This window comes from Ictidomys tridecemlineatus, chromosome 12 (genome assembly GCF_052094955.1).
Source record: "Ictidomys tridecemlineatus isolate mIctTri1 chromosome 12, mIctTri1.hap1, whole genome shotgun sequence".
NCBI classification, from domain to species: Eukaryota; Metazoa; Chordata; class Mammalia; order Rodentia; family Sciuridae; genus Ictidomys; species Ictidomys tridecemlineatus.
The window spans coordinates 112,522,095-112,594,183 of record NC_135488.1 but is presented as its reverse complement, the minus strand read 5'-3'; the positions used below and the strand labels follow the sequence as shown (position 1 = coordinate 112,594,183).

At 46.6% G+C, this 72,089-nt stretch overlaps 1 long non-coding RNA gene across 1 annotated transcript; it reads left to right on the top strand.

Annotated features, from left to right (window-relative positions):
• Positions 1-20,636: 20,636 nt before the first annotated feature.
• Positions 20,637-71,093, top strand: LOC120884910 (uncharacterized). Its single transcript, XR_005727329.2, has 5 exons — positions 20,637-20,781; positions 21,935-22,048; positions 66,442-66,598; positions 68,734-68,842; positions 69,899-71,093. It is a non-coding gene; the product is annotated as an uncharacterized LOC120884910 (long non-coding RNA).
• Positions 71,094-72,089: the final 996 nt, after the last annotated feature.

Here is a 72,089-nt window from a genome sequence, read left to right as displayed (position 1 = left end):
TTAAAATAGCACAAATTTATCACCTCTCACTATTGGTGCATCGGGAGTCCAGAAGCGGTGTAGGTGTGTTTTCTGCTCAAGGTCTCACAAGGTTGCAATTAAGGCATTAGCCAGGCTATATTCTCATCTGGATGCTAAGCTAGGAAAACAAATCCACCTCTGCTCTCATTGGAATTATGGGCAGACAGTTTCCTTTTAGCTGTTTGACTGAGAATCTTGGCTTGTGTTAGTCAGCTTTCTGTTGCTGTGACAAAGTACCTGAGAAAATCCATTTGAAGGAGGAAAGGTTTATTTTGGATCAGAGTGTCTGAGGTTTCTCTCACTTGGCTCTGTTTTTGGGGGCCTTTGGTGAGGCAGAGCCTCATGGCATGGAGCATGTGGAAGAGCAGAGGTACTCACCTGATGCTGATGAGAGACCAGAGTAAGACAGCACAAGAGCGACTGAGAGGGAAAGAGAGAGAGAGAGAGAGGGAGAGAGAAGATGTGGCCAGGAATAGGATATAGCCTTCAAGGCTCTACCCCCTGACCCACTTCCTTCAGCTGAGCTTTCCCTCCCAAGTCTCCTCCACCTGCCAGTAGCCCACTGCACTGTGAATCCATCCGTGGACTGGTCAGAGCCCTCGGGATCCAGCCCCGTCTCTGAGCACCACTCCCTCAGGGACCAAGCCTTCCACCCTGAGCTTTTGGGGTCATTTCGGGGGCAAACCACAGAGCTCTTACTTGCTGGAGGCTGGAGATGACCCTCGTGGCTTAGAGGCTCCCGCAGTTCCCTGCATGTGGCTCTTTCCAACATAACACACTGCTGCGTGGCCTCTGCAGAGCCACAGGACAGTCTCTGCAGCCTGCTGAGGAGTCCCCTGGAATGCGACGCCATCGCAGAGTGGCTGCCACACCCCCAGTTCCACCAGGCTGGGGGGCAGGGGAGCACAGGGCAGGCGACTCACTGGGGCGACCTGGGCATTTCAACCCTGGTTCTCTCCTCCTGGGAGGAGCCCGTTAGAACGTCCTTAGAGGGTGAAATGAGGGTCTAGGGAAAAAGAAGAGGGAAGAGTACACATGTGGGGCAGAGGGCCTCTCCGCTTTGGGACGTTCATTTGTGATTGAGGGCAGAGGACGGCCCCCTGGGGAGGAGTGAAGGAGCAGCTGTGGAGCACCTCTAAGGTGAGACCTTGGGGTGGGGGGCGGAGGTCCTCGTGGCTCCTCTGCAGCCCTCATCGGGGTGGGGCTCCCGAATCTCTGGGTCCAGCCTGGAGGGAGACCAGCAGCTGCCTGGCCTTTTGGACAGTTGATGAGCATGTGGACGGCGTCTCCTACTGCAGTGGCTCTGTTTCCCAGGTGTCAGCCCGTCCAGTTTCTGGCTGAAGTTATCCACACGTCATTACTCAGCTCACATCACCCCGCCTGACCCTTGAGCCTCTCCACCCCCATCTGTCCCTTGGAGCAGTGTCTCTGGCTAACGAGACCCTGCCTTGGCTTGCTGCCTCGAATTCCTGCTGCAGTTGGGCCTGGAATGTCGTCCCCCAGAGAGCCACAGGTGAGGAGCTTATTCTCCAGCCTAGGGCGCTATTGGGAGGTGGTGGAACCTTCCAGAGGTGGGGCCTAGGGAGAGGAAGTTAGGTCACGAGGGCTGTGTCTTTGGAGGAAGTTGGGACCCCAGCTCTTCTTCTTTCTGCTTCCTGGCGGCCATGAGGTGACAGCTTGCTCCGCCACAGGCTCCTTGCCCTGTATGCTGCTGCTCTGCCACAGGCCTAAAAGAGAGAGCCAAGCAACGGCGACCTCTGAGACCTGAGCCAAAGTAAACCTCTCCACCTTTAAGTCGGCATCCATCAGGTATCTTGTCACAGTGACGGAATCTAGCACCATCCTGCTACAAAAATCTTACTTGCATAACTGGTCGACTACCTGTTGCTTAGGTCAAAGGTCATGGACTGCTCTTTCTCTAGTTTTCAACTTAAAGCCTTTCACCTGATAAATATTCTTTAATCCTGACCTGTATTTGTGTGCTCCCAATTACTCATATAAAAGAGAGATTTAAATGTGAATGTCCTACAGAAATCACTCAAGCCATTATTTTTCACCTCCTGTATTAAAACCTATTCAATAAATAAAAAGTCTAGTGTATATTTACTAACACAAGATTTTATTCACTGTAAAGGGAATCTTGTGCTTTGGGAATCAGCCACTTAATGCCAACAGGAACTTTCATGGCCCCCCGCCCCCCACGGTACCTACTTTATTATTATTATTATTATTATTATTATTATTATTATTATTATTATCATTGTTATTATTTTGCTGGAGATTGAACCTAGGGACACTTAACCACTGAGCCACACCCTTTTTATTTTTTACTTAGAGACAGGGTGTCACTGAGATGCTTAGGGTCTCACTAAATTGCTGAGTCTAGCTTTGAACTTGCAGTCCTCCTGCCTCAGCCTCCTGAGCTGCTGGGATTAGAGGCGTGAGCCACTGTGCCCTGCCTGACTCTGATTTTCAGTTGTTTGTTGATCAATCTGAGTGAGGTAATTATTTCACAAAATTTCCTTTTGAGTCAGGTATGTGCTCTCCCAGTAGAGAAGAGCCCCTCTGTGTGCCTCTGAACACCCCGGAAGGGTCTGGTCCCAAGGGAACTGGGAAGCGGGGCAGCTTCTGGAGCAAGTGGAGTTTCATAGCTCCCACAGGGGGACGTGACTCCTGGGATGTCACCCCCGGGTTCTTCTCAGCAGTCAGAGGCCTAGGGAGAGGACGTTAGCTGCTGCTCCAGCCATTTGACCCTCGACCTCGGTCTCCTCCACTGAAATCAGGGGGAGGGACACTGTCATAGAGGGTTAATGCCAGCTGAGTTTTTTCTTTCTTTCCCTTTTGAGAATTTCATATTAAATTCAAAGAAAATGTAAACAAGAAATAGATTTCAACTTTGCTTGCTTTCTATGGTTGCTCATGAAACCACTTACGCAGAATGTTTTCTGTTAGTGTTTCTAGAAAAATGAGAAATTAGAGTTTAAAAGAAGCCCAAGAAATATTCTATTCCAGAATTAATTCCCAAACATGAAATCCAAGTACTTCCATTAATTAGATGATAAATGCACAGGGCAAATCTTAATCATTAGACAATTTTCAAAGCAAAGAATAATGGGATGTGCAATCTAAATATGCTTGTGTAATCTGCCATGTCATTTTTCAGAAAAGGAGAATTAGGTCCAGAGAGGTGAACAGACTTTCCCAACATCACACAGCACACCAAGTATGCCCTTCCTTTGGTCAGTGTAGTCTTTCTATTAGAGATGCTAAAATTAAATTAAATTATAAGCCGTTTAGAACAAAGAAAAATATGTTTCTCTTCTCGGAAAAAGTAATCTACTTGATTTGGGAATCTTCCCCCATGCTAAAATAAGAAGAAAAACTTTTTAAGGCTTTGATCAAAACTCTTCCTCATTGCTGGATGACCTCAAATATGGGTCACAAGTCAATTCTGTCTACAGAGAGCAGGAGTAGGGAGATGGGTGTGTTAACGGCAAGCTGTCAATCCTGTACAAAAGAATCTATGGCACCTAGAGATAGGGGCTGGCAAAATCCCAACAGGGGGCTGAGTGCCTCAGGTTGAAACATCAGGAACTTGAAGGAAAACATGAACTACAAGTTCAAGAGATCATCTAGTCATCATGAATTCTTCTTTCTGCCCTCTCTTTCTCATTTCCCTGATAGTTCTGTGACCTTGAGCAAGTGACGCATCTTTCCTGAGACATGGTTTTTTCATCTGTGAGATATTAACTATGCCCACTACCAAGGAGCGGGAACCCAAGTATTCCCAAATTTGGTCATGAGTGGACAGCACTGTAGAAGAAAGGGGGAACTACCCCCAGAATCTCACAGCGATTAAAGTCTGGTTTTAAGTGATTCCAGTTCTTGATAAAGGTGATGTATGAGCCATGACACAGGACCAGAGGCTGGATGGCTTAAATGACAGAAATTATCACACTTCTGCAGAAGGAGAGCCTGAGATCAAGGTGGTGCAGGGTTGGTTTCCTCTGAGGCCTCCCTTACTGACTTATGGAGAGGCATCTTGTCCTTGGGCTCACATGGTCTTTCATCCTGTGTTTGTGTTCTAATATCTTCTCCTTAGGGGGACACTAATTGTGTTGGGCTAGAGTTACCAAATGACATCAATTTACCCTGATTACTCGTTAAAGATCCTGTTGCCCAATGACCAACGCAGGAGGAGGTACTAAGGGTTGGGCTTCCTTTTAGGAATTTGGAGGGTGGGGGACACAGGTCATCCCATAACAGATGATCTGAATTAATGCTTGCCTCCAGATCTTGCCTGTTCCCTGGAGAAAGCAAATGTCACTTTGAGCTAAAATAACTTCTATCAACTCCTATGTCCAGTTGTTGATCTCTAGCATGGATTCCACATCTAGACACTCAACCGACTGTGGATCAAAAATGTAAAAAAAAAAACAAACAAAAAAACCCCACTGTGTCTGTATTGAACATGTACAGATCTTTTATTGTCATGATAACCTAAATAATATAGCAAACAACTATTTACATAGAGATGACTAAAGTGTACAGGAATATGTGCATAGATTGTAGGTAAACAATGCATTGTTTTTTCATAAGGGAGTTGAGCAGCTATGAATTTTGGCATCTGAGTGTGTCCTGAAACCAATTTCCCACAGATGGTGATGACTGCACAATGTTTGGTGTTCAATAAGAAATAACAAAGCAGTAAAAATATAATAGGAATATATATAATGTACAATAGAAATAAGAGTTCAGAAAATTAAGCCATAAGGTGTGAGTTTTAAAATAACAATATTTAGCATCTATAAAGAGATCAAATAAAAGGTAAAGTAAAAAAAATTCAGCCAAAAAAATAGAAATATGAAAATCAATTAAGAAAATTCAGGACTGGAAAAATACAACAAGTGCTATTAAAAACATAATACTTTCAAGGCCATATCAGAAGAAACTGAAGAATTGGTGATCTTGAGAATAGGGCAGGAGGACATTTTTAGAATTAAACATTGAGAGACCGAAGAACGGAAAACACAAGGGAAAGGCCAAGATGAGGAGGGAAGGGCAGAGTTCTCACACACTAGATACGGAGTGTCATCAGGAGGGAGACAGAGAGTGCGCAGAGCAGTGATTAAAATAAATACCCAAATCTTTCAAATTTTAAGAAAATGTCAGGTCACAAATCAGAAACAGTAACTCGCCTAGGCAAGTCATAGCCAACTCTTAAACACAAACTCAAGAGAACACATCCAATGCAGGAAGAAAATATTCTCCAAGTCACACCCAAAAGACTGTCATATGACTTCTTAACAGAAACAATCAAAGCAAGATGATGAATGTGGTCATACCTTCCAATCTGAGGAGAAAAACCAGACTAGAGTTCCTCACCTACAACTTTTAAGTTCATCTACATGATTCAGGAAGCAAAATTATGCAAGGATGCACATGGTGGAAACATACTGCCCTCCCAGTGCCGTTCTGCCCTGGGTCTTCAACTTTTTTCCACCTTAGATCAGATCCATTTTTATGCATGGATCAAGGTAGACCCAGTGTTCTCCCCAGGTATAAGTAAATAAGCGGACTGGATTTTGTTCTCCCGGAATCCTAACCAGCCTACAGGTCAATGTCATTGTCTCTGTGTGTCATGAACATTGCATAGAGAAGGGCATTGAATTGATCAGCCTCGTGGTTTCAAAGGTCTGGTCCATGGTTGATGGGCCAAGTGGCTTTTAGGCCTGAGGCAAGGTAGTACCTCTCGTCTGAAGTGCACGAGCGAGGAAAGGGCCTCACCTCAAGAAACAATGGGTCTGGGTCCCCGTTCCCCACTAAGGGCATGGCCCAATGACCTACTTCTTCCCAGTAGGCCTTACAAATGCTATGTTTCCTTCAGTACCAAGAGCACCACCAGCTGGGGACCAAGCCTTCAACACGGGAGCCTCTGGGTCACATTTTCAATCCAAACTCTTAACAGTGTGATGGCTCCTGGGCAGACTGTCTGCTTATGCCTGTTGTCCTGAAACAGTACCTAAATTTGGTCCAGCTTTATAATTGTATGTGTTTCTGCTGCTTTGTTGCGTTCTGATGAAATGATATTTAAACCCCAATATATATCAGTAGTTACATTATATGTTATCTGAATTGAAATAACAATAAAAACTTTTGAACTGAATGAAAAAGAAGAAAGATCACTTAAAACTCATTTTAAAAAGATGTGTAAGGCAAAAATATTCAGAAACATCAAAAGTGAAAAGATAAAAATGGCACTCCACGCAAAGGCTAACCAAAATATAGTTAATCTATTTTACTATCAGGCAAAGCAGCTAAAGCTTCGGCTAAATTGCATTATTGGCTACTGAGAGTATCAGATGGTACAATAATAAACCTGTATGCACATAACAACATATCATCAAAATACAAAGTTTATCCAGGTGTGTTGGTACATGCCTGTAATCTGAGCAGCTCAGGAAGCTGAGGCAGAAGGATTGCTAGTCTGAGGCCAGCCTCAGTAACTTAGTGAGGGCCTAAGCAACTTAAACTCTGACTCAAAATAAAAAATGAGTCAGTGATGTGGCTCAGTTAAGCGCCCCTGGATGGCATCCCTGGTACAAAAACAAAAAACAACAAAAACAAAAACAAAACAAAGCAGAGTGGTACTTGGCAGAACTTTAAGGAGAAATTACACTCACAGAAGATTACAAGACATTTTTTCCCCCAGTCATCTATACAACCATTAGAGAGTCATAAGGTTAGCCACAGTTGAAAGATGAGACTTTCAAAGACCTTTCCCAGACAGACAGCCATTTGCATGTGTGTGGCTTCGTAGATCCTCAGGAACAGGCCACACATCTCCAAGGCCCTCCATGCACATCTATTCTCTGTTTTCTAACTTAAGATTTTTGTTGTTGTTCATCCCTTCCTAACTCTAACACCCCCCTCCTTTTCATGCAGTTGTGAAGTTAATCGCTCCTCAGAAATGGCTTTTGACCAACATCCAGGGATAATTTTATTTTCTCATAAGAAACTTTGAGTCCCGTCCAATGAAGGCAATGCCTGACACTGACACTTGTTGTGGTTTAGATCTGGAACGTTCTCCAAAGGCTGAAGTGCTGAATACTTGGTCACCAACCTTCAGAGGTGGGCGGTGAGAATGTGGTTGGACCATGAGGACTCTGACCCCATGAAGGATTAATCCTCTTAGGGATTCAGAGTTTGATGGTATTACTGGGACATGGTGGAAACCCAGTGGAAGGGAGTGGGGGCCTTGGGGGTGTGCCCTTGGGGAATATACCCTGTCCCTGGCTCTTTTCTTTCTCTTTCTCTTCCTCTGGGATGTCGTGAAGTGCGTAGCTTTTCAGCGCCACACCCTCCCACCATAATGTCCAGCCTCACCTCAGGCCCAAAGCCACATAGTCAGGGGATCATTGATTAAAACCTCGGAAACCATGAATCAAAATAAATATTTTCTCTTGTGAGTTGTTTTTCTTAGGTATTTTGTCCCAGTGATAAAACGCTGACTCAAACTGCCAAGGCCAAGGTCTCGGCTTGGCACCAGAATCACGAGCCACCACACACCTTTGTAGGTTCAAACAGCAATTCTTTATTCCCGCTCTCACACCGCCTCCACACAGGTCCAGGGACAATCTCATTCTGCCGTCTCCCGCACAATTCACCTACTCCACGAGGCTATCTCCAAATCCCATTTTAATCTCACAAGAACTCAACGGGAACAAGCAGCAGGAACACCCTAATCCCAGCAATAATTAAAGCATGCATGCAATGTTCCATCAAATGTCCTCTAAGCAGCATGGGGTACGCTTGGCAAGGAAATTTCGATGCGTCATTCCTACTTGGTAATGGCCCTCAGCATCCAACAAATCTCTTCAAGGAAGGGCCGATAGAAGGAGCAGCGACTCTTCTCTAGTCTGGGGCATGTGGGGAGCTGGATTCCCATGGCTCACATTCAAGTCACCGCCAGGCAGCTGGTCTTCACTGCCAACCTATGTTCTCGCTCATTTCAAGTCTACTGAAAAGCGTGCTGAGGAGGGGGATCCTGTTAGTTATGAAGCCACAAAACACATTCTTTTTACTGAGATTCAAATGTTTTTCTGAAGATTAAAAAAAAACCTCCCTAAATTGCCCCAAGTCTTCAGAGTTGAGAATCTTGAGAGTTCTCAAAAAAGGTTTTTTTTTTTTTTTTTGGTAAAGCAAAATGTTGCCATTCGAAGGGTTTCTATTGATTTTAAAGAGTAGATGTTTTTGCAGATCTTTAGACCACCTTCCTGTTGACACATACATTTATTCTGGCACATTGAGCACCATGTTTCAATTATTTGTTTACCTCTTTTTTATCCTATTTGAGGGCTGACCCAAGGCCAGGTTCTCTGTCTATACCATTTTACACAGGGTGATCGTCTAAGAAAATTTGTCAGACTAAAATGGGAAATTGGCTGTAAGTCTTAGTGAGGAGGCAGGAAATGCTTTCTCTATGATTAAGTGTCCTTGATCACGTGTAAAATTCGGGAAAATCAATATTTATCATACATGTCAATCAAGGCCCAGCTCAGTCTTCATTCATTATCCAGTGAAGTCGAATTCTCTTCTTTCATAGTCAGGGATAATAAAACCAGGACTTAGCAAGTGACTCGTCTAGTTATTTATGTGTGATTGGTCTTTATGGACTGCATCTTTTCAATGGGTTAGCCCATAAAAGAAAAAGGAATTCAAGAGTCAACTTCAACAGATTCTCCTTAAATAAGAAGTCTTAATGTAACTTTTTTCACCTAAAATTCCCGCAGGAAATATTTTCCCCATGGGAGATACAGATACTTCTTATCTTCTGCTACCAGACTTTTTCTGCAAAACCACAAATACCAACTAGAAATATTAATTGGTCAAAATCAAAGGTTTCTATCCTTTTCCTTTTTCACATGTAGTAAACAGAACATAACCATCCTTGAAATGATTTCCTAACATGTAGAAAATAGCAGTTAATAAATGTTCTCTTTTTTTATTGTGCAATACACAGAATAAAATGTCATATCTGCCCCAAAGTGGATTTCCACAGAGAATAGCCTTGAATTCGGTTAGATGATTTAACATGATCTCTATTTGGTTCTCCCAACACACCTCCTTTTCCTTAGTCTAATCCCGGGGACATGTCTTTACTGATGCCAACCTGAACCACAAAAGGACACTACTCATCCTCATTCCTGTTTGGTTTGGTTTGTACTTTGAAACCTCTGGATGATCACATAAATAAAAGACCAATAGGGAAAGATGAGGGAAATGCATTCTCTGAAATATTTACAGCCCCATGCATTATTTTGAAAAACGGTTGTAGAGAATATACTAGTGGTGATTTAAGAACCTGCTGTGTACAATGAATATTTAATTCTCCTAGCAAATTTATCAGGTAGATTTCATCATCCGCAATTCATAGGTAAGGAAAATGAGTCTCAGAAACTTGCAGTGACTTGCCCAGAGTTGCAAAGCTCTCAGGAGGCCAAAGCGAGATTTTATTCCAGAGTCTATTTGATCCAAGAATCCAGAGGTGTCTATGTGTCTCTAACTGCTGCTCCAAAATCCTGGAGCCCATTGACCCTCTCTCTTTTCCCTTCATCTACAAAGTTTTCTTATAACCACAGAAGCATCAAGTAAGGAAAATACAGTCTCCCACCAAGTTCCATTGAAACATGGCGTCCTTTTGTTAAGATGTCATCCATTATTTTAAAGAAAAAGTTAAATATCAACCTACAAAAATACACAATCACAATTTGTACCTTAACAAGATTTCAAAAATAGTCGCTTCCTTATGAGCACCATCCAGATGCAGAAGTGGACTATTACCAACGTCCTGGGGGCTCCTTAGCCCCTCCTTCCTTTGCAAGGTACCTGATGCTTTCATTCCCATCCATCCGTTTTGCTTGTTTTTCAACTGAATATGAACATTAGAGGAAGTGCTGTTTTGCATCAGGCCACTTTTGCTCAATACTATGCTTTGGTTGTTCACCTATGTGTAGCCTGTTGCAGGAGTCAAGTAATTTCCATTGCTTTATAGCATCCTATTGTATAAATATGCCACCATTTATTGATCCGTGTCACTGTCATTGGGCACTTGGCAGACTTCAGAGATTTGGCTTTGTCATCAACGTCCTTGTGGTTTCTGACGTTGGTAACTCCTGCATCTCTGTCTCTGTCTTCCTCTCCTCTCTTCCCTTCATCTTACTTTAATTTGTAATTTTTAGTAATCTTTTCAGGAGCCAAAGATTAGAGAGTTTTGTTTTCATCTGATTTCTACTTTGTTTTTCTGCTATTATGTTTCTTATCTTTTTTGATTTCTTGGTGTTGAATTTCAGTATAAATTTCCCTCTAATGATGCTTTTACCCCATCTCACAATTAGCACGGTATACATTTCCAGTCATCTGAAAGCATTCCCTAATGTCTGTTTTGGTTTCCATTTTGACGCATCTAATATTTGCTCACGTCTTTGCTTAATTTCCAAATGTTTGAAGGCCTCTTTGTAGCTTAATTTCCTTGCGGTCAGAGAGCATATTCTATATGATCTTTAACTTTTGAAATTGGTTTATTCTTACTTTGTGGCCCAACCCCCAGTTTTTTTTAAATGCTTTAAGCAAAACTCCATGAGATCACAGAGAATTAATTAAGGAGGCTGTGTGTGAGTCTCAGAATAAGCAAAACACAGCACAGTATTGAGTTTTTTGTTCCAAACATGCAATTGCTGTGTTGTGTGTGGTGGATGCTCACAGGCAGCTTCTGTGAGGTCTGCCACGTCCAGGAAGTAACTGATTGTACTGCATTTCCAATTAAGGATCTTCGACGAGGACACTGTCCCCAGAAACGTATCCCATATGGCCGTGACTGTGTGAGCCAGGAGAAGCGAATGAGATCTGGGCTCAGCCCGTTTCAGGCATGCCTTCACTTCTATGCTCTCTATTTTCAGGCAATTTATTTCACTTCTCATGCCTGCAAAGAGCTCGGCAGGAGCAGAAGCCTGGGCAGGGGCAGCTCCTCCCACCGAGGAGCTCCGTCCTTTCTCTGGGATGATGCACGTGGCGACCTGGCGACCCCTACGTCCCACCACACCTCCCCCGTTCATCACGAGGGGGCAGCCGGGCCATGGCTCCTTCCTGCGTGGGGCACCGAAGGCAGATGTCCATTTGCTTAACTGACATTGACAGCTTGACGTAGGAAGGAGGAGCAGACCAGGGAGGGAGGCAGAAGAGAAATGAACTCCTGGGCATCCCCAGTGACCAACGGCCCTCCTCCACCCAGTGGTGCCTCCCTTCACGGGCTTGGCAGCTTTGATCTGGAAATCCCAGGTGCCTAAGCAAGGGGCAGAGCTATGCAGACGCCCACAGAACGACATTTCCCACCGGCAGTTGGCTCCGTGGAGGGGAGGATGCTGCCAAGCTGAAACCTTTCAGGATGCAGGAAAGATGAACGGCGTCCGCAACACCATACCTTCAGCATGATTTTATTCACACCAAAGTGACGGTGGCCTTTGTGTGACGGGAACTTGGGCTCCACAGTAGATGTTGGGCTGTGTGTCAGGCTAATGCTCCTCCAGCAGCTGCAAAGCCCATCTGCACCCTCCAGTGCTTTTCCTCTCCTTCCTGCTCTGGTTAGTTTACATGCTTCTCAAACTGTCAGAGCTTCATGTTATTTTATAACCGAGAGAGAGAGAAAGAGAGAGAGAGAGAGAGAGAGAGAGAGAGAGAGAGAATTTTTTAATATTTATTTTTTAGTTCTCGGCGGACACAATATCTTTGTTGGTATGTGGTGCTGAGGATGGAACCCGGGCAGCACGCATGCCAGGCGAGCGCGCTACCGCTAGAGCCACATCCCCAGCCCCTCTGCAAACTCTTTGGCTCTTAAGATAAGACAGAACCAGAGCCAGGACTCTGCTGGTCTTGTGGCGGGCGGCTTTCTCCTCCCTGGAACTCACCACCTGCTGGCTGGGGCCTCTTGAAGCAGCCACCTTTGCTGCATCGCTCTCTGGAGGACATCCTGGAGGAAAGAAGCTCAGAGCATCAGAGTCAGGTGTTTAGAGAAGGAAAAAGACAAAAAAAAAAAAAAAAAGAGAGTCCAGGGGCCCAGAGCTTTCTCCGTGTTCTCTAATTTCTCTAACAGTCTTGTGGGATAGGTAGCCTTCATTTCATTTCTGTAGACAAGAAAAAGGGTCTCAGAAACAATTTCCCTGCCTAGCATCGCAGGGCTAGTCATTATGAGATCCGTATCCGTATTTACCCACATTATTGTGACAGTAATGGCTATTCACTGAGCACTAAAATGGACCCACATTTAGGAAAGATATACTCGACCCTCCTTATTCCTCATGTTTCTATCATTATACCTGTTCTCAGGTTAAAAACCAACAAACTAACAAACAAAAACCCCTGAGGGTTAGGGGAATTTGTTACTTGCTCATGGAGACCAGGCACAGGACTTTGTGATGAAGAAAAATTATAAAGCAAGCGTGAACTAAATGTTCCCGCTACCCGTGCACCAGGTGCTACCGCAGCACAAAATGCAGTTGCTATGTTTGACCTTGAAGGCCTGCCTAAACAAGAACCTAACACAAGGGTACAGTTGAGGAGTGATTCCAAGCACTTTGAGATCAGTAGGGGTCCTATACCAAGGAAGGAAGGCAGCAGGGGGTAAGGGACCCTATGTGGTCACTGAAGATCCACACTCAAGCTAGGTGGAGCTTTCTAATTGTGATGGTCACCCTCGCTGAGCTTCAGGGAGAGATTTCATGCAAAATGATGAGAAGACAAATAATTATTCGAGGGGGAAATGATTTCATTGGTTTCAGATCACGTTTACGGGACCTGGGTCTTTGCTGAATGACTTCTGCACATGGAATGTGAGGTTCAAGGGTTTCTGAAATGATTATCGTGTTTAGTGTTCACAATTACTTGTGGCAGGTATTATTCTCCCTAGTTCTCAGATAAGGAAACTGAAACCCTGTGAGGAATAGCCTGGAAATGATGAGGTGGCAGAATAAGAATTTGAGCTAGGACTCTGATTCCACACCAAGTGCTTTCTCTACAACATCAAGATGCAAACTCTTGATTTTCCGATTCTGATATTTTGGTTGCGATTGTTTATTAAGTGCTTGCCTGTGCCCAAGCATGTGCCTAATCGACCCATGCCTACATGGTAAGCAAACATGGTAACTTGGCCTGTCTCACATCCTACTTGGGCTGTAAGAAAAACTGTCTTCTGAAGCCTGTTATTCAGTTTTTGTACTCTCTGGTACGAGCTGTGGGGGATAAAAGGACAGCACACAGGCCAGCGTCCAAGCTCCCAGCTGTGTGCATGAGGTAGAAGGTGGTGAGGAGCTTTGGAGAGCTGTGATGGTATCATTTTTAACAAGAAAACCACCTTTTCAGTTCATTTCTGCAGCCTTCATAGGGAAAGCAGCGTCGAGGGGCCTGGAGACCCATTTGTGACCGAGGCCACTTGGGACTGCTACATCGCAGTCTCCGGCTTCCCTCCCACATGCTTTTATCTTCTCCCTGTGATGTTTGTGGAACTAGGACCGCAGATTCATTAAGCAGGAACAGGGACTACTCAAAGTCCACATAAAACACCTGTTGAAATGCCAGTGCTCATTATGTCTCCCCTAAAATGCCCTGCTTTATAGTCTACTCGTTTTAAAATTGACCTCCATCCTGTATTTCAGCAGGGGAGACCGGCAGATGTTTTCAGCCTTGGTTTATACATGTGCTAACTCCATCATCTGCCTTAGCTAGAGCTGACTCTTCAGTAACCAGCATTCTCAAACTGAGCAAAAATGAACACGAGGCCGAGGTTCTACTGATTCAAAGCACGGTTTGCATTTCATTTGAATTAACTGTATAAAGCAATTCTTTTCAGGAACACTTGCTATGTGCTACCAACATCGTCTGCATAGATATCGCCCCTCAGGAATATGACCAGAGAGGCACTTCCCCCTGCAGCAGTTATAGGAGCTCGAACCATAAGAACATCATTAAAGGGTCTTTTGTCAGCAACTTCGAAGGGTTTGGTTCAATAACACATGAGGAATATTGCAGGTGAGTAACTGATCGCTGGGTGGAGGGTGTGCCTGTAACCGATGGGCTTGTAAGAGGGCTGAAACGAGAACCTGAGCGAATCCCTTCTTGTCCTCGCTCTGTCCTGTATCCTGTCCTTGGATATAAAAACAGATAGATGCTCTCTGCTGCTTGTCGTCATTCACGTGTCCTTCACGAATCCTTTCTGTAGTTTTTACACGCTGCACCCACTGAACAAATGCAGAGACCCCACTGTTACATGTCAGAGACCTAACAGCAACGGAGCGTGGCAGTACCGAGAGTAGGGACACCCATGGTAAGCTGAAGGACAGGAACCAGGGGCCACAGGGGAAGGGCTCCCGAACCTGCCCTTCCTGGAGATTTGGAGCTGGCGAGCAGCAAGGGCTCGGGCAAGATCAGATGAATGTGCCAAGAAAATAAGAAATAAAAAATAAGAGACGACTAAGCGTCTAGAAAGAAAGAAGGGTGTCCTCAAAAGCCTGGAGGTGCCACTTCCTGTGACGGGAAGGTGAGGCCAGGCTGGGGGAGGAGGCAGAAATCAGGTCAGGAAAACCGTGGTCAGGAGTTTGGGCTTCATCTGGCAAGAAGTGGAAGGTATCCAACAGGGCAGGGGCACGGTCAGTTTATGGATTAGGACACATCATCAGAAAAGATTTGAGACTCACTTTCTCAGTTTAAAAAAAATAATGGGAGTTTGGCTGGTGCAAAGTCAGATTGGCCAGGGATTTCAGCAGCAGAGGCTCCTGAGCACTGTCACTAGCCTGTGGTTTTGATGTCCAGTCTGTCGCTCGGGGATGTCCTTGCGTTCTTAAGGACGTCTTTACGTTCGTTGTGGATGGAAGATTGGGTTCAAGTCATCTGTCCCAACATCACTGAAAAGAGAAGTCCTATTCCCCAGGTTTTCGTCATAGAAATACATGGTTTTTAAAGAAATTTCTTTATTTTGTCCTTTTCTCCTTAATAATAAAGCAAACGTCCAGGGAACTGGGGAGGGATCTCCCCGGGTTGCTTGTACATTTGTACTGGAAATAAAACAAGATCTTCCTTTACCTTTCTCAGAGCCCGTTGCCCACCACGTTCCAGAGGAATTGTTTCCTGGCGCACACCTGTCCACATATGTCTTTGTAGTTTGTGTCTCTGCAGGTTGTCGATTTCCCGTGTTCTTTCCAATACTCAAAAACTAGAACGAAAAGACCCATGGAGGAAAGATTTTTAGCTGCAAGGTAGAAAATAATATCTCCCTTGCTTTCTTCCAAGCATTTCTCTTTCTTATTTTCTTGGCACATTCGTCTGATTTTTAATGGCTTTTGTTTGCTGTGGGCGTGTTTGAATCGTATCTCATGGGGCAGTCTTGCTGGATTGAATTAGCAGGTTTAGCGAGCACCTGCTAGGTAGAGGGAAGGCTGCAGACAAGTTGGCAGGGGAAGAGAGGGAGCTGGAAGGGAAGTTTTGCGGGTTCTCTGACCTCAGCTGACTTTCCATGAAATAGTCCAGTCAGTGTAAAGACCGCTGCTGTAGGAAGAATCTGCAGGTGGGCGCTCCACCATTATTTGCAAGTCAGGAACGACTTAGTCATGTGTTCATTTGTCATTTAATTTGCTCAAAATGTAATTGTTGATCCTTTGCTATGTGCAAAGTATTGCACCGTGTGCTGTGGAGGCTAGAAAGGAAACCAATGAAAACTGGTTTCTTCAGTGTTATGGTGTGCTACTAGACACGAATCACACACACGCATGTCTGTGACAAGTTTCCAAAGCCTTTTGATCACTCAACACTTTCAGGAGCAGACCTTTGAGTTTATGCCTCAACATACTACTGCGTTGACCTTTCAGTACTTTTTATTTACTTCCTAATTATGCACATGAAAATGAGACACATAGTCTTAAAATGATTTATTTTTCCACTCGATAAACCATTTTAACTAAAATTATTTGTTGATACCATTCTTACAACAATGTAATTGGTTATGATTTTTTTTTTAAGTCTCTGATTTCTTTCCAACTGGTGATTGGGAATCTGGTCTTAATTACATTTTATTTTTAAAAATGTTATTCCAGCTTTATAAGGGGCACTGATCAAAATGCAAGATATGAATACTTAGCTTTTCTCTGACTTTGGATACATATTCCCAATTAGGTAAGATTCTTTTTCCTGTTTTTGCTTCTGAAATTTGCCTCATGAATGTCTGCCTTTCCTACATCTCTGCTTTTCGGCCTCACCGGAAGATGTGGCATTTTTAAGTATAGTAACAGGGGAGTTCAAAACCCACTGAAGTTCTTCACCAGAAACGTTTCTCAGTACTAGAAGGCAGCCGAGGGGAGAAGACGACGCGGGAGAGAACCCTGTTAAGTAACCCCCAACTGCCCGCTCCTGCATGCAGGGGTGCCTGCCCGTGCTCAGCCCGCTCTGCAACCCTCTCTGCCTGAGCAAAGAGGCAAGAGAAGGAAATCGAATAATCCAAACCGGGAAGGGCGGAGTAAATCATCTCTATTGTGATGACATAATCTCTAATAGAAAACCCAAGAGCCCATGAAAATAAACCCTACCCCAACTGATAAATAAATCCAGACAAGTTTCAGCAAACAAAATCAACACGCGAAGGTCAGTTGGCTTTTTGTGTGCACCACAGACACTTTAAAATGAAATTAAGGCAAAAAAAAAATTCCATTTATACTAGTATCCAAAGGAAAAAAAGGAATAAATTCCTTGTGAATGGATTTAAGAGATGAAGAAAAGGCTTAGACATTGAAAACAAAAAAACAAACACAAAAAATCTTGAAAAGACCAACATGAATCAAAAGACATCCTGTGGTCATGGATCAGAAGACTTACCATTGTTAAGATAATACTTCCTAAAAAGAGAGCTACAGAGTTGATGAAATTCTAGGGGCCCAATTCCAATGAAATGGAAAAGCTGATGTTCAGATTCATGTGAAATTTCCAGGGGTCCCGAGTAGCCAAAAGAATATCAAAACAAGACAGTACCAATCTGTAGGCCTTATACTTCCCAACTTGAAAGTTCACTGCAGAGTTATAGTCACCAAAGCAGGATGGCACTGGCATAAATAAAGTCCTACAGACCAACAGAACAGAATTGAAAGTCCAGAAATAAACCCAATTTCTCTAGCCAACCGATTTTCAACAGTGGTGGAATGACCTTTCCGTAAGTCAACGACTAGTATCCTAATAAATGGTTCTGGGACAGCTGGAAAACCCCATGCAAGCCAGGTGTGGTGGTGCACATCTGCAATCCCAGCAACGCAGGCGGCTGAGGCAGGAGTGTGCAGGTTCAAAGGCAGCCTCAGCAATTTAGCGAGGCTCTAAACAACTCAGTGAGATCCTGTCTCAGAAGGAAAAATAAAAAAAGGTCTGGGGATGTGGCTCAGTGACTAAGGGCCCTTGGGTTCAATCCCTGGTACCAAAATCAAGCAAGCAAGCAAGAAAACAAAAGATTAAAGTTTAGCCCCTTCTTCACTTCATATAAAAATTAACTTAAAATGAATCAGTTACCTAAAAATTAACTTAAAATGAAACTGTGATCTAAAAGTCAAGTTAAAACAGTCAAAAACAGGAAAAAAAACCACAGTCTTAGCTTAAGTCTTTATGACTTCTGATTTGGCAATGGATTCTCAGATTAGACATCAAAGTATGAGCAGCACAGGAAAAATAGACAAATTTGATTTGATAAAATTTCAAATTTTTTATGGATCAAAGTGTATAATTAATTAAGTGAAAAGGCAACTCACAGAATGGGAAAATATTTGCAAATCACAAACCTGATATAAAGTTTTAGTATCCAGAATATATAAAGAGCACTTATAATTCAACAAGATAAGGCATAGAATCCCTCAAATGAGCAGACTGGAGTGGTTATATTTCCAAAGGAGTCATAGAAATGTCCAACAAGCACATGGAAAATGTAAATAACATTGAACATTAAGGAAATGCAAACTAAACCACAGAAAGGACTATTTCACATTCAATATGATGGCTATTAAAAAAAAAAAAGCAAAGACAAGGAAAATAGCAAGAGTTGGCAAGGATGCGCAGAAATAAGAACCTTTTGACCTTGCTGAATGGAATATGAAATAGTGCAGCCTGTGGAAAAATGTAGTGGTTCCTCAAATTTTCAAAATAGAAATACTATATGACTCAGCAACTCTACCCCTAAAAATACTCCAAAGAATTGAAAACAGATGTTCAATTTTTTTTTCCACAAATTTTCATAGCAGCTTTATTCACATGGTGGAAACAGCATAAATATTCATCAATGAAGGGATAAACAAATTGCATTATATACATACCATCAATAAGCACTAAAAAATTGAGATACTGGCACATGCTATAACTTGGGTGAAACTTGATGAGTGAAGAAGGCACACACAGAGGTCACGTATTCTATGTCACGCCATGGCCTGAAATGTCCCACCAAGAGCTCATTTGTTGAAATATGGTCCCCAACATGGTGAGGGTTACACCTCATTAGGGAATTAATCCCTCTGATGATCGGATAATCTGAATGGGCTACTGGTGGTTACTCTAGACAGGTGGGCATGGCTGGGGGAAGTAGTCCAGTGGGGGGCACACCCCTACCTGCCCCCGCCCCGTCGCCAGCTGCCCTGAGCTGATCGATCATCTTTCCTCCACCACACGGCTCCATGATGTTCCTGCCTTGCAGCCAGCCAACCCGGACTGAGCCCTCGGAAACCATGAACTGAAATAAACTCTTCCTCCTCTTTGTTGTTCTTCCAGGTATTTTGGTCCCGGTGATGAAAAGCTGACCAACACTTTGATTCCTTTTAAGTGAAATATCTAGAATTGGGAAATCCATTGAGACAGAAAGCCAATCTGCGGTTTCCGGGATATGGGAGCAGGGCAGCGGGGAATGCTTAATGGGCACAGGGTGTCTTGCCAGGGTGATCAGAATCTGTGAAACTACAGAGAGGTGTTTGGACCACATTGTGAATGCACCAAATGCCACTGAGTTGCACAGTGGCAGGTAGTTAGCTCTGTGATACATGCGTTTCACCTCAACAGGATGAATAAAGTGTAGCCAAGGACATTGTGAGAAAAGATATGAGCCAGTTCTTACAATTGTTTAAGGGTTTTGAGTCTCTGACTTTGAAAACCACTATGATGTTGTAGAGCAAATATCACAGGAATAAAAATGAGTTAAATTTAATGATTATTATATTTGATGAGAAAGAACACTGTTTTCATAGGAAGTTTCAGAAGAAGCACTTATTGATGAGAAAGGGAATTTTAAAATTAAGTTTAATTGCAATTGAAGTTATAGTGATAGAATGCACGAAAGGATTTTCTGAATCAAATATAAATCATAAGGTCACTTTAAGTTGCTTGTTTGACCTCCATAAATTATAGGAAAAGCCAGAGGAAACACTCAAAAGCCACTGAACAATCTCTGAACAATCACTGAACAATATTTTTAATAAAATCCAGGTTTCCATAAAACCAATTGTATGAAGAGTTAAATCTTTTTAGAAAAAAGTGCCCTGTGAGATTCATCAGTTCTAGATGTACAACTGGTGTTTGGAAATAAAGTACCAGAATTGTCAAGATCTATAAAAAGCTTTTTAACAGCTCCAGCAATCCTTGTATCAGCAGAAAGAACCTCCGAAAATTAAGAATTATCAAAAATCACTTGTGATCTTTCATTTGCCAAGACCGACTGATGTCCCTTTCAATTATATAGATTGAAAATGAAGTTACAAAAAGTATAAATTTTGATGGTCTAATAAATGAATTTGCAGAATAGCAAAACATAAAATGTTATGGTTTAAGAAGATATCATACTAACAAAGTGTTTCTTATTACATTATATAAAATTACGACAGGAAATATTACTTTTTGTAATTTGTAAGTTTGTCATTAGTCATGTGCCCGTATTACCCCATCGTGTTTTATAGCTAATAAAATATTTTTAATGGAAGAAGTTTATATGATGGTGCCCAGACCTGCTCTTCTGAAGCCGCACAATGACATTTTCCTCTGGGCACCACAAGTCTGTGAAAGGGACACCTTCCAATGGCACTGATGGTGGCTGTGGCTACCAGGATTCCAAATGAGTTTTTAAGGGAAAATCCAAAGTGGGAGGAGTTTACCTTGTCTAGTTCATACTGCTATTTCTATTGTAAACTGAGATCTTTGTACCAGGTTGATGGCCTGAAATATTTAACACCTAACCTCATAGACATTTGAATCCCATCAATAACTAACTGTGGAACTGTGTCCTGGACATGAAACTGTTCAATACGGGAGCCAAGACAAGGAGAGGCATCTGGATGTGACCAACACTTCATAGAACCAGCATTCTTGACTATTTTTTTTATTCTGTACACGATTATATTTACTCTTTACACCCCTGACTCTGTGGAAAGTTTATTCTGACTCAGCAGGTAAGGATGTATGCGCACATTAATCCAGAAACAGGGAGGCTTGCCCTTTAGAGCACTTGCCAAAGGCCCTGAGGATACTTTAGAACATTTGTCCTTTGTCCTTTAAGAAGACAGGTTTCCTGGAGGCCAGGCTGCGTATTTCAGGTTCAGAAGGGAGTGGAAGGAGCTTGTCCCTGTGATAAAGGTTGTTCCTGAGACTCGACTTGCAGCCTCTCCTGGGCCTCCCAGCCTTTGTTACTCTCCGTTTGCTGTGTGTGTCTGCCAGGTATGGAAGGTACTCCTTCTGTTTTTCACTTTTGCTCTTCGTTACTCATCTGTACACACCTATATTTGTACCTCTCGACGTTTGCATTTGACATGAGTCTGTTCTGAAGCCACATCCTGCCTTCCTCATAGAAAACAAGCAACCTCAGCCATGGAGGTCAAGGTCAGAGCCTGCTGGGATGGACCCTTTCACAGAGACCAGCCTGGAGCAGGCCTGGCCAGCCCGGCAGGGCAACCACTGACCCTCTGTGCGCTGACAGTGGGGCCTCAGAAGCCAGAAAGCACCCCTCCCTGAAGAGGCTTTGCCTCGGGGTGACCCCTGACTGATCTGTGTCCACACACTGGTCAAGAGCACAGGCAACCCTGGATCAGGCAACCCTGGGTTTGAGTCTTGATCTTGAGAAAGTTGCAGACCCTCTCTGGACTTGTCTTTCCTTGTCTACACAATGCACACTGCCCTAGTATTTACGAGTGGAAGGCTTATGTGAGGTTTAAAGAAAGAAAAAACTAAGTGGCTTAAACCCTTATGGCCTGCTTTACGTGGATATTTGGTAAGTGTCACTATTTGTGAAGCGTTCCTATATCAATTCTCCTTCTTCTCTTTCAAATCTGTTGACTTGGCTGTACTTTGAGGTTCACCAAATGCAAGAACAAAGAGCTTATTTGAACCCAGCTCAGGAGAGCGGCCTAAGGAAGCCGGCTTTGTAACTGTTCAGGAGAAGGGTTGACGAGATGACCTCGGGCAGGGTGTCTCGATGATGGGTCCAGGCTCAGGTGTGGTCCACTCTCTGTGTGTGAGCCTAGGACTGACGTCACTAACCCCCAGTTCCTCACCTGGGGAACAGGATTACAAGAAGGTCTAACTTCACAGGGCTTTGGAGGGATTGGGTGGGACCAGGTGGATGATTTGTGTCCACCCCCCCCCTAGATCTTCAGTTCAGAAAGTCTAGGTGGGAAGAAAATTTTTAAACAGTGAAGGCAGCATGCAGGTCCTGGCAGAGGCTGCCCAGTCGTGTCCTGCTTCCTACAACTGCCATGGCCCCGGGCAGCTGGGACTCAGACTTGGGCAGTGGCTGACTCCGTCGGGCACAGGGCTGCCAAAGTGTGTTCCTCACTAAGAAGGCTGATCAGCAAAGAGGATTTTTGTCTCCCAGGGAAGGACAAAAGGAGCCATGACTGTGGACCTCTGCTGGGGAAGACCAAGGAGGGAGTCGGGACACCTGGGCTGAGAGGAAGTGGACCAGCTCATGCCTTTGGAGCAGAGTGAGGTCAGTGGGAATAGTGGCGACATTTTTGAGGCCTCACACTGAGACACCGAGGAGAAGAGATCACAATGAAGTCGGAGCTCCAAGCTCTACAAATAATTCTCTTTTGGGACAGCTTGCCGAATTCAGGCTCAGCATTAGCAGCTTCAAGGCTTCCGCAATCTCTACTCAGCCTTTCTCTTCTTATTGTTTTAAAAGATCTATACGTAGGACTGTTTTCTATATCTTTCTCTTAGGTAGTAGCACTCTTCTTCAGAATTTATTTTTTTTCAAATACATCCTAGTAGTGTTTACATTTTCATGCTATTAATAATGTACTTCAAGTTGTTTTGTAAATTTTTTTTTTCTGCATTCTATTTCTTTTCTTTTCTTTCTTTCTTAAAAAATTCACCTGGGCTGGGGATATAGCTCAGCTGGTAGAATGCTTGCTTTTCATGCACAAGGTCCCAAATTCAGTCCTCAGCATCATAAAACAAACAAACAAAAAAACAAAAAATTTACCTTTCTAAAAATCTTGACATTCCTAAAAGCCTGAGAGATGTCCTAGTCCATGAAATTGGATCTGATGGAAACCCATGGATCTGATTGCCCAAACGTTCTAGCAAAACGTCTTCCCAGTGATAGGAAACCTAGGGGTGATGTAGATAATGAGAGCCGAGGGGACCAGCATGTCACAGTGTTTGTAGGACAGTCAAGTATCAAGCACCAGGATGAGTGGGTTTCATCCCCAGGTCTAGGGAGCTGGAAGGAGGAGTGAAGGTCATGGGCCGATACTTCAAAACATTAAGCTTTTCAGAAAGCCACTAGAAAACGGTACGTGTAAAATAAACGTCATGATCATTCAGTGTGTTTCTGACATTTCCACAAGTCACAAGAACACTAATCCTATTGTGTCTGACTCTGTGTTTGTCAGTGTATATGTCTGTTTCTCTCATTATAGTTTAAATTGTTTGAGAACAAAGGACCATCGGGTCTTTGCATGGCACCTGGAAGCTCTCCGTCTTTGTCTAAAAGATTTAAAATATGGAAGTGATAAAGTTACCAACAAATCCTTTGACTGAATTATTATTTCTCATTCCGTCTTTTCTGTTTACAAGGAGGTTAAAGAGTGTGCACTTTAATGGCTCAAGAACTTATAATAAGGAAGTTGGCTTAGTACAAAGCTAATTGATCCCTTTACCTTCCTCTTCAACACATTAGGTTCTATTCTATTTATTCCCAGAATTTCTCTCCAAGACATAGATGTCGACACTATTTTGGTTAACTGCACGTACTGGGTGTTTTTATATGATTTTATTTTACCACTGAAATCTGTTTAAACTTATTTCTGCTATATTGTCTTTGACCATACTTTTTTCTCTCTGAATAAAGAGGTGAGGATGATTTGTGGATTCCCGAGGGTCTTTCTTTCTTTATAGAGAACAGGATTTTGGCTTGCTTAGTGTGTTCGTGGCGATTTCTACTATTAAGTTGCTTGTGTTGGGTGTTTACGTTGTTTTGCTTTTATTCTTTGAATAAATTCTGTTGACAGCTGCTGCCTCCTAAGGGCCTGAAGTCCCACCTGCTTGAACTCTGGCTTCCGCGTGGTTCAGGTGGTGTTGGTGCACACAGTCTTCCTTAGGTGGAAATCTGCCTTTTTTCTGGTTCTCTGAAGTCCTACTTTGAGTCTTTAATAACTTTTGGTTTCCCTAGAATATATCTGGATAATAAATTTACCCCAGTTGTGGTGCATGGGGCTGCCTGAATTTGAAGACTCACTTTTTCATCAGTCCTGGAAGATTTCACTCATTACCATTTAACATTTACCTCTCCCTCTTTCCCCAATAAACACTTTGTGGAGCTCTGCTTTTCTTTATGCCATAGCTCGTCAGCCTGTGCCTCTCACCATTTATTTAATGATTTATTCCTGTTTGTCTTGCTGTGCTACATCAGGAGTTATTACTCCTTAACTTGTTTAAATCCACTTTGAATTATTATAGTGTTAATTCCTAGAAATATTTATTTGATTGATTTTCAAATCTGCCTGGCCATTTTTATAATCTTTCAGTCCTATTTTTGTTGTTGTTGTTGTTGGTTTTGGGGATTGAACTCAGGGGCACTCGACCACTGAGCCACATCCCCAGCCCTATTTTGTATTTTATTTAGAGACAGGGACTCACTGAGCTGCTTAGTGCCTCACTTTTGCTGAGGCTGGCTTTGAACTTGAGATCCTCCTGCCTCAGCCTCCCGAGCTGCTAGGATTATAGGTGTGCACCATGATATCCAGCTCAATCCTACTTTTGATTCCTTACTTCAACACCTATAGAAACCTTCAAATAGTGTGAATTCATATACATTTCAGAGTCTGAATTTTTCTGGTATTTCTTACACTGTTTGCCGTTTGGTTGGCCGGCCCAGGGTGCCCCATCTCCTGGTATCTGGGTGGTCTGTGCTCCTGTTACTTTAGAGATTCCTGAAACCCAGGATGGGCGCGGCTGGCATGCAGTAGACTGCTTGTTAGGAAGAATGGTTACAAGTGAACAAGGCTCCGGAGGGGAAACGTGAAGAGAGGCGTTCTGCCTAAGTTACGGATGATGGAGGTTTCCATTCTTCCTCTGATTCCGACACACTGTATGGAGGTGTGATTCTCACTCTGAAGGTAGACCCATCTGTGGGAACTGAACTGGTTTGAGAGACGCTGAATAAAGAGGTGCGGATGGTTTGTGGATTTCTGGCATGGCCGTTGGCTAAGCAATGTTTCCATGCATTACTGAAAGACACGTGGTCTAGTGGTGGTGGGACGTGGAAATAATGACTAAGATGGGGACGTGTTTGTGAAACTTGCAGGTGGAAACGATGAAGGCAGTGTATTGACTAGATCTGGAGTTTGGTGCTGTGCTCTGGTGGGAAAGTGTAAAAATAGAAAGGAGTACATGTGCTCGGATTGGCCTAATTCATTTTCTTCATGCTTTAATAGACTTTGTCCATTCATCTTCGGCTTTCACATGAACCATCCCAAATATTTTCCTGGGAGCCAATCTGGAGAATATGTCCATCTCTCCTAAAATCTGTCATTTTTATTGTGCTTTGGTCAGACGGCATGGGGACAGAAGACAGGAGCTTGCCTCCCCGTCATTTCCCACCGACAACCCTGAACTGCTTGGGACCTGACATTACCCATCTCTGAGAATCAGCCATTTCTTTTTCTGTAAAAGGAAGGATTGAAAGAAGTGATCTCTTAGATACCTTTTTCATCTAAATTCTTCCGATTCTCAGTTTGGTTTGGAGAGACTATTAGGATCGAAATCACCAGTGGAACTTTTTGTAGAATTTCTCAGCTTAACTTTGACTTGGTGCATCAAGACAAATAGAAGAGTTGCCCATGCTCTCCAACCCTGGAAGCCATTCCTCTGGCTCAGATCAAAGGATCAAAGAAGAGAAACAGCAAATAAAAAAATGTAACCCAAGTGTGGGGTCAAAAGTCAATTTTTGTTGCTGTTATAAAGAGCAATAACAAAGCCCTATGGTTTAAAATAAAACAATTGGAAGAACTGAATTTGAGTTCTTCAGATGCAGAGTTTCTTTTTAGTCAGAATGCTCCAGGATCAGCAGCATAGTGCCAAGTTAAACACAAACAGATTGCTAGGTTACAATAATAGAAGCGTGTATTTGATGGTCCAAAAGCACTTGACTCATCTCACTTCCATGTAATTATTTTTCCTTTTTGTTAAATCTCTTGCCTCTACTAGACCCCTCCGGGGCAGGGCCTGAATCTCGTTCATCTTTGTACCTCCAATTCCTGTGACAATACCTGTTTCATGCTTGACACTCAGTAGATGTGCGTTAGATGAATGAAAGACAGTCATGATAATGGAATTGTTTTGCAGAAAATCTTTAACTGCAAATGGCTTAAAAATAGAAAAAAAAACATTAGAAAGCCAACTTCTGCTTATTTACATAGGTCTTTTCAGAGTAAATCCCTTAAAAGCTGTTGTTGTATAGCCTAGGCACCTGGGAATCAGAGTCCAATAATGCTTATAAGTAGATTCAGGAGAAGGATGGATAGAGAAGGAAGTTGGGTATCTCGAACCATTGCCCTGTTAGAGGCTTGTAGGAAGTAGGGGATTGGTTTATTATCTCTAAAACCACCATATTTCTAATGCCACTGTAAGTTACAGGGCTGAACAACAGGGTGTTGAATCAAAAAAAAGAGCTAATAACCGGGAAAGGATGCAGATGTGTGTAACTGAGTCTAAGTCGAGCTTTAAATCACCCCATGCACATGTTTTCTGCTTTGAATCTGAAAATTCAAAGTGAAACCTGGGGTAGACATGAGTCACTGGGTGGCGGGAACCCCTGTGGTTCCCGCAGGGTCAGGATCCTGAGGTCAGGAGCCATCTTGACCCCATGAACCTGGCTGGACCACGCATCCAGGTACGGGATGAGCTGTGGGGTCACAGGTTGTGCAGCCATCACGTGCTAGACTCACATAGTTGTTCATTTATTCCAGAAAAAATGACTGTTCTAGGTGCTAGTTCAGGCACTAGACTTGTAACTCTGAGTGAAAACCCACCTCTGCTTACAGAGTCTGGGGGGATAACAGGAATTCATGGATCATTTTTTAAAAAAAGACTGTATAAAAATACTGTGATAGGTAAAAGCACAGGGTGCTATGAGGAGAGCTTAACTGGCTCAGGGGGCTGAAGAAGGCTAAGTCCAGAGCAAGGACAGCTAGAGACCAGCAGGACCCGTGTGGGTCCGCAGGAAAGGCAGGCAGAGGGTTGGCCTCAAGGAGCTCATGGGCTAGAGCCCGGGAGCGTGGAAACCAGACAAGTTCCTGCACTGCCTGACGGGTAACGTCAGGAAGCCCCAGATGAGGAGTCAGAGAAGGGAAAGGCAGGGACCCGGTCCCCAAGGGCCAGGGTGTCACACGGGGGTTTTGGATTTCTGCTTCAGGAGACAAATCAGACCTTGTCAAGCGAGAACAGAGAAGTGACCTGGCCAGGGTTGCAGACTGCAGCGCAGAGCGGGGATTGCAGTGGGGCAGGAGGACACAGCCCTGCTCGAGGCTGTTGGAAAGTTCATGGGGACCAAGGCGGTGAACCCAGTTGGAAGCCATGAGGATGAGAGGTGTGGGGACGAGCAGAAGCCACAGGGCTGCCTGTGGGATTGGAAGTGGGAGCCTGTGAGGGTTTGGACGAGAGGCATCCCCAGAGCTCTTACATTAACACGGGAAGGTTCAGAGGTGAAGCGATTGGCTCATGAGAGCTGTGGCCTATCTGTCCACCCCAGCTGGAGCAGACGGACTGTGATCGTCTGCAGGCAGGTGAGGTGTGGTCACAGGAGTGTGCCCTGGAAAGGTGCATCTTCCCTGCAGCCTCTCTCTGTGTGTCTGTCTGTGTGTCTGTGTGTCTGTCTGTGTGTCTGTGTGTCTGTCTCTCTCTCTCTCTGCTTCTCTGCTGCCATGAGGGGGAGCAGCATCCTCTGCCTTGCTCTTTCTCCATGATGTGCTGCCGTGGGCCGAGAACAATGGCGTCCACTCTCTGGACTGAGACCTCCCATACCAGGAGCCAAAATTAACTTCTCCTTCTCTAGGTTGTTCTTGTTGGGTCTCTTGGTCACAGAAGTGCAAAGGTTGACTAAAACAGAGCCCAAAGGGAGGGCAGCGTGGAGAATGACACCCAGGTTTCCAGACAGAGATCTTGACTGATGTGTCCCCTTTCATCCTGGGGCAGAGGAGGAAGAAGTTTGGGGACCAGGAGGAGTCACCCTGGGTTGAGTATAAAGTGACGTTGAGACATCACGTTGGAGATTTCCTCTAGGTAACTGGAATTCAGGGAGAGATTCAGGCTCACAGATGAACGGGCTCAAATTATGGATGCACCGATCATTTCAACATAGAAACTAGTCATAGTTCTCGGGATGGATGCAATTTAAAGTTGAAATCAGACAAAGTGAAGACAAAAAGGAAGTGAGGAAAGAACTAGAGAGACCAGCGTTTTGGGGGTGCCATAAAGAAGAGATACCTCAGGGGTCTCAGGAGGGGGGAGAAAGGGAGAGGGGGCAGGGCAGAGAGGACTGTGAACAGAGAATGAAGGGCTGGTTAAGGTAGAGCTGCCTGGTTGTGGCTTGGACCCAAAGCTCCTGTTCGTGCAGGAGAATTCAGAGGTGATGAGACTGGATGATGGGAGCTGCGATCTAATCAGTCCATCCTAGTTTGAGGGGCAGATTGGGTGGTGACTGCAGACAGGTAGGGCAGGACTGGAGGGAGGGTCGCATCCTCTCCTGGGCCCCTCCCCCATGCTGCTCCCCTGGGACCCAGAGCAATGCAGTTGGGAACCGATGGACTAAGACCTCTCCAACTGTGAGCCCCAATTAAAATTTTACTCCTTAAGTCATTCTCGTCAGGTGTCTTGGTCACAACGACACAAGAAATGACAAAAACACAGGTCTAGATAGCATCCGGTGGTTTCAAAACAAGAAAATCCCTGGTGACCATTTTTGCAAGTCATTCTGAAGAAGGCAGGACAATTAATGGGGCCCAATTAAGGCTTGCTTTTTTTTTTTTTAATGCAGAAGCTACATTATATAGAACATTCCAATCATTTCAACCAAGCTTTTGTCCCAGAGCTTGGGAAAATGGAAGTGGGGGCACACCTGAATGGAGCTCACAGAAAAGTTCAAACTCAAGGGAGAAAAGGGCATCGACAATTAGAGGGTCATGGGCAGAGCCCGTGGTACTGGTACTTTTCCAAACCTGATTAGCACAGACACTGATCAATGCCCCTACCCAGCGTCTATACAAGTCCCCAGACTAGAACCTCATAGTGATAACCCCTGTGGGTTCCCTTTTGCCCTGCAGGAGTTCTACATCTTTTCTTTCTACTTAAATAAGGCCTACCTCTTTTACTCGTGGCTTCTTTTGTGGTCTGTGGATTTTATTCTTTGAATCTGTGAGACAGGATCCCAGAAAAAAATGAGTGATGATCTGCTGGGGTCTGCTGGGACACTGGAGGGCATAGCCCATCCTCAGAGCTGCAACCTGCCTCTGATAGGAGTGGAAAGAATCTGGTTTTGCCAGCTGGGACCCTGGGAGCTGATGCTGGCAGGAACCCCCTGCTGGGATGAGCTGCTGACACTGAGGTCTGGAGACCAGGCAGAGCCCACCTGCCAGCAGAAGTGGAGAACAGAGTTTTAGCTCAGATCCTGGCTTCCATTCCAGCAGAGTGGCAGACATGAAGCCAGTTGGCACCTGCTGGTGGAGTGACTGGCGGTGACATGTTCCCCAAGGGGTCTGATCCCACTTCACAGTCTGTCCTGGTTGTCCTATCAATGGAGAAAAACAAAGGCATCTCTGGACCCCACTTCTTTCATTCCTTAATCATTTAAATACCGAGCCTTCCTCCCCTTTAAACCCTGATTACTTACACACATAACTAGGAGAAGAGAATCCACCAGTTGGCCTATGTGCCTGATGACATCCGGATTCCTGTGATGAGTTCCTACTATGAATTTAAATCCTTGCTCTCTGTACAAGTCATGCTATATTGTGCAAATCTCTTCATTTCCGTGGAATTCAACTTGCTTCATTTGTAAATTGGAATGATAACACAAGCCTTGCCGACTTGTTGAGAGAATGCCCGAGAAGATGCATTGGTCTGGGATCCTCTAGTCTGCCTTGTTATTTAGGGGGCATTAATTAAGCAAATTAAGGTACAGAGAAAAGAGCTGACTTGTTCTAACTTCATACCAAAAAATCCTAAACAGACTTTGCATTGTTGGTGAGAACTTTAATTCTCCTTTCACAGATGAGAAATAGGAGACTTGGGGATGTTGCCTGCCCAGAGTGACTCCTGGAGTACAGAAGTGGGCTCAGGTCTCCTTATTCCTATATCCAGGCTAACTCTAGAGGTCAAGAAAGTCTTGGACAGAGATAAAAACTGAATCAACTCTTCTTCCTCTTTCCAGCTGCCCCATGCTATGCCAGTTTCTCTAGACCAAAAATAAATAAATAAGTAAAATCAGTTGACTTGTAGGAATATATAAGAATGACCTCAGGATCTGTCTTAGTGTCGGAGTCAGACTCTGTGACAGTGGCAAGCTGGTTAGTGGAGCAGCCACCCTCCACCTTTCCAAGGCCAGCACACAGAAACTCTGTTTTCTCCTCCTCTGCCCTGGTGAGCCTTGATGATCAAGCCAGGCAGACTGGGGTCAATGTCAAGCACTACTGTGCCTCTGTGACCTTGTATTTGGCCTACAAAGCCTTAAGGCCTCAGTTTCCTTAGTTGTTCATTCTATCTCAGAGAGCTGAAATGAAGTTAAAATAGGAAATAGCATAGTGCACTGTAAACCATAATGTTGAATGTAAATGTGTAATACTGTTAAATGTTATTAAAATGCACATTTCAAATTTTGATTGTTAAAAAGCCGTTGTATTATAAGGATCGCCATTGTTTCTCTTGGTTTGAAGGAATAGAAAGGGGACGGAACACTGTCTTCCCACATCTCTGCCACTGTCATCCATTGTAAACCTGACCTGGAGTGGCCTGGGATTCCTCTGATCCTTCATCTGAACAATGGTGATTAAAATCCCTGATGAAATAATAATCCTGGAAGGAAATCTCAAAAACAAGGATCTATTTCAGTCCTCGTTCATTTCCGGGTGTTCAAGGGGATCTGAGTAAAGTAAGCAAGACTGGTTTTAAAACCGACCACAGGGAACTTTTTTCTGAAAGGAAATCTTAATGTACACTGATGAACTCAATCGCAGAGCTCCTGATTCTGAGTGTGCAGTCAGGATGAATTCTTTCTTTAGAGGAGAGAAGTCTGAGCAACAGCAGGTAGGGGGTCGGGAGGGACGGTTGAGGGACGGGGGAGTGAGGCTAGGGTGATGCTGGTGTGGGTCTTATTTTTACTTCTTAATTAAAGTTAGATATTCATTCATTTCCTTGTACTGAATTACAAATGAGGCCGAATAAAGGACTAGGCCTCTGAAGATTAAAAAAATAATACGAATCCTCGTCTTAGGGCCTCGGAGTCTATTAGAGGAAGCACGGTGTGTGCGTGGATGCTCCAGGCAGGAGATCTCATCCCCCTGGAAGAGTTTCAAGTGCATTCCCTTGGAGAGTCGTGAAGAACTGAGGACACGCTGAGCGAAAAGGAGGCCACCAAGGCAGATGGCGATGGCATTCCTGGTTAAGGACATAAGGAGGGAACGTATGGAAACAGAACGGTGGGAAGGAAGCAGGATGTGGAATGTTCCCGCAGGAAACGAGGCAAGATTGAGGACACAGATGGAGGACCTTTGGTTGGTGGTAAGTCAAGAATCCGGGATTGCCAGGCCAAGGGAAGGCGCGGTAGGAGTTGCCATCATCATGACTGCGATAAGGCACCCTCTGTGGCCGACTCAGGATGGGCTGGGTCCAGCGCACATGGTGTCCAGAGGTTGAATCAGTGTCCAGGTGAAAGGCAGCTGGAGAGAGTGGTGCAGACAGTGGAGACAGGGAGTAGGGCCCAGCCACCCACGGACACCGCAGCCAGCAGAAGCAGAGGTCATGGGCCTTGTGTCACCTCCCTCCTGGATGACTGGAAGCTTCTTGCACAATCCACAGCAGGCTGTGCCCACCTCTTCTCTTCTGATTGCCAGGTTGCCGCAGGGGGGTGTCAGGCAGCTGAGCGAGTGTCTGGTGCCCAGTCCTGCTGGTGCAAGTGCCAATGCTTTTTTTTCCCTCCCTGATTTCCGCTCACCCCCGCCAGGTGTGACTCCCGGGTGGCCGCTGTGGGACAGACATGGGTTCTGCGGCCATGCGCCACTCTTTCCTCTTCCCCTCTCAGATCCATTCCATCAAGGAACACACAGCTCTTTCAAAATGACCCCTGGGTCTGCGACTGCCACCTCCCCTCACTAAGACACTCAAAGTCCTTCCACATCCTACGTAACAATTGCTGCCAAAGTCACATCTGTGGAGCCCTGACTATCTGCCAAACGTCACTCTGGGGGATCTGCTTCTGCCTCCTGGAGCTGATGTCTTCTGCGGGCAGGTGGTTCCTGCCCCTCTCTCTGTTGGTCTCCTGTTCTTGCCTTGCCCCCGCAGATTCCCTGACATCAGATGCAACCTGCAGACCTGTCCCCCCACTGCTGTTTCTGAAGAACAGAGGTGATTGAGTGTCTGTCCCCTCACCGGCCTTCAGTGGCTCTGGTGTCCTGTTTGAGGAAAGCCCACCTCAGAAAGAGGCCTCCTGCTGTCTGCTGCAATCACGAGGCGAGCCCCTGCATGGGAGAAACGGAAGCACACACTTTTAAATAAAGAGGATTTGACTCATGAAAATCCAGATCTTTGGAAGGTGAGTAGTTCATTATCTGCACCATTAGTCACTCTTAGTTGTTGCCAACGCCGCTGGTTGTTTATGACCACACACACACTATGGAGATGCTAGTGGGGTTGAGCTGGGGGCTGGAGGGAAGTGTTAACGGCCCTTCTGGGTCAGGGCTAGTGAGAACTTTTGACTCTACTTGTTCATGGATGAAGGTGGCTGATGGGACAGGCACTGGCTCTGGAGCCAAACAGTCTTGGGTTCAAATGGCACTGCCTGCTGTCCACACGTCATTCACACACGGGGAACCTTAGCACTCACTGTAGTGTGCAGGTGGCCATGTCTCCTTTATGGCGTCGAGGGGAGCAGGCAAAGGGCCTGGCCTTGCTGAGTTCAGGCAGAGCTGGGCGCATCACCAGGGACTCTGACTACACATGGTCTCTGCTGCTGCGCCGGCGGGTGCCAGCTGCATCTCTGGCCTGGGTGATCATGGGGGACTGGAAAGCCAGGATGGCATGACTGCAGGGACTGTGTGGAACTTCAGGATGGAAACCTGTGCTCTCTTCTTTCCCTGCCACAGGTCTGTCACCAAGAGGGGCAGGTGGCTTACTCTCTTGAGACTTAGCAACCTAATAGGAAAACTGCTGGGTTTCCAAATCTGAAATGCTCAGACTATGCAATTTAAAATGATTCCTGTTGGAATAATAGATCATAATGTCCTCCATAATGTCTTATCTAACTCTCTTCACACCTTTGGATACAATTCAGACTCCGTGTCTTCTGAGAAGCCTTCTGATACCCAAGGAGAGTTGGATGTCCCTCTTCAAAGTGCTGGGACACAAGGTCACTTCTGTTGTAGCTCAGACTGCCTGAGTCACATCTGCTCCATGAGAGCAGGACCTGTATCCTAAATGTCCCCTTGTCCCCAATGCCTGCACATAAAAGGTACTCAGTAAACATTTATAAAATGAAGGGAGAGGACTGCAATTTAGGATATAATTACAATCTGAATATATACATATACATTCAAGGACTTCCAATTATATTGCACACTAAACAGAATTGTTAAGAAAGCATGATGTAAATTTAGTTCTTCAAACATTTATTTCCTTATAATAGCAGACGCAGTGGAGCGGGGAGCAGCGTATTTCACAGTTTCCTTCATATCCGATGGAAACGCGGGCAACTCTCAGGGATCCTGTGAGGTCTGGGGAGACCCTGCCAGTCCATCAATTTTCTTGTGGCAGAATTTCTGATGAAATGTGAACCTCAGGGTCCCGACCTAATGTTCCAGAAATTAGGCGACGCTGAAATTAGAGAACTTTGAAGGGGAGAATATTTTTCTTGGGGCAATATCGGGAAAACATGTTTGCCTATGACTAATTCTCCTCCCGCGGACTGTTGGTATTATCTTTGAGGGTTTTCAAGATAAATAGATTGAAGCTGTTGTCAAGTTTCGCCAGACAAAAGCAAACAGATCCGGGGTCTTTTCATGGGTCTGTGCTGCCATAGAGTCACCCCCTACTGCCTTGTTGCTTTGTGGTGCTGGGGGAGCATGCAGAGAGGAGCACACATCATGTGGGGGACAACAGAGCACCCTCACCGCTACGGTCACACAGGGGCTGCTGAGAAACCCAGCATTACGCACCGCTCAACCAGCACATCAGTTACAGCTTCCTGCTGCGTCCAGCCCTGGGCCAGGGACTGAGGACACAGATGCAGATAGACTCCATCCCTGGACTTACCCTTAAGATGTTACTTACTTTCAAGTAAAATATGCAGAATCAATTCTACTTGTTGCACACCCCCAAATTATCTAATGGAAAGCCTGTTCCACCGGGGGTCTGAAGTGACAGCTCTAACTTCAGTGCTTGCCCTGGGGACAAGTCTTCTGAGCCTTGATCTCCTCTCTGTAGACAGAGACCTCTTATTCCTTATCAATGGTATTCTCCAAACCCTTCTAGCTGAGTTCATGAGACATTTCAAGAAGCTAGAAGTTGAGGGGGGGGGCGAAAAGAATTCATCTACCTTTTACAGAACGTGAGGAGCCGTGCTGTGTGCTGGTAATTACGTCGTGACAGGAGGAAAAGGGAACAATGTAAGTAGGCTTTTCGTATTTCCAGCATTGGCGTGTCCTTGGCTCTGACAACGAGACTTAATAATTCGTGGTCAGTGCCAGATAAAATGTCTCCTGCATGGATTGTGTCATGCAATCAAAACAGCTGTCCCAGGCCCGGGGCAGCGTTCAGGGAGGGCCAGCTGTCGCGAGAGGTCTTCTCCAGCCCTTCTGGAAACACGCAGCGTGTCCTTCCCTGGAGCCAGCCTCCATGTGCTCCTGCAAATGATTCTGCAGGGTTCACACAGCATGGTGGTGGTGCCTCTGCTTTACCTTCACGTATCTGAAAATGTGGCTTTGGGTAGAACGCTCCACTGACAGACAGACTCCCCTGTCTGCGAACAGCGAATCCTCAGTGAAGTTTACCTCTCGCTTGTCGGCTGAGATGACCTGCTTTTTCTCTCCTATGCTCAGCCTTTCGAGGAGTCTTTTGAATCAGCTGTGGTTTGTAGATGCACTGACCAGGATTTGAACCCAGGCTCCTGTGTCCTTTAAGTAGGCTTTTCTTATTTCCAGCATTGAACTTGATTTTTACTGTGCTGGTTTAAATATGGTTCATCCCCTCTGAAGCTCATGTGATGATCACTGTGGTGGTGGGTGGTGTGGGAGGGGGCTTCTGGGGGTGATGATGAGACTGTTAAGTGGGATTAGCACAATTCTCTTCTGGAACTGGATCAGCCTTTCCTGCAGCTGGTTGCTATAAAGGGAATCCACCTCTCACACGTGGCTTCTTCCACGTCTGCCTGCTTGCTCTTCCGCCGTGGGGCCCTCCCCCCAATTTGAGCAGATGCTGGTACCACCTTCTTGGACTTCCCGGACTCTTCTTATTTTCTAGATAAACGGTCTCCTCTATGAGCTACCCTGTCTTGGGGATCCTGTTATAGCAACAGAAAACCAACGTGCTCACCACAGTGCATAATGCAGTCCTTGGGTGAAGACTATTGCTGCTGCCAGTGGCAGCCTGACCCGGCCTGTGCCCTGCCAGGAAGAGGCTTTGCAGGTGCACAAACACACCTCCTGGCACCCAGCAGCTAAGAGAGCCCTCTGCGTCTGCAGCAGGAAACCCCCAAGTGGGAGAGATTATCTTTCCTCCACACCTATCTGGGCTTGACGGTAGAAGGAAATGAGGAAAGTGACCCCTTAGAAAGCGGAAAATCATCTAAAAACACATGTAGGAGTTCAGTAATAAGTAATGAACATAACAACAACAAAAAAGGCTTTTTTGTTTGGGCATATTAGCAAATTAATAAAGTCTGAAGAATGAGCAGAGTATGCACATTGCTGGTGGGAATCAACCGTGGTAGAACACTCAGCCATAATTTCATTTTAATGGATTAGATGTTCCCCATTGATCCTTTTATTCTGTGCGTTGTTTGCAAGTGAATTGCCACATTGGTTCTGATGGCTGATATGATTTCTCCGTGGGGTGGGATCCAACTTAAAGTAGATTCTCCAAGGAGAGTCTATATTAAGACTATTCCTTTATCCTTGCCTATCTCAGAACACAATTGTAATCAGAATTCTAGGGCCGCAAATCCCTTTATTGAAAAGTCCGCAGACAATGGTTTCACCATTTTACCTTATTTAGTGTTTCTGTGGTAATTTCCAAGTCCACCCATGTTTTGTGGGCTTGTGGGTCAATTGTCTTTGACTGGCATCGTTTGGCATTGCTCTTTATCCCTTTGATTCAATATGTTTATGTGAACATGGCATAATGCCACTTTTTCTTCTTGGATTCTTCCTGGAATGCACTGAGTCCTTTAGGAAAACAAATCTAAGTCCTCATTTCTGGAACTTTTTCATTTATACATTTGCATATTTGTTTTGTTGAATAATTTCTATTCACCATTTTATCAATAACAATTATCCAAAAGTGGTGCCTACTTTGTTGTCAAGATGTATTCAGTTTTTAGTTCTTTGGGTTATTTCCCTCCTCATCCTGTAGTTTTTCTTATCGGGTGCTCTATGTTACTGTCTTAGGCTTCTGTAGTGGCATATCAACTCTGTTTTTTTAAGACTATTCCTAAAATTCTGCCATGACACTATTTCCCCCTGTTACTATCATTTGGGTTTGTTCTGATCTTCTTAACGTTCATGTTCTCTTTAATTTCTGTGTTAGTCAGACCCAAGTGCCTGACAAGAACAACTTGGAGCAGGAAAAGTTCAATCTGGGACTCACCCGTGAGAGGTCATGGTCTGTGGTTGGCTGACTCCGCAGCCCTGGGCAGAGTGAGGCAGAACATCATGGAGGAGAGTGTGGGGGGAAGAGCTGCTCAGCTCACCAGAATGCAGGGTGCCAGGGACAAAATATAAACCCCCAAAGCACTCCCCAAGTGACTTTCTAATCTCACCCTACCTGCCGATAAGTACCAAGTTGTTCTTGTCGTCCTTTCAAATTATCAGTCCATCAAGTGGCTTCACACACTGGTCACATCACAGCTCTCAGGACTCAATCATTTCACCTCTGGACATTCACGCATCATCTCACAATGAGCTTTCAGGGGACCACTCCTACCCAAATCATAACAATTGTCTTGAAAACGGAAAGTTACGTTCATCTATAATTTTCTCTTGTTCCCTGGAAATATCTCTGTTCAAGGAGTAATCACAGTCTGTGTCCTTCCTTTCACTCCATTTCCGACCCACTTCTTGCCTTGACCTCATTTTGTCTTCTCTTTCCCCCTAACTCTGTCTGTGCCTAGGCAGTGGCAGTTTGGATGGCGATAGCCGGGAATGGTGTGGTTCCTGGGGCATCCCCCGGGTGGGGAAGGGAGTTAGGATGCTGGACTTCAGCAGGTGGCTCTGGCTCCTTTTCCTTCATCTGTGACGTTGTTAAAAATTCTTTCGGATGGGAATGATCATCCGGACTAAACCAAGGGCACATTCTCACTTTACTCAGTTCTGCCATTTTCAGGGGGTCATTTGACCACTTTAACTTCAAGAGTGTGTTTGTTGCAACCTTAAATCCCAAATGCAAGAGTGTTGGGAGGTGGGACCTACTGAGAGGTGATCGACCATGCGAGCTTCTGATGAGCGTGTCCCATCTCAGAGCTCATCACTGGGGGAGTGGGCTTCTCACAGGCTCCTGTGAACCCCTCTCTCTCATCCTCTCTTGCCTTTCCAACTTTCACTACGGGGTAACGGCAAGATGACCCCTGCCAAGTGCTGACCCTTTGATCTGGGACTTCCCAGCCTCCAGAGCTATGAGGAGAGAAGTTTCTGTTCTTTATAAATCACCCAGTCTCACGGGTTCTTTCACAACAGCACCAAAAAAGAAAACTAAGACAGGTGTCCATACGTTCTCAATCTTCATCCTTCTCATCTTCTATTTACCATAAGCCTGTGATCTCCTGTGGGACCCAGATGTATCCATTTATGGCCATTGCCCAACATTCTTTCACTAGTAGGTGTACCTAAAAAGCCACTTTAAAAAATGTTCTCTCAGTTGAGCTGATTGAGAGACTCAAGGTCGAGAACCTCACCATACGCCATTCCTGCTGGTTTTCCTGACGTAAAACTACAATGCAAAGGTATTGCCTAAAACTGGAGAGCAGGCCCCACTGAATATCCCAATCTTCTTCTTTGAAAGGGAACTTCAGTTTTGCCTGTAAGTTGGGAGCACAAGGAAGAGCACACATCCAAGCCTTTCCCTGTGCAACAGGAGAGCCTGGGGAAGCTATTTGGCCACACTGGAGAGGGGAATCTCCTTCCTCGAGGTTTCGGGCTGCCTGCTTACGTCACTGTCTCAAGCACCATATGTAGATATGAGTACACGGAAGGCAGCTTAAAATAAGAAAGACTACAGCAGATTTCAAACCGTTCTTTCTATGCCATTGCATACACTATAGTATTAAAACATAACAAAAAGGAAAATTAAAAAAATCTGTTCTAACAATCTGTTCCCCGAATCTTGAAAGATACACAAAACAAATCACCCCCGATGAGATGTATGTCTCAGTCCAGCACCTCCACCCATGACCTGCAGTCCCAAGGGCCCTGGAATGGAGGAGCTCAGAGAGGTCACCTCATGCCTCCCTTTACTAAGACAGGATGGGATGAGATCATCCCGTACCCAGGGTGGCTAATGACTCTGGGCGACCAGAGCACAGTAATCATTTCCATTATTCTCCAAAGAGTGACTTGTGAATTGCCACCTCTTTCAAGTCCCATGGCCTATAATTTGGACCAAATCACATCCAAGTGTCTGGTCAGTGCTGAGTGTGATGGCAGCTGACCTCTCCGCTCTTTGAAGACTGCAGCTGAGCTCACCGTAATGTTTCCACCATGGGACATCCATCCGTCTATACGAAACAGTGAAGAGCTGGGATTCTTTGGTGACCTCTGTCCTCACGCCATACCCTGGTGGTTTGTTCCCCTACCTCGGAGACTCGGAGACAGGATGTCTGGTGTGGGATGCTGGGTGCGTTGCCGTGTGGTTGACTGTGCTTCTTCTACTCTAAAAAATGGGGCTAAAACATACTTCACATGGCCCTTGTGAGCACTGGGGGCTGTCCACCCAGGGAAGAATGGAGACGTCGCTCCTCAGGCTTCCCTGTTGTTCCACACATGTGGCCTGAGAAAGGCTGTCAATGTCACCCTAGGCTGACCCCTCTGTTCTACCCCTGACATTGACCTTCTCATGACCTCACATCGTGGGTGCCCCAATTCAATCAAAATTGATCTCAAAGTCACTTTCGGCTTCTAGAAGGCGATGACCTATGTCCACAGGCTACGTGTGATACCGCCTGGGTCTCCCCAGGCCACCTTAGCATCCCTTGCTCTGGGTTCTTGCTGTCCTCTGGGAGGTCTCATTTCCACCCTCCCACCTCCTGCCACTTGAGAATTGTCTGTTTGCACCTCCACACTGTGAGTTCCTTTGTGGTAGAAACTGCATTTCAGGTACCAGGATGTTTCTTGTGTCTTCCGAAGGACGAAGGACGTAGTAGCTATTCATGAAATGATGTTAGGAATAATGGCAATTTATTAAATTTGTATATAATATCCTAGAACACCAGTTGGCAACTAAATTCTCCCTCTATGGGCATTGAAAAAGGAATATTTCTTAATTGTTTCTAACAGTTTCTTTATTGTTTCCGTTAAAGAAACTTTCCCTGGAATCTTAGCTCTTTATTTCTGTGAAACTGGGAGGCAGATGCTTATTCCACCTATGTATAAAGACGAGATGATTTTAGCATCTTTATGAGGGTGGATTTTCTAATTAGAAATTTATTCATTCATTAAAATCTTTGCCAACTGTTTGTCATGCACAAGGATAGGCACCAAGGAGAAGGCTATCAGGGGCAGCCACTTAAGCCTGGAAAAGCCACCTGCGGTTTGTGACCTTCCTTTTCTTTATCTGTCCAAGGCAAGATTGCCGGCTGTATCTTTGAGCCTTTCATGAGAGTTTGGATGTGAACTCCATTGGTAAACTGTAAACGCCAGATTAAATAGAGGCAACGGCGATCCTGTTAGACCCTTTCCTTCTATCAATAAACCTTGCTCAGATTCAGTAATAATTTAAATACCTAATGCGTACATACTTTCCCCTTCCATAACAGAACAATGGAATACTTTCAGAAGACGGACTTAAAGTAACTAACACGACTTTCTCTTTAATTCGTTTTTGCCTTAATCATCCCCAACCCAGTCCACATTTTAGCAAATGAATAATATGCAGGACACTTTTCATATTTGGAATAAGCAAAAACTGCCAATTAATCACTTTTTTTGCATGTTTGATATCAAGTTCTTTGTGTTTTAATAATACTTCATCAGCATTTTTCTGCATTTTTTCTAGGGAAATACTCAGGTTAATTATTGAAGATCCTCTTACTTTGCTTCTTTCAAAGCTGGCAGAGTGGGAGGCCGGGAGCCGTCCACTCCAGTCTCTGCTTTGCTGGGAAACCTGGGCTGGAGGGAAGACAGGTGGCTGAGGGGCTGGCAGAGGAGGAGCTGGGGGTCTGGAGTCAGAACTTGGGGAGCTAATTTCCTTTCTCGATCCCAGGTTTTCATACCTATAATATGAAGTTATTAATGCCTTTCCCAAAGCTACTAGAAGACTGGACACCCTGGGTGCTGACACGCCTGTGGCCTGGATGTGTGGCCCAGGGACAAAATGGCAGGTGGATGTGGAACTCCTGCGTCCCAGGCCTGGCCCTGCCCTCAGCATGCCCCCCTGCCCCCCACCTCTCCAACAGGTGTCTGAAAATTCTGGGCACTGCTTTGTAATGGCAATCCTGGAGACATCCTTCCTGCTTTGTCCCTGTGCAGGGACATTCAGGGAGGTGTGGCCGGGGAACCCCCAGATGCGAAGGCGCTGTCATTTGCAAGCACACTATTTTCTTGCACAGAGATTACAGAAAGTCATTTCAACTAATTACATAATAAGAGGCAAATGCAGTTCATCCACCCCAAAATCTCATCACAGCGAGCACAAGTTGATGTGCAAGAATTTAGCAACCAGGGCCTTGACTTTTTATTGTGGGTCTGATTAAGTAAGTCCTTGGGCCTCTTCTAAATCCTCCTCTGAGGTCATCTCTGCCTGGAGACATGTGGTGGTAATTTCTCTCCCAACATGATCTTTTGAATGGTCTTTCTGAGAACTCCAAGTTTGCCTATTGATTTTTCTGAGCTTTTACATAAAGTCTTGGTGCCAAACAGGGCTCCACTTACATTGACAAGATTTGGGGGCGGGGGGCAGGGCATCTCCCTTGCTTAGTGTCGTGGATCGAAGCAACTCTTTCTTTTCATTAAGGATAGCTTCCGCGTGTACAGTGTCTATATTTCTGGCTGGGAATATTCACTGTTTCAACCTGGCTCTTGTGCCAGCTTTGCTCAATTAGCACTGAGGATGCAGAACACTTAATTCCCAGACAGGCTCGGGCTTTGTGGCTGACGCTTCAGTCAGTTCCTTAAGGATGCTGAAGGCCAGCGAATCCAGAGCCCCCTCCCAAACCTGACCAACCAGTGATGGGCTCAGAGCCGAGGGGTGAGTGCCCTTGCTACGGGGCCCTGATGGTCACTGTCTCCGGATTCTTCCACTGTAAGGTGCCAACCTTGAACACCATTTGAAGATGAGGTAACAGCAGGCGGGAGAAGCAGGACTTGGTCGCAGACCTGCACCGCGAAGCCTCTCAAATGTGGAGGAGGAGGTCAGGAGCCATGGATTTCACTCTGTGTCCCTGGTGCCTGTTTCCACGTGGTGGCTGGGCAGTCGCCGTCTGTGCTGGTAAAGGGGCACAAATGGGACACGTTCAGTGGAACAAAACACCAGCCACTTGCTGTGCGTGAGACTGAACAGCCTGGGGTGTGTGCTTGGCTGGGAAAGGCGGTCAAGGGACGGAGCTGTGGCTGCGTCATGTTGGGAACAGGGTGGGCTTTCTGGGTCAGCAGCACCAAGCGCCGTATGTGAGCACCGGCTTCTCCCGGATGTGCAAACAGCCCCGTTGTGCAGACAGGCCAGGGCCACTGGGGACTGGAGTCTCTTGTTCTGAGGGGATGGCTTTGTGCAGGGAGGATGAGTATCCTGCTGGTGTTTGGGCTCCCTCGCCTCCTGCTTACAGAAGTGCTTTCCCTCTCTTGGGCTGGGCTGAGCTCCATTTCAGAGAGGCATAAACAAGTCTGCAATCCCCAGGGGATCTGGCACAGGGAAATGAAGTCATTTTACATTTGTGGCAGCGTGATTCAAATTGGAATCGCACAAGTCAGAAGACAGGATGCTGGAGTGCTTTGTTTAGCTCCTCTGTGCTGCAGGAGCTGAGCGTTCTTCGGCTTCCTGGAGGGAGGAAGCGGCTATGTATGGAATACCCATTTGCATGATATAGTCTTCAGGCCCTTTCCCCTACATAAAACATCCAGCCTAGGTCGCACACCCAGCTCTATAGAAGGTCAAACAAGGAGCCATTGAGTCCTCACCTTGCCTTGCTGTTGGGGGGATACTGCTGAAATGCCTTCCCCAGGGAAACCACACACTCCCCTTCATGCAGCCTGGGGAGGGGGGCACAGGAAGCACCTATGACGGTGTCTTTGGGCTTTGGACCTAAGCCCCAAACCAGGCAGTAACAGGGATGTTTGCGAGTTTCCCTTGCTGTGGCTGCTGCTGCCAGAGCAGGGATCGGGTTCCCTCTGCAGCCACCTGCAGTACTTTCCCTTCTCTCTCCTTGCCACCTCTCTGCCCTCGCTCTGCCTCACCAGGAGCCCCTTCATCCCGGGGCTACCTTCTGCTCCCATATGGAATACGCACAGCCTCCCAAGGGGTCAGCATCCCAACCACTTGATAGAGAAGGATCTGAAACGCAGAGACAGAACTGTCCGGGGTGGCACAGCAGGTGACGGAGGACTCATCTCTTGGCTCACAAATACCTGTGTCTTCCTCCCACCAAATCTCCATCCGCACTTTGAAGCTTTCTGTTCTTTATTCTGTACCACAGGTGAGCCCCCCTTTCTTAGTGAGCTCAGGCTGCTGTAACAAAACGCCTGACTGGTTCGCTTCGTTCCCCCAGGTCTGGGGGCTGGAGGCCGAGGGTCAAGGTGCCGGTGGATTAGAGTCTTGAGAAGGGCTGTCTTTCTGGCTTGTAGACAACTCCCTTCTCACTACGTCCTCACATGAACTCTCCTTTGTGAGTGTGGGACCAGTTAGAGAAGATCCCTCTCTCTTGCTTCCTCTTCTTATCTGAATCAGATTAATTCCAAATACCTTCATATCAGAGTCAGGACTTCAATATCTGAGCTTTGGGGGTACACATTCAGTTCATGACACCAACCATTTTGGTTTTTTCATCATCTTCTGGAAGCCAAATAACACACTTGGCAGTTTTTGTAGGGCTGCGTTTGCTCTCTTCTGGCACTGGGGACAAGGACTGAGCTTTCAGGAACAGCACTTCCCAGGCAAGATGGAGTGGGGTGATGTGAGATTTTTCTGTGCTATGCAGGAGAGCACACAATTTAAACCTTATGAACTGCTTATTTCTGGAATTTTCCATTGGATGTTTTCAGACCTTGGTTGACTGTAGTAAAACTCATGGTGGTCACCAACTTTGGGCATATGTGAAAATGACTCCCAAATGCGATGACATAAAGTGCTGCGCCTTTGGGGGGTCATGAGGGCTCCAGATCCTGAGTGGGACCAATGTCTCTATAAAAGAGGCTTCAAGAGTCCTCCTCTTCTTCTCTGTTGCTCTTCCACCAGCTGAGGATACAGTGTTCACCTTCTGCCACATGAGGACACGGCAGCAAGGTGTCATCGTGAAAAAGAGACCCTTTGCTAGACAATGAGCTGCTGGTGTCATGATCTTGGACTTGCTGGCCTCCAGAACTGCGAGAGTTACATTTCTATCATTTACAAATTACTCAGTCTGTGGGCATTTTTGTTACAGCAGCAAGAATGGACTAAGACACGGGGGTCCCTGGATGATGTAACATGTCCTCTGTGATTTCCCTTAGTGGTGGCTTCAAAACTCATGGTGGTCACTAACCTTGGGATTCTCCCCTGTCAGCCCACGATACTGTGTCTTTCTACTGTCCATTTCAAAACTATCTCCATCTTTTCTTTCAAAATGCTGAGTAGGTCTTTGTGCAAGTGGGAGTTGCAATCTCCCAAGGATAAACCAGGAAAAGAGAGGTGATTTTGTAGTTGACCTGTGCTTGCCCAGGTATGATATTCTGAGGTTGAAATCTGCTGCCCAGGGAATTTGGATGAACTAACTTCTCCAAGTACCTGCTTGTCCTCACAGCAGGGGGTGAGCAAAAGGAGTCACCCTCTCCTCTTATTCCTGAACTTTAGTCTTGCATTTGTGTATAAACAGACTGATTTTGAAGAGCAGAGGGCAGGGAAGGCTTACAAAAAGTGGCTGTTTGAAAGGGAGAAGCATTGATTCATCCAGCCATATGAGTTGTCCCAAATGGCACTCTGCTCCTAGAGTCCAGAGGCTGTTTCAGATGTGCACCCAGTTGGTGGCTGGCTGTGCCCAAGGCTGCCTGCAGAGCGTTCCCCTGAAAAGGACTTCTGTGGGAAGGCTGGGCAGCAATGCCCCTGCAAGGCCTTCTGGGATATGAATCGTCACCAGCTACAAAAAATTAATTCCTTTACCTTTTGAATATTGTAGACAATTGGTTTGGAAGAAAAAAAAATTATTGAAATCTCCCCTGCCCTTCAATTTTACATATAGTGAATGCAATTCCATTCAACTTAGGCAAGAATCATTGAAAACCTTCGTGGGGCTGGGCCTATGTGAGATGTTGTGAATCCGAGGATGATAAGATGCTATCTCAGCTCTTGAGGAGCTCACAGTCAGGAGGAAGACAGTCAAGTGAACATGACAATGAGGATAGACTGGGCAGAGATGGGACTTCTGTAGGAGCAGGTGGTTTGGGTGGCAGGGAAGGATACACTGGTTCTGAGAAAACCAGGAAAAGTTTCAAGGGACAGCAATGACCACTGAGGCTTGAAGGATGCAGCTGCAGCCTGTGGGATTCCAGATTACAGTAATCTCTCTTATCCACGGAGGGTGCATCTTAAGTGCCCAAGGGGCGGGGTGTCTGAAACCATGGCATCTGCTGGGGCTCTTGCAACCTCCTACTGTGTTTTTCTTGTGTGTTCTGCAGCACGGCCATCTAGTACCAGAGTCAATCTGTCCTTCCATGTCTCGTGCCCTGGTGCCTCCTTTACATCTGCCTCATATTCTGAGCCACCATTAGGTAAAATAGTTGTGATATTTGAGCACAAGCCCTGTAATTTTGTGACAATGAATCTGAAAACAAAGAAAGATGCCAAGAGACTCATGGGCAGGTAGCATATACCAAGGGCTACACGGGGCAGAGGGATGCTTTACTGCAAGAGTGGTCTGCCTCATGCTTTGAAAACAGCCCTTGCTGCTCTGCCATCAAGGCTTATTTTAAAATCCACTTGGTTTTTCCTGTTCTCCCTCTCCCAAATTAACCAGTGAATCATGATTACCCTAGGGGGAACACCTGGAATGTAGCTTTTGAGTAGCTTCTTCAAAAACCCTCTGTTCTCCACGATAGGCAGAAGCACAGCCTGGGGGACAGGAGTCCCCTGTGCTTTCCCTTGCTAGCAAAGCAATGAAATCTCTTTTTCCTTTTTCTCAAGACTGTGTTCTGGTTATTGGACTGGCATGGGGACAAGGACTGAGCTTTCAGGAACAGGACTTCCGAGGCATGATGGAGTGGGGCGATGTGAGATCTCTCTATGCTATGCAGAAGAGCACACAATTTAAACCCTATAAATTGCTTATTTCTGGAATTTTCCATTGAATATTTTCAGGCCTTGGTTGACTGTAGTAATTAACACCTTGGAAAGTGACACTGCCAACAAGGTAAGCCACAGGCAAAGAGCACACGCTCTTGGCAAAGCTTCAGAATCCTGGGAGCTGCTTCACGTGGATGGGGCGCAGTGCAGGGTCTGTCCAGGAAGAGGCTGAGAGGAGCCCAGGGGAGGGTTACCGTCAGGAGCTGGGCAAGCCTCGCGCAGAATCTGCACAACAGGTTACTGTCATGAATGCCACAGGGTGCTTTAGAGCAGAGCTACAGTCAGGATTTCAGTTTAGAAAGACAAATACGGGTGCTGAGCCTGCTGGTAGCAGGGAGCCGAGGGCTCACATGGGACCCTATTCCAGTTATTCAGGGAGAAATGATGATCCTCCATGAAGAGTGCTGGTGTGGCCGAGAGTGGCCTTGAGAAGCCAGAGGGCAGACCACAAGTCGTCAGCTGGACGCGGCTTGCTGGGCAGGTAGGACTGCTGCAGAGCGCATCTCTCATGACACAACAGTGGGGCGGAATTTGCTGAGACCACAGGGTCTCCGCAAGCTTGGCTGCCAGGCCTGGGTCACCGCTGGTCTCCATGGACCAGAGTCTGCCCCACTCATCTCATACCTGAATCTCCCCCGCTGGCTTCCCTACAGACCCCCAGAGCCCCCGGTGTTGGAGCCCGTGTGGATCTTTCCCTCTGACTTCAGACGGGTCATTCATTTTGGATTTCCTCCACAGTGAACCTTCACATCCTGCACAAAATGCCCTGGCCCTGGGACTCAGCCCTCCACCATTTTTGTTGAGAACTTTGATGAAAATCCAAGGTCTGGGCTTATGACACAATATTTTTTCCTGCTCTGTTCGTTCTTGGAAGGGTTGGGACAAGAATATTGGAAGAGGAGGTTCCACCCTCCTCAGTCCCAGGGACAATTCTGGCATGGACTTAAGTCACCTAGGCTCCCATCTCCAGCTCACATTCCGGGCTCCCACACACCTGAGGAAAAGTCCTCTCAAGGGCACCCCAAAGAGTACCCACAGCCATAAAGCTCCTGCGCATTCAAATTGCATTTTAAAAACAAGGGCTGCCAACAGCACAGCGATAGGCGCCTGTGAATCATCCACGCAGACGCCTTGCCTCGAGGCTCTCCTGACACCGCTCCATCCCGGATGCTCTTCCTTCACCAATGACGGAGCCTGCCGACATCCTTCTGGGGAAAGGATTATCTGATTCCACAGGCAGTCAAGAATCACACGTAAATGTCATTTAGATGAGTGATTTCTCCACGGATCAAAAGGCGCACTCAAGTTACTCACTACAATAGCCAAACCCTTTAGTTCCACAAAATCACAGCAAACCCACAAGACTCTCGGACTGAATTAGCACCAGTGTGGTGTGGGAGTCATTCAGACATTCCTTCCAGGTTAGCAGACTGTGCAGCTCAGCTCTCTCATGGATGTGCGGGTTATATAACCTCCGCCAGCCACGGGGGAAGCTAGAATCCAAGCCTTCTCGAAATTTTCCATTGAGTGCTCAAAGCCAGTGGGAGACAGCGAAGGAATAACTCCCCGCCCTCCGGCCCCCTCCAGTCACATCAGAGCGCGAGGCAGCATTTCAGATTGGCCAAGAGGCACAGGGCTCTGCTTGGAGGCCGTCTTGGTTTCAATCCTGATGCTTTTAGGAGCCGCGTGGCCTGGATGGTTTCCTTCATTTCTGTTGGGTTTAAATTTTGTCAGCTTTGATAGCTTTGACTTCCTTTTCGGGTAACTCTGAGGCTTGAAGGAATGCATGCTAAGTCGCCGCAGTTCCCGTACACAGGGCTCAGTCAATGCAAGCTATTGTTTAAAAACAAAATTGTAAGTTCCAAGTCTTAATTTAAATCAGGTAATGTTGCCTTTTATAATATACCTGACTGTTTTAATACCCAAGAGTGCTTTCCTTATAATTTCCAGTAGAATCATTGCTCCCAAGGAAAGGTGCCGTGTTTATGTTTGACTTTTCATGAACCCCAGTACCCGAGGTGAGCCACAGGACTGACCCCATGCTGTGGAGAGGGCAGTCCTTGTCATTAACAAGCTTCCTTGAAGAGCTCTTGCCATTTCTTTTCTGGATAAGGGAGTTGAAAAGCCAGTTCTCATTGACAGAATTTCCATGGGTGAATTTCCTAATTGTCTAACTGAGTGGGTGGAGTCTAGGGAAACAGTGACAACCAGTCCTCCTGCTTATCCTCAGAATCTACTTCCTGCAGGCTCAGCCACTGTGGTTCAGTATTAAATAGCAAATTCCAGAAACAAACAATCCACAAGTTTTAAGTAACTTTTATTACATTATATTATTATAGTCATTTTACGATTATTATTGCTAATCCCTGAGCTTAATTTGTGTATACAACATATGTATACACAAAGAGGAAAAAAATAGAGTACATATAGGATTTGGCACCGGGTATGGTTTCAGGCATCCACTGGGGTCTTAGAATGCATCCGTATGTATAAGGGGGACTACTGCATGTCCACATTGGTTCACGGCTTGGTTTCTTCTCAAGAGCTTCACAGTCGACCTTACATCACTAATTGCCATCGGCACTCTGAGGAACAGCAAGCCAGTGTCCTGTTTGGAGATGAAGAAGGTGCAGGGGATTATGGGGAAGTCTGGCCTCAAAGTCAGTTCTAGGCCCGGCTCTCACCCTGCTCTGGTTCTTTGCACACGCCTTTTCTCTTTAGATGGTTTCTACTCACACACAAGGAAGGGATGGGAAGTGAGTTGCAGGACCTCTGGCTCCAAAATTCTAAATCTGTAAGCTCCCAAATTCCAACCACCTGCACAGCACTCTAGGCTCTCTCTAATGGAAGAAGGTTTACTCCTTCTCCTATGGAGAACATGAAATGGAAGTCAGGTTTTATGGCATTTGCCTCTAAAATTAGGCTTTCTATTTTGTTTACTTTTATAAAATGCATACCTCTTTTGTTTAGGCATTATTGTAAAAATTGTTTTTTTAATATAATGTCATACATTTTTATGTTTATATTGTACTATAATCTGATAAGGTGGTTTTGTAGATAAGAAACTGAAACTTAGAGGAGTCTTATAATAACATTCATCTACAGCCACGCAGTTCTCAAGTGGTTAAGTTAGGGCTCGGACTCAGGCTCCTTGACTCTAGAGCTCACACCCTTGAATAATTCCCTGTAAATCTGATTAAGCAGGGTATGACTGTACTGCACATGTCTTCTCTGAGCCTGTGATAGGGCTGCTTATCTTTGCTGGCTTTTACTGTTAAGAAGCCGCTCCATCATTGTGCAACCGAGAAGCGCGCATGCTCTCTGTAGGCCTGTCTCATGTGCCTCTGATCTCGTCCCCCGTCACCCTCATGCATTCCTGATGGCTTATTAGAAACTCAGACCCTCGCTTGCTCATGCTTTTTCGTAACAGTGGCTGCATCTCGTGCATGTGGATTCTTGGGCCCTGGCACATGTTAGGTTCATGGTAAGTGCTCAATGTTGGAATGCATGAAATCACGAATCTCTGCACCACTTAAATGCAATCACAATTCCAAATACAAATTTAATTTGGACTCAAGGAACAATGCCATTTCTATGAAGAAGGCTAAAAATAAACAATGAAATTACATTTATCTGAACCAGGAATAAAAAACATGCTGACTGCCGGGGCATTGCCAGTGTTGCCATTTCCAGATACATTCGGCTTTTTTTTTTTTTTTTTTTTAACCCGTGACTCTGTAGCTACAGCCCTGGAGCAGTGAATATGGATGTCAGGAAAGACAAAGAGCTGAGACCAGTGGAGTTCAAAACATTCTCTCTGGAAATGCCTGGACAGAGGGTTTGGAATAAAATCTAGCTCCTTTGCTTAGAAGATTTGGAGAAATTTACCAAAAATACACTGATTGCTGATTCAGAGAAACTAGTCTTAGGAAAGCTCACATTTTTTTTTCCTGATTTTTTTTTTACAGGGTAGTATTAAGCATTAAAGATAAACAGGCTAGAAACATATGGATTGAATTTTCCATGAAATGCATGAGTTTTGATATAAAGGGGACACGTCCTTCAAAAAGATAATTTGGCCTCTACAAAACCAGCATCTTTAAGAACTCCTTCCATAGACTTTGGCAAAAGCCAGACCCACTGGCCTCCTCCAGCCCCAGCAGCTTCCCCTTCAGTCCGTACCCCTGGCAGCCGGGCCAAGTGAAATAGAGGACTCAGCATCCTCCGAGGGGGCTGTCTGCCAGCCTCAACCCTGGAGATATGTTCAAGGGCCTCCAGCTGGTCCTGGGAGCCAAGAGTACAATCTGAAAATGCTGCAGGCGCTTAGCATGTCTGCTCCGGGTTACTTGGAGAGACAGTTGTGTGGGAGCTGCCAGGCTGAGAACAGGATCCATGCTGTCAACTATTTGCAAAAGCTCAGCTTCCTTCTGCTGGGGCCAGCCTCTTCCCACCCCAGACAGTCTGCTAGGGGACAAAAAAAAACAAGGACAGTCGTCAAGTTAAGAGTGCTCCCTAAAAAAGTATGGCAGGTGGCAAGATTCTTGGCCACTGAGTTCCAGCCAAAACATTCGGCGTTCTTCCTCCTGGGGGAGGCACTGGGAGCCCGCGGTGAGTCACCAGTGAGGGGGCGGCAGCCGAGTCCAGCTGCTGCTGAGCAGCTCGCCTGCTGCTGATGAGAATTAGTCAATTCTTGGAAAGAGGAAAGAGCTCGGCTTGCCCTGCTACCCACTTCCAGATCCTCCTGTGGGCCTTGGGTTGGGGAGTCAGTAATCTAGTGGAATTCAGTTTATTCTGCTCAATGCATGCAGGGTTGTTTCCTTTCTACTTAGCCCTGCTGATACTAGGCCCAGGGAGGAGGTATGTATGAGTCAGACTCTGACCCCAGGAGACTTACAGGTTCATGCAAAATTCCCCTGGCTGTGCTATGGAACATTAGTCCTTGGAGATGAACCATTAAAACTGCCTCATCTGCAAATTTTAGGAGATGTTGAATTCCCTTTCATTCTTCATGGAGATGCACACTGTAGGGTCATCCTATCAAAGACTGTTCCTCAGCCAAGTAGCTCACACTGAATGACCCTCAACCACCCCCCTCCTCCTTTTCTCCTAAAACTATTTCCCAGAGCAACTTGGAAAATAATAGCTTAGTACAAAGATCCAAAATTACCTTTTTGAGAGACAAATATCATATTTACAGGTAACCACAAGGTGTGGACCTGGCAGAGGAGGAAGGTGGGGAGTCAGAAGGACCCTCCTGGGGAGATGATGCTCTCAGGAGCTTTGACCCAAGAAGGAAAGTGCTGTAGAGAGAAAATATGGGGAAGAAGGGAAGAAGATTCCAGGGGAAGAGGAGACTTGCATGGGAATGCGTAGCCTGCAGGGAGAAAGCCCTTCCCCGTGGGGCCTGAAGGGAGGAACGGGGGCAGAGTGGGGAGGAGAGTGGGAAGAACAGCCGCGAGGGCTGGAGAGGGCAGGAACCAGGTGCTCAGGTTTCCCCAGGCCACCTCAGTGATCTGAGCTGCGGGTGCATGTGAAAACCTGGGGTGAGGGCTCTCTCTGTCCAAGTGCCCGATGTCTAACACAATGTACCTTCTCTACACATCGCATTCATTGAAACTCACAAAATCCAGTTTTCTGCATAACAACAGCCTCCGAAGACTGGGAAGCATGGCTCCTAATGTTTGGGAACAATCACTCCAAAAGTCCATTTTGGTTCTGGGCCTGGGGAAGCAAACTTCGGTAGGTGCGTCTCATGAGGAACGAGCAGAAGTAACTCAGTAGCCTGTCGTAGGCACGGGGACCTGTGAGGTGGAGTGGAGTTGAGAATCCAATGGGTGAACTAGAGGTTGTCCAGGAAAGAATGAGACCAGGGTGGTGATCCTGCTTCAAGGAAAAACTCAGCTGTGTGCTGACCAGGCACAAGGTCCTCCAGAAAGGGGTGAGTTCGGGTCAGAAAGACTGGCTTCTTGTTCCAGCCTGAGGACAGCAGGTGTGGGCAACGGCTCTCTTGTAGAGTTGGCTGCAGACCAAAAGGGCATATTTGTTCTGACACATGCAAGTTCTCCGTGTTAGCAAGAGCTCAACATCAGGCTAAACATCAAAATCAGTCACATTGAAATCTGTAGACTCAAGAGAAGGGGACCGGGACCGCTGGAGAGCGGGACTCCATCCTGCCTTCTTCGACACGTCCCCCAGGAACCCTGACTCTTCAACGTGTAGGAATCATTTTCACTTCCATTTTTCATGAATGAACCAAGCCTGGGAAGCACTTCCCCAGGTTCTTGCAGCTCCTCAGGGACGGAGGCAGGGTGTGGTAGCAGGTCAGTGTGGTTGCAAAGTCCCTGCTCTTTTTGTCCTTTGCCTTCATCCTGAAACAAAGTTTATTAAGTGCTCTGGAGTGGTCTGAGTAACATCGATCTGCCCTCCAAAGTCAAGAGCATGCGGTAATGGAACAGGACAGGATGGAAAAGGCAGAGGCTAAGTGTTTCCTAATGGGGCTTCTTGGCAAGGAAGTGTGACATCGCGCAGAGGCTGCTCCAGATGGGGTGGCCGCGGAGCCCAGTCATTTGGGACCCGCAGCAATGGATACGGTAGTGACCAGGTGAGCTGGAGCCCATGCACATGGGGCTCTTACCATTTTCAGGCCACTTCCACCAATATCAGGTGGGACTGGCTCTGCTTCACGTGATCAATAACCCTACCCACCCCACCCCAGAATCCTCCACTTGGAGGACTAGCCACATGGGGGAAATCTTAGAGGCTGATTCAGACTCTAACTGGGCAATTTCATGAGAGCAGAGTTTGCTGCCTTCTCCGAGCAAATGCCCAGGTGCCACCCATGTGGGAGGTGCAATAGAGAGCTCAGACTGCATAACAAAACGCCACCGACTGGCTGCTTTAAACAGGAGCGATTTCTATTTTACAATAAGATAAATTTGTTTTCACATTCAGTGCCTAGAAGCCCCAGGTCAGGGTGCCAGTGGGTCTGGCTTCTCCTAAGGCCTCCCTCCTTGGTCTGCAGAGGGCCACCTTCTGGCTGTGTCCTCCCAGGGCCATTTCTCTGCACACACACACACACCAGGCATCTCTCTTGTTTAAAGGATATCAGTTATATGAGATTAGAGTCCCCAGTTGACCTCATTTAGCCCTAATTACTTCTTCAAGGCTTTCTCTCCAAATGCAGTCACCTTGGGGGTGAAGGTTCCAGTATATAAGTTTGGGGAGGCTACAGGTCAGTGAACAAGAAGAAGAAGGGATTATAATGGGGAATTTTCATTGCAAATGTATTTAAATGCAAAAAAAGGAGTCCAGTTTGCAATGAGGTGTCATTTAGAAACTCTTGGTACAGTGGTTCTCAACTCCGTCTAAACATGGAGTCACCGAGGACCAATGGCTGGTTGCCAACCCAGAACAGAAAGAACCTCACTCACTAGTGTATTGGGGTTCTTCAGAGAACAGAGCCAATAGGGTGTGTGCACATGCACGTGTGTGTGTGTGTGTGTGTGTGTGTGTGTAAATTGAGAGAAAGAAAGGGAGAGAGAGAAAGAGAGAGAGAGAGACATTCTGAGGCTTTAAGGAACCTGATCATGAGATTGTAAATTTGGAAAGTCCCAAAACTGTTGGCATCCAGCAGCCAGGGGACCCAGCAGAGTCGATACTACGTCTTGAATCAGACCACCTGAAGGCAGAATTCCACCCTTCTGGGGAGAAGTCAGACTGTTTATATCTTGAGGCTTTCAACTGATTGAACAAGTCTCACTCACATTATGGAGGTGAATCTACTATACCCAGATTGAAAAATCTCATCTGAAGAATACCTTCATAAAAACATTCAGAGGGATGTGGATGTTTGAACAAACACCAAGGCACCATGGCCTGGCCAAGATAATATGTAAAATTAACATCACAAATGCTATTCTTCAATAGTGCCCCTGGTGATTCCAACAGAGAGTCAGGGTTGAGTACTGCTGATACAGAACCAGAGCTTTCAGAGGCAAAAATCTGATCAAACCTGACATATGGGCTCTCCACCCTGCCTGAGTCAGATACGCCAGCTCTCCCACGGTTCCTTAGTTTCTTCTCTTCTGCCTACCTATGGTGCTCCTTGGCTACACATTTTTTTCTAATTTTCTGGGAGCATTAAAAATTCTGATACTCAGGATCACTGCCAGGGATATTTGTTTACTTGGTAGGGAGTAATCAAAAAATCACAAATGCAAAATGCAGCCTGGATGTCAAGGGCTTGGAAACGTCTCCAGGAGATTCTAATGGGATTGCCAAGTTGGGAACAGCCATTTCAGCAGCTCCACGTATTTACTGGAACTTCGACTCTAGTTGGGTTGCTGAGAACTTACCTTTGCAGCTGCACCTTGTTGGCAGATCTTGCCTGACATGGGAGTATGGGACTGTGGATGGGCTTGGATATTTATTTCTGCCACAAACTCTGATTGACCAATGTCCCTGAGGTGCCACTGTGAGCACCCAGCCGATCCCTCAGGAAGAACAGGATGGAGACAGTGGCACTGCTCAAGGAGTGACAGTGATTGGAGCAAGTGGAGGTCAGTGTCACCAGCACACGCCGTGCTGCTTGCTGGGCTGGCAGGGAGAATCTGTGTGACCAGGGACTTCTCAAGGTGGGAAGGGGAATGGGGAGGGGCATCCTGGCCTAGGCCAGAGCTGCTCGACCGGCCCAGCCACGTGTCGGGTGGGCCACTCCGGAAGTAGCAGGCGGTCTGGTGCTGGTGAGTCACTGGGCTGCTGGAAAGTGGGTGAGATTAGATGGTAAGGAGCTCTGAGGGCCAGAGTGAGGGCTGGGGACTTCTCCTAAGGTCACCACCACAGAGAGCATTTACTGATGTTTTGACAAACATTATCTGAGAGCAAGCAAAGGGCAGCACTGGGAGGAGGGAGGACAGACTCAAAGGAAAGTTCTAGAAACAATCAAGGTAAACAATTATGAGGACCTGGACCAGGGAGTTGCTTATGGAGATGGACGGGCAAATGGGAGGCTGGAAACAGGAGAGCCAGTCGAGGGGCAGGACCAGAGTCTGCTCCAAGGCTCCCACGTGTGTGCACATACGTGTGCACACGTGCACACACTGCAGACGGGATGTGCCAGGCCTCATGCAGGGCACTGTGACAGACTCAGTCACTGGCCTTGCTGTCCTGTCCTGGGGTGTGCTGGAAGCAGGAAAGGGAGAAGGCAGCCACCTGGGCTCCAGGCTGCAGGGAAAGTGTCCATCTGAGTCGAGGCCTGAAAAGTAAGTTGGAGTCAGGGGAGAAGGGCAGCTGGGGGCAGGAGGCTACCACAGTCAATACTGATGGACACTCGTCTATCTGTTCACCTCCCTCAATCATTATAACAAACAATGAGAGAGACCTTAATTATCCTTAGTTTATAGCGAAACTAAATCCAAGGGTGGGTTGCAAACTGGGCTGGAACCCCAAGTCCATGTCTTTCAAATCACTGGCCAAAGGAGCTTCCAGGATTTGAACAGTTTTAATGAATAAATAAATTCGAATCCTGAGACCAAATCTCAGAACTGGCTATTACCCTTTCAAATTTAGAAGCATTCATTTCATAGCATATTGGGCAACGTAGCTCAGTAACTTGTTTAATAAGGCCATATGACTTGAGGTCATCCAGTGGAAGGCCGAGGTGTATCTACTTTGCTCTCCACTCTTCTGGCATTGGGGCCCCCAAAGGAAGCAGTTTTCCAGGTGGAAAGGAACTGTCTAACTTGGGCATTCCTGGGAGCTCCAGATGCGCAGTGGACACTGGGAGATCCCGATGCACAGTGGACACTGATGAATGTTAATCTTGCTGCGGAGTCCCCACGCCACAATGTTTCCCCTGTTGTTTCAAATGTGAAAAACTGCAGCAGGGGACTGCTTCCTGGGATGAAGCTCTGATGTCCACTCCCTGCTAAACACAATTATTCCTGCTAAGCTGATACCTAGAAAGTCTGCCATCTTCAAAGTAATAATGACAGCCACCATCACAACTTCCGATACTTAGTCACATGGTCGATGTGACACACAGTGTCGCAAATATCTAAAGGCTCATGTGATCCTTGCAACAACCTTCTGCATGATTCATGGTGACAAATTCCATTCCTGATAAGAAAACGTGCTATAGAAACATTTCCTCCCAATTTACACTGCTACTGAATAACATTCAGTATTATTCAAACATGAAATGACATTGTTCTAGAATGTTAGCTGTCCGTACGGCACTTGTAGTTTTTGATCCAAATGTCCCATACCTGTCCTCTCTTTCTCTCAACTCTTTATGGGGTCAGGCTTCCTTTCAAATGTCTCCTGGTCCCCTCTTATAAAAATCTTGAATATTGTAAAGTCCGTGGGACTTAGCCCAACCCTCTCTTCCAGCCCCAACTCCTGCAACACCTTCTTTGTCCCATGACAAGCCCAGCTTGGGCCTCCCATGCTTCATCCATGTGGCCTGGCAGCTTGGCCTGCCCATCCTTCTGCTCATTTCTCTAATTCAGCTCCTTTGTGAAGCTGCTTCTTACTCTTATCAGGAGGGAGCTGTAATCTCAAAGCACCCCTCGCTCCACCCAGCACACACCGCTCTGTTTACGTTTCTCTCTTCACTTGGGCCTTCCCCATAGGACCCTGGTAACTGCTGGGGGGAGACACTTGTTTTCATGCATCTCTCTCTACTTAATTCTCATATAAGGCCAGACACACAATTGCCCCTCAGTGAATTTCGTTCTCACTGGTTTCCGCAAGTTCTTCTTGGCCACCATTTTGTTTGCGTCATGGTAATTATCGCTGCAGACACAAAGAACAAGGCCCGTGTTGTTTGGTTTTCAAGTTTCCAAATCTAAGTAACTGAGAACATTGAATCAACTGGATTAAACTAGGAAAGCTGGACAAGGTGGTTCCAGCCTCTACAATCGATTAATGTGGCCACTCAATGGCATCATCAGGGACCCAGGCTCTGTCTACGTTTCTTTACAATCTCCAGCATGTAGGTTGATGAACTCTTGCATCATCAGGTGACTGTTAACAATTCCAGGAATCACATCCAGGCACAAATCTATCTAGGGATAATTACCTGGCTTTTAAATCAGAAAATCCTCCCTGGGTGCCCTCAGCAGGACACCCCTACCATGTCTAAGCCAAGACTCTCCAGAGAGAGCTGAGTGATCGACAGGTAAGTGTTGCTAACCTCTAGGGATGATGTGAAAATCACTTTCCTCAGCTGCTGGGGAAATAGGGGGTCGGTGTGTTTTTGATAGACAATCAAAGATACTTTCTATAGGGAGTTCACAAATAAGCAAAGTAGTTCACAATATGAAATTCACACATGGTCTTAGAATATAAAAAGAGGTTGGAAAAAGTATTTTGTCATGATGAACTCAATGATTGCCGTGATTCGATCAATGTGCTTACTTATGGATGATTAATTCAGGTCAAAGTTTTGGATAAGTTTCATATTATAGGTGACTTTGGAGCTGCACCTGAATTTACAGTGAATAAGATCCTGACCGATGGACAAAGGGGGAAAGAGTGTGTAGGCAAATAAATGACCACGTGGAACATGGAGAAAGAGGTGAGTTCAAGTGATTCCTTCATTGTGGCCCCTCATAGGACTTGTTAGAGAATGGCAGGACATGAGGTAAAAGAAGTGACCTCTGCACTGATGGCTGTCTTTGCAGCCCATCAGAACTGTGGACACCCTGTGATGGAGGTGGCCTTCTTCTCCTTACCTTGGAATCCGTGGCCAGCACCTTGCAGATGTTGGGTTGTTGATGAATGAACAAACATTTGCAACTCAACTCATACGTTAAAATTACGCTTTCACTCTTCAGAGGCTTTGGGTTAAGTGACACTTAAGTGTCATTTGGCCTCTCAGACTCAGGAAGTCGGGTGTATTCCAGAGTAACAGACTCTGACATCTGGACACCCTTGAAAAGCCCCTCCCAGAGTTTCTCCCCATGGCCAACCATCTCCTAGGATGCTTCTTTCTGGTTTTGTTTGAAGAAAGGTTCAGGAAACAATGCTTGGGCCTCCAAGCCACAGGCTACCCTGTCTTTCTTGGAGGCCATGAGTCCTCATCCCTCTGCCTGAGCAATCTCAACCTACCGCTAGACAGGCCTCAGTGCGCTTCCCAACATGGAGTCCTGAGTCTTCTGTCTTATCAGGCTCCTGGCTCATGAGAGCTCTGCAGTCCGCTAACTGCGGTGATGCACAGAGGACCACAGGAAGTCACACTGGAAAAGGATTTTAAGGACACCATTTTAACCATGCCATTCATAAAAGAGGCAAATGAGACCCTAAAGGACAGAGCTATTTAAAGACAGAACAGCAATCTAGAGCTGCAACCCGGCCTCCCGGGGCCCCTCCCAGTGTCTCTTGCACATGTTATGTATGCTTTTGTATCTTTGCTTAACGTCAAGGCGCGGTGTGTTCAACTTCCTTGCTAAGTGGCTCATTCAGGTTATTGTGCCATGAGCTTATTTATAATTATTAAGTCCTTACAACTGTAGCAATCGAATCTCTGCTCCCAGAGTGCACCGCGCACTCTGCAGGGAGCCGATCCGTTTTATTCCTTCAGGGCTTATCATTAATTCTCTCGTCATCTTGAGTTTTATTATTCTCCTCTTCCTCGGGCAAAAAACGAACCCAAGCATTGAATTGCTTCATCACTCCAGACAGTAAAAGTTTAACTTCAGAAGTTTTCAAGGCACGTCCGTTTCCTCCACTCCTGGCAGCGTCTGCTGCAGGCACGCTCAGGGCCCCATTCTTTCCCTTCCTCCTTCATCTCCCATCTCCATTTACAGCCACATTCAATTAAGGTTTATTGAGCAGACGCCATGCTGGATGCTTTGTATGCATGACATCACCGAATCCTGACAATAGTTCAGTGTGCTAAATATCATCATCCCCGTTCTCTAAGAGAGAACAAAATATTGAGGCTCAGGAAGTGGAAGCCCCCTCCCTGGCCAAGCTTGCGGAAGGGACAGGAGTGAGCCAAAATGAGAACAAAGGTTTTCTGCTTTGGGGAAATTTAGGTGAAATGATGGTTTCATTCCCTTTTTCTGGCAGTGGATTTTTGTTGTGACCCGCTGCCTGCTAGCACCAAGATCTGGTTACCTCTCATCCCCGTGGGTCACTCAGACGCCTGCCATTAAAACCCTTTCTTTCTAGTGGGGATGGACGTTTCTTCCTCCTGAAGTGGGGACATGAAGGGAGCTGACTCAGAGCTGAGAGAGATCCTCTTCCTCCTCCGCGGGGTCTGATGGGGAGACCCACGGGCACTCTGGGCGTCTGCGGCTGACAGCTGAGCTTAGGGTGGGGGAGGGAGCCTGTGGTCAGAGCTGCTGAAGGGCCCGAGGTGGCCAGAGCAGGCTGCCTGGAGAGGTGGCCCAGAATAATGACATGTGAATCCCACATGACTCAGCCCTCTGTGCAGGTAATGGAACCCTAATGAGACGCGAGCTTATTTAAGAAAATGCACAGGAAGAATTCATCATTGATGTGGCTATTTTGGGAGATGAAAGAGAGTTTGAAAAGGAGGAGCCTGTGAAATGTTTTCCAGCTAAGGGAGTGCGATGGGAAACAAGGTTTCCCTTCATAATTGAACACTAAAAATGAAATGTGTCCCCATCTTTCAAGTCTGAGGATGGACAGAGCGAGGCGTTGAGGACAGAGGTGGGCAGCTCTTTGCTTCCTGGCTACACAGAGTGTGGTCTGGGGATACAGGGATTTGGGGAGGGATTTGCTTCTTTGTTTCTTTCTTGTTGCTAAGAGAAACCAGGCAAGCACTGTCTCCTGGGATTGGAGACGGTGGTTCCCCATGTCTGTGCCTAACTGTGACACGGCTTCCCTTATGAAAAGAGGTGTCGCTGTCTGACGTCTCTGGTTACCTCACAGCTCGGTGAGAGCAGACATCCCTTCTAATCACTTGCAGGAGGGTCCATGTGGAGCCATGATCCGCTCTGGGAAGATGCTACGCAGGAAGGGTCTGTTGCCTTTGATGAGATGGATCAGACGTGGGATCGACTTGTCTTCTTTCAGTGAAGTCCCAAAGGGCAGAGGAAGAGGCGAGTTTGAGCAAAGATAAGATTGAAGACCCGCGAAACTACAGTCCTGGCCGCTCTGCTAATCCCCGTTGTCCTGCGGCAGTCTCTCACCAGCCTTTCCTCCAGGCCCGTGAGTCCAGCCGTATACTCCACGCAGAAGAGAGGCCCCAGCACCTGACACCCAAGGCCTTCTTGTTCCTGAATCTCTGATCCTGTCGCTCCCAGCCCTCCTGACCTCTGATTCCACAGTCCATTCACTCAGCGCCTGTTCAAGAAGAGACCCTCGGCCTCTGCTCCCTTCGCTGCCCTCCTTTTCCGACGCCCCACCTGCGGGAGCATTGGCTTCCCATTCCGATGCCAGTCTCCTGCTCTGGCAGCCTCCCACCCACCGGGAACCACTTCCTCTGTCCATCTCTTCCTGGGGTTCAGCAATTCCTGATGCCTTCTGAGACATATTTGTTGGCAGGGATTCTCATATAAAGTTCACATCAGTTTCTTTTCTCTCTGTAGATATTTACTGAGACCTCTTAATAGGCCCTAAGAGATTCTGTGGATGCAAGTGTGCAGTTAGACCTGTCTCCGGCCTTCATGATCTTTATCATTCAACCAACCTGCAAAGAATCTTTGGAAGAGAAGTGAAGGGCATTACAGCCATCGAAAAGGCAAAGGGCTGTGACAAACCTCATTTGAAAGGGAAGGCTGAGATCTGGGTCAGGAGGAAGGATTCATTAGCCTGGGAACAGGGACAAAAAGTGCCAAGTAGCAGGAACCATGTGTGTCAGGACCCGACCGCTAGAAAGAGCAGGGCGCTCCAGGGCCAGAAGGAAGACGGCTGGGCTCCAGCACACGCAGTGCTTCAGAGGCGATCCTGGAGTGACTTTTGCAGAATCATCTGGAGTGCATGCAAGAGTCCAAACGCCTGATCCGCATCTCTAATTGTTGAATCAGAGACTCTAGGGAGGGAGCTCTGGCAGGGTTTCCACCCTTTCCACAGCCCATTACCTTTGTGGTGTTGCTTTGCAGTTCTACCCAGCAGAGGTGGGGTCTCTCTATGACCTTTGGATCAGGGCGGGCCTTGTGACTCAGTGTGAACAACAACAGAATAAGGGGCAGTGTTCTCGTGTCAATCACGAGCCCAAGACTCAGGAGGTAGAGTAGGATTCTGCACTCTCTGTAGGAACCTGCTGCCACCACATAAGCAAGAGCAGGCCAGCATGCTTCAGAATGAGGAGCCACATGGAATGGGGCCCACGTGTCCCTCAAGGCCACCCAGCCTGTAGCAAGCTACCCTCTAACATGCCAGTGAGGCCAGCTTCCCTGACCCTCAACAGGTGTCAAACGCCCAGAGATCAGTACGCTAACCCTGTCATCATTTGAATAAAATTAACTTATTAAGCCACTGAATGTGGGGTGGGTTTTTTTGCAGAGACTTCACAGTTTCAGGGGCCAAGAGTATGGACAGGGATTTTGAGTGTGCTGGAAGAGGTCCTGTTGGTCACTCAGGCATGATGTGCATTTGACACTTTATCCTGAGGTCCACGTGAAGCTATTACAATGTTTTGAGCATGAAGTGGCACAATTAGGTTTTTGTTGTGGACGACTTAACTCCACTGCTCTGTGGAGGCTCCGTGGTAGGAGCTTGGGTTTAGAAGGAATCACGGCAGATTGAAGCTGACTTTCTTTTTCTTCCTTTAAATACATACACTGAGCTCCAGTTGCATTCAGTTGTGGGGTTGGTTACAAGGAAAAAAAAATCCTTCCATCTAGCTAGAAAGTTAAGGATTCTGACAGGCCCCACATCAGAGGCACACTCAGGTTGCCATGGCAGCCACGGAGAGAGCCCCAGCCCAGCCTCGGGGAGAGAGGAGGGGCCCTGTCCAGCAGCGATGGCTGAGGCTGCCGTGAAGATGGAGGAATGTGGCTTCCCAGGAAGAGGCGTGAACCCGAGTGAAAGTTGGCATCCCTGAGGGGCACCGGGAGAGGTGGGAAGCCGAGGGGAGGCGGGTGGGAGAGGGCAGGAGGGCTGGGCCCTGGAGAATCCTCTCAGGACTGAGGCCGTGCACAAGCCAAAGTCCAAACCTGGGAATAGGGCGCTGCTGCCTGAGAACTGGGCTGCCCTGTTGTCTTCCGGAAGCCAGCTCTCAGCGGAGGCAAGAGAGAACATTTCTGAGCAGCACCGGCTCTTCCCTGGAGTGTTTGGCACCCTGTGCTGCCAGCCTCCAGCTGTCTGTCTAGACGGAGCACAGATTGGACCCGTGAGGTACTGAACACTGTGATCCAGGCCCACGCACTCTCGGTGACTGGAGGGTGAGCATCCGAGGACAGAATCCAGGCTGGAGAGGCCTCCTTCTCCTGTGAGCCCTCGGGGGCGCGTCACAGCCATGGAGGCCTCTGTCTGCTACATCACCTCATCCCCAAATATGCAGTGTGCCCAGGCAGGCTTCTCGTGTCCTGATGACCAGGAAGCCCCGTCTGATCTGCTGGGGCACAGATCCTTGGGAATGTGCAAAGCCTCCCTGTGCATTGAGAGCTTTCACAGATGGAAGGCCCACGAGTGTGAGATGTGGACACTCACATTTCCTGCTCAGAATTCTATTAATCTCACCCAGTGAGCCTGTGGAAGAGGCTTTACTGAACTGATTGTGAAGTGTCAATTAGGCAAACACAATTTTGGGGAAATGTACCACACAACTGTAGTTGCTGTGGACGCAGAATTAGAACACAGAGCTGTTAACTCTAGACCCCACCCTCCATTCATTAAACTACATCCCCCTGATGGCCAAACTCTTGATTTTAGATGAGGAAAGAGGGGCAGAGAGAGACAGGGATTTGCTGAGGCGTGCAGCAGAGACTGGATCTTCATCCTTGGCTCTGGGCTCCATTCCCTTCCCCTTCAGAGAACCCTGCATTCCCTTTGCCACTGATCCAGGCCCTCCTGACAGGCATGGGCTCACAGAGCCCATGGGCAGTGGCGTCTGATTGCTGTGTGCCCTGGCCTCCCCTGTCACTGAACAGCTTGGACAGAGCGGGTGCCAGGCGTGGGGTGCTGTGGGGAAACCCTGGAGTCCATCAGACATTCCCACTGGGAGGAGTTGTGGCAGGACTCATGGACCTGCGTTCACTGGGATCCTCCCAACACGTCGTTGTCTCCCTTTCTGTTCTGCCACTTGAATCTTTAGGTGATCACTTGCCTGAGGTCTCAGAGAAACCCAGGGTTTGAAGGAAGCCCACCCTTCCGTGTGGTCGCCTACACGGAACCCCTGCACAGCCCCTGACGCCCTGAATCTGTCGCAAAGAGATGTCAGAATAACTACAGGAAGGGAGCTGCCTCCCAGTTCTCCCCATATCGTGCAACCTTCTTTCCTTTCCCCCCAGCTGTTGACCCTGTGTCTTGCCTTGTAAGTTCCACCCACTTTGGTTCCCTCCCATTCTGTTCCCTTCATGTTCCCTGTCTCACGGGGTCCTTGGAATGCCAGCCGTGCACGGTGGTAGACTTCTCTCTCAGTTCCTCTGAGCACCTGCCGCTGTGAGGCTCAACGGCCAGGCATCAAAGAATCAAGGCAGGATCAGCTGCTTACTTTGTGGGCCCCAGTAAAAAATGAAGATTTAAGGTCTTTTCCCCATAAAAGTTGTTAATGATTTCAAGGGCTAGCAGAAGGGCATTAAAACAAACATAGGCCCATCTGCAGTTGGCAATCGTGGAGGTGGTCCTGTGTGGAGAAGAGAGGGATGTCGGAGCTGCACTGGGTTCTGAGGATCAGCATCTCCATCTGTGAAGCAGGGTGATAGGCCTCACTTGGCAACTGTACATTAATTTTCAGTAACGCACATAGACTACCGGGAAATCTTAGATGCTGGTTAAGGAGAGGTTCCTTCTCCGAGGAGAGAATCTTGTTCAGATTCCTCATTTTGCTGAGGAGGAAGGTGAATCCCAGAGTAGAGAAACATCTTGCTCGTGTTCAGCCAGGTAAACAGTTTGTGGTGGGGGTCCCAAGTCTCTGGATTCCCAGCCTGGTAGATGGTCCACTCAACCAGGCCACCTCTCATCTCGGCGGCCGCCTTGGCTGGTTCTTCCTTGACTAACGAGGCAGGGCCTCGGTCCTCATCAGCAGATGGTTTGGAGACAGAATCAACCATCTGTAAGATCAGGCTCCACTTCCTGCCCAGTTGCTGTGTCCCATGACCGAATAACTCTGAAATGAATGTCATCCTTATCACAGGATGCCTGGGCGGGGGCTATCTTCCTCAAGTGACTTCTCACATGGTTCATGATGCAATAGCTTCTCTGCACACAGTTGCTGTGCAGTTACCAGATGGCTGCTCTGGGCATTAACAAATGGTGTACTTGGCAGTGATATAATTCAAAGCCTGTCCTGTAGACCAACGCATGGTCCACTGAGCTCCCTGACATTGGAATGCCACTGGCCATGCACTAGGTCAGTGCTTCATAGTCAGGACACCACTATCAAAGTACCTACAGGCATAAACTTTGGGGAATCATAAACCCCATGACAGATATTGTCACTCAGATCTCAGAGGAAGGGCAAGAAAAAGATCCTGAAACTCACAATGACCTGACTAGCTGCAGAAAGTCCCAGTGCTGTCCCTCGGGTGATGGTGGCCTTTGAGGAAAAAGACAGCTTTGATTGGTCTCTTTATCTCTGGGTCTTAGGAGAAAATTGGGAACTCCATCAGTGACATTTCTGAACTCTCAATTTTACCCAGCCAACACCATAGAATGAATTGGAAAGGAGAAAGATTTCCTTCCCGGACACTGGAGGCTGGCGAATCACATCACATTGTGACCTGGTGGTGTCCTTGAGTAGAGAACGCCCTGATGGATGGAGCAGAACCTAGCAAGGATAAGTGGGATGGCCCTATAATCTGTGGGGACCATGTTCCTGAATCATGGTCAAGTCTCAAAGTCATATAGTGTGGAGAGCAGCAGACGAGAAGTTTGAGTTTCTATGCGAAATTCCCCACAGCTGACGAAGGAGTGAGTACAGCTGTAATTTTTTTTTTTTAAAGCCCCAAATCTGTCCAAAGCTTCACACCTGCATATGCCATTGTCTGTCAGACACAGATATCGGGTGAATCCCAGGCACCCCAAACTGGGGATGTCCCTAAGGGAGCTCTGCCCCCTCCACCCCAGACACACTTTCCCTCTGGAGTCCCCTCTTTACCCACACTGGACTCTTTCCTCTCCTTCCTCTGATGGAACCAACTAGGTTCTAGAATTCTGCTGCTCTCTGCACCTCCCGCCTGAGACCTCCCGATGGCCTACCTTTCCTACCCTGCTCCCCAGGAGCCTCAGCTGTGGCCCTGCCCATTGAGTATTTTTTCTTTGATTTAGTGCTGTGCCAGGTACCTTCCTCTTGATAGCAAAGCGAAAGGTAGCTAGTAAGACACCTGGCTGACGGGACAGCGCAGGGAGAGTGTTCGTTCCCCCGAAGTTCCTGTTTCGGAAACTGAAGCTTCAGAGTCATGTGTGAGTGGTTTTTGGAGATGGGACCATGGGGAGGTGATCGTGATTAGATGAGATCACGAGGCGGGGGCTCCCACGGTGGCATGAGTGGCTTCAGAAGAAGAGGAAGAGAGGCCTGAGCGGACATGCCTCTCCGTCTCTCCATTTGTGATGTCGTCTGCTGGCCTCCGACGTGGAAGAGAGGCCTTCACCGGATGCAGCCCCCCACCCTGGACTCCCAGTCTCTGCAAATGAAGAAATGAGTTTCTTTCTTTTCTTTTCTTTTCTTTTTTTTTTTTTTTTTCATAATTTACCCATCTCAGTCTCCTGACCACAGAAATGGTCTAAGACACCAGGAAGCTGAAGAACAGATAGTTTAAAGAACTTCTCCAAACTCATGCAGGTGCTGGGTGAGGAAGCAGGGGTTTGTCTATTTCCAGAGACTTCGTTTGGCCGCTAAGTTATTATTTGGGGCTAAATTATGTCCCTCACAGCCCTCCAGTTCAGATGTCAAAGTCCTAATCCCCAGTGTCTCAGCAAGTGACAATAGAGGATTGTTCTTTAAGGAAGCCACGAGTTGAAGTGGGCTCTCTAGGGTGGGTCTTAATCTGAAGAGGGGCCCTTATCCAAAGAGTAAGTCTGGGTAGACACACGTCCGCACAGAGGAAAGAACACAGCAGGACACAGCAGAGGGGGGACAGCCCTGGGGAGAAGCCTCGGAAGGAACCGAACCTGCCCCAGCTTGATCGTGGAGCCCAGCTTCCTGAACTGTGCGGCTGGAACCACCTGTGTGGGGCACCTGTCACGGCACCTGTCACCGCAGCCCAGCCAACCAGCTGTGTTGCCTCTCGTGGCACCCGGACTTCTTTAGCACGACACAGTCTCCCCAGAGGGTGGAGCTGCCTTCTCCTGGTCCCCTGGCTCCTGCAGCTGACAGCCAGGTGTCCAGGCGTGCTGAGGGGTGGCCCTGGGTCCCAGGCTTCTCGTTGTTCCAAGACTTTCCATGGGGTTCCCGCCGCGGCTTGCTTTGTCACCTGAAGGCTTCCAGCCACCCTCTCAATTCCAACTCGGGTGTCACATCTCCTCTGACGCTCACCCGACCCTCTGTTTGGACGTCCATTTAGTTGAGTCCCTCCCCACTGCCCCCGCACCGGCACCTTGTGGGGGAATCTGTTCCAACCGTGGTCCCGCACCGTTTCGTCACAGGGTCCTCAACGCCCACCTAGGGAGGACAGAGGCCATGCTGGCATGGCCCTTCCATCCAGAGGCCGTGCCTGCGGGAGGCTCAGCAGTGCTCACCACGGCGGGGGTCAGCTCCAGAGAAGGCCACCAACCTGCTGGAGAAGCTGAGGCCGGAGGACTGGTGAGGAAGGGAAGAGATGGGGAGGGAGCAGGAAATTACAGGTAGGGAGCACCGCGGCAGCCAGGCAGGACAAGGGCTGCCTAGGGCCTGAATGAAATATGGAAGCCATAAATCATTATCCAAAGAATAAGACATGCATTTTCAGCAATATTCACAATTTTCAATACATGGAAGCAACAAGTGTTCATCAACAGGTAAATGAATAGGGCTGGGGACGTAGCTCAGTTGGTAGAGTGCTTGCCTGGCATTCACAAGGCCCTGAGTTAAAACCCCAGCACCACACACACACACACACACACACACACACACACACACACACACAGCAGATAAATGAGTAAAGAACATGCAGTATATATTGCAGTGTGCATGTACAAGCATGTAGCAACAAATATCACAATTATGTATAACTATGCTGCATCAATAAACCATGAAAAAAACATGCAGTATATACCACAATGGAATACTATACTTCCCTAAAAAGGAGAAAATCATGACATTTGCAACAACTTGAGTGGAACTGGCAGACAGTAAGAGAAGTGAAATGATCTGGATCCAGATACAGAAAGACAAACACTAGGATCTTATTTGTATATGGAGTATAAAAAAGTCCATCTCATAGCAACAACCTCTCCAGAGACCGGTTGGAGAGCAGGAGGGCCCAGGAAAGAGAGGTGCAGGAGAAGAGGTTTCCCCCAAGCTGCAGGAATGAGTGATAAGGATTGATGGCACTGCATGGTGACTGCAGTTAATTATCATGTATTTTAAATTTCAAAATCACTTTGAAAAGGAGATTTTTAATATTCTTAACAAAAAAAGATAAGATGATGAGATGATGGATATGTTAATTATCTTGAATCTTTCTATAATGTACACATCGATCAAAACATCACTTCCTACTCCACAAGCATTCACGATTATTATTTATCAATTAAAATAAAGTGAAAAGCAGAGAATAAATGCATGAATGACTCAGTAAGAAGTGAACGATTGAGGAATGACACCAGTCTCCCGTATCAGTCAGGGCCTGGGTTGTGAGCATCGGAAGCCCCTGCAGCTACTTAGGAAGGGAGTTTACTGGGAGACCAAGGGGAAGCTGCTCAGGTGGGAGGACAGAGCCGGCACAGCAGGGACCAGCCAGCTCCAGGCCCATGGAGGAGGACTGCCCGCCAGGCCCCTGGAGGCCACTGCTGCAGCAGGCGGGCTCCACACACGTCCTGTCTTTCCGTCTCTCAGGTTCCCTTCCTATCTGGGCCGGGAGCATCCACCTGGCTAAGCAGGTCTCCGCTTCCCTGATTTTTTATCCAGTGGATACTTAATTCCCAAGTTAAAGTCAAGTGTCACTACCCAAAATGGGCACTAATCCTTAGAGAATGAAGAAAAACCCACGTCTACTACGTAGGGATTTTCAGGTGATTCACAACTGGCTCTTTTTTCATAAACTGAAGTGTATTTAGAAATATTTTCATATTCAAAGTCATGGCTTGTGGGTGCCAACAGCTGTTGTCAGTCAACCCACAAGTGTGCAGTGCACCCTGAGATGGAGGTGCCTGGGAAGCCACGCCCTCTCCAGCCCCCTCCCAGGAGAGCCTTCCCACATCCCCTCTGAGCTCTGGGTCAGCGCTACCCCACACCTGGGCTGCCTTCACCACTCCACACCGGGAGGGTCTGAATGCTTTCGTTTTCCCAGACTGATTTGACCAGACAAGGGTATTTATTTATGAAGATGCTTGAAGGACACTCTAGTGTTCCATAAAGGGAAACCTGCGTTTCCTTCATCTTCTCAACACAAGACAGAGGCCTGTATTTCCTTTATCAGTTTAGCATCAGAACTCTCTGACCTGGAGTTCTGTAAAGTCTCTTGGCCTGAGCTGGGCACCATCCCTGGCAGGGGATTCAAAATCCAGGAGAACTCACTGCGGCCATTCTGATCTTGGATTCTACAGCATCTTTCTAGATTCTTCTCCTGGAGGGGATCTTGCCAGAGACCTCACTGAGACCCCACCCCCTTCCCGAAGCACCTCAGGATGAAACCTCACTGACCAGACATAAAAACTTACAAATCCCACTATTTCACACTCTAGAGAAAACCAGGGTCAGGCTGTAGAAAGCTCAAGAATTCTCCTTTTGTCTCTCAGATTGATCTGCTGCGATGTTTACGAACTCCCCAAGTCCTGAGGCTCATCATTTCGGTAAGAAGCATCTCCCCTACAGAACACCGTGAGGAGGCGTCGTCTTTATTCCCAGGTAGGTTCTGGGTGTCTTTGTTTCTGACTTTGTCCGTGTGCTGCTCAGTGAGGTATCCAAGCTCTGGCCCTGGCTTGCCACAGGGCCACCAAAGTTTACCCAATGACTCTAGACCTCTGTGTGTGCAACTGCATAACGGGGAACACGGTACTTATCTCACCTTTCCTTCTTTTTAGTCATTTTTAAATTGTCAGATCCATGTAACATACATCTTATCATTTTAACCATCTTTAGGGTACAATTAAGGGTGTAGAGCACATTTGTGTTGCTGTTCAAATCAGAACGTTTTTCCTCTTGCAAGACTGAAACTGCACCCTCTAAATAATAACTCCCCTTTCCCCCTTGGTGATAACCATTCTGCTTCCTGTCTCTGTGGGTTCAACTGCTTCAGGGACTTCAAATAAGTGAAGCCACCCGTGTTGTATCCTTCGCAACTGCCTGTTTTATTTAGCATCGTGCCCTCAAGATACATTTATTTTGAGGATTGTGTCAGAATTTTTCTCTTTTTTATGACTAAATAACATTCCACTTGATGTATCCTTTTACATTTTAAATGATCATTGAGAGGGAAGAATTCAGTGTGGCCACTTTTTTATTTGCTTCAGCTGTGTCTTATAGCTTTCTGGGCCTCTTTCCTTGCTCACTGCTTTCCTTTGTGTGCAGCAGGATTTGGGGTTCCAATAGGCTTTGATTGTCATCTAATTTCCTTGTGTGCACGTTCTATGTCCTTTGTGGTTACTGGAGGGATACATGTAACATCCTAAAATCACAGCAACCAATTTTGAATGGCTGCCAACCGAACTTCCTAAACAGACTCTCCACCTGTGGGCTCTAACCCTTCTTCATGTAGCTGATGCCACAAAGCACATCTTTATACTGTGGAGACATTAACGTGGATTACATTTTCTACTTTTATCCTTTAAATTCTATAAAGGCATGAAAAGCAGAGTGGGACAAACCTAAATGACAATCAATCTGTTTTCTTTTTGACCGTGTATTTACTTGACCAGGTGACTTTTCTCCTATGTTTTGTTTGGCTTCTCTTTTCTTTCTAAGGTTAAGGAAAATTAAATACGTGGAATCTCCTCGTCAATATTTTTAGTGTGGAGGTGGAGTAAATCTGTCACCAATGGTAGCAACCTCCGTGGAAATACCAAGGACCGACTGTTCCAGCTGAATGAAGGCGTAGACGTTCCTCCTCATGGGGAGGCCTGGGAGAAAGAGGCCACACTGGGGCTTCAGCAAAGGTCACCACTGACTGGCCAATGGGAATAGCCCGTAGCAGAGTGGGCCGGCCAGGCATGCAGCTTGGATTGTCCCCTGGAGAGTTCTGTGGCCCCGGATGCTGGCTTTCGTGCTCTTACTGCGTGGGGCACTGAGGCGAAGCTCAGCTGTGGACAGCTCGACTGGACAGTTCTTCCCTCCTTCTCACTGCTTCAGGAGGTCCCACTCACAGTCTACGCCACGTGGTTTTGGTTCCAGCTTGCTGTACCCGTGGAGGGTGGCGGAAGGGACCATTCATAAATCCCATCCTGATCTCGATTACTCATGCTCAAGGTGCAGCAGGTGAGCTGCTGGCGCCGCTGGACTGAAGCGTGGAGTTATTAAAGAGGAGCAGGAGCTGCACGTTCAAGGCCCCGTCGAGAGGAACACGTGTGCACAGGGCACGACTCCGGCAAATGTGGATTCCAAATTGCTCATGCCCCTACTCGGGCTGTGCAAACAGACTTGACAACAATCACGGCGTGCATCTAGCCTCAAGCAGAGCGCGTGAAGCATCACGGGGTTGGCATGATTATGCAAATGCTGTTTGGCAGAACCAGGGAGACTCTGCCCCTTGAATTTGTTGGATTCACCTGCTGCCTGATCTACAAGCACCTTAGGACACAAAGGCAGAACATTGTGCCTGTTACAGAAAAGAAGCTGTAGTCCTCCAGTTACATGTTTTCTTCTTAAGATGATCTTTATTATGTCATTCATACCCACAAATACATATTGTACCTGTTCTCTATGAAAGAACGATGTATCCAAGGTTTGAGACCTGAGTTGAAATCCTGCGTCTGACCTGAGCATACAGGCCCAGGAACTCAGGTCACGCTTAGTGGTCCAGATTTCTTCATATATAAAGTGGAGGCAAATATTGATAGTGGGTTGTGTCCGCTGAAAACTAAAAAGTAAATATTAAAATTCTCTCTCTCTCTCTCTCTCTCTTTAAAAAAATAAAAAATAAATGAGGTATTATGTTCACAAACACCTGACTGTCTATACTCAAGTACCTAATGTAGAGCAGTTGTTGAACAAAAAGTGAATTTTTCTTCCTGTCACTCAATTGTTTCCTCACAAGTAAACTATGGGCAGGCTCTGCATCTTTTATCTAATAGTAAAGCTTCCATTAGTATTCTGGAACTGTCTTCAACTGAGAGGAAGGTAAGGCTATTTGGGGATTCTCTCTGATTCTGTAGGAGATGGTTACATTCCTCATATTTTAGGAGGTATTAATATCTGAATATATTTATACTTTGTAAATGTAAATTATAAGGTATTTTTTTGTTTTATACATGTTTATAAACTTGGAGAGAAAGTTGAATTGAACCTATTCATCTGCATACAATGCAAATACTGGGTTGTCCGTTATAGAAAAGTGTTTGATTATCATATTGAAATAGCACGTACCATGACAAGTTTGTATATCTTTGTAAGGAAAAAAATCATCATCGCTTTTTATTTCTTCAATAAATCATTTAAACCTGGTAATTACAATACTGACAAGCCCAAGTTTACTAAATGGCAGAAGTTCAGAGCAATTTCACGAAACATGGCGATTATAATGACTCCTACAGGAAGATTCTGAGAGCGTCTAGATGAATTCAGTGCAAACGTATAATCTCTCTCATAGATGCAAATAGGTTCTCAAGATTCCTTGGAATTCAACTGATCCATACATGGTTGATCTTGACATTTAAAAATCATAATTCCAAATTTTCTCCGGCTTTAAGTTGTGTTTCTACTGCTTCAATTAGTCGTGCCTGTATCTTCAACATTTTTTCTTTATCATGTGATATTTTTTCCAATGTACTGAACGAGGTGGGCTTTGTCGAGGCCACAGCGTCAGGCGAGGAGGTGAGCACAGGCACAGGGTAACACTGGGGCGCATGGCCGCGGAACCACTCACCAGATGTCACAACCGCAGAGCGTGACCCGACGCCCAGCGAGTTTCCTGTAGCTGTTCGGTCAGCTGCTTTTCCAG